Source organism: Oryctolagus cuniculus, chromosome 6 (genome assembly GCF_051225735.1).
Source record: "Oryctolagus cuniculus isolate XC-2025 breed Fujian yellow rabbit chromosome 6, ASM5122573v1, whole genome shotgun sequence".
NCBI classification, from domain to species: Eukaryota; Metazoa; Chordata; class Mammalia; order Lagomorpha; family Leporidae; genus Oryctolagus; species Oryctolagus cuniculus.
Window position 1 is genome coordinate 1,624,792 of NC_142872.1, and position 72,089 is coordinate 1,696,880.

General features: G+C 40.7%; 5 protein-coding genes across 5 annotated transcripts; 4 read left to right on the forward strand and 1 right to left on the reverse strand.

Moving 5' to 3' along the window:
* Window positions 1-11,696: 11,696 nt before the first annotated feature.
* On the forward strand, window positions 11,697-12,635 carry LOC149125904 (olfactory receptor 2H1-like). Its single transcript, XM_089335568.1, has one exon. It carries the CDS (start codon window positions 11,697-11,699, stop codon window positions 12,633-12,635), a length of 939 nt encoding a protein of 312 aa, XP_089191694.1.
* A 15,883-nt stretch (window positions 12,636-28,518) lies between these two features.
* On the forward strand, window positions 28,519-30,702 carry LOC149125905 (olfactory receptor 2G6). The gene is made up of 2 exons (XM_089334721.1): window positions 28,519-29,430; window positions 30,676-30,702. The coding sequence occupies exons 1-2, from the start codon at window positions 28,519-28,521 to the stop codon at window positions 30,700-30,702; spliced, it is 939 nt and encodes a 312-aa protein (XP_089190847.1).
* Window positions 30,703-44,403: 13,701 nt separating this feature from the next.
* On the forward strand, window positions 44,404-45,353 carry LOC149125906 (olfactory receptor 14C36-like). The gene has a single exon (XM_089334722.1). It carries the CDS (start codon window positions 44,418-44,420, stop codon window positions 45,351-45,353), a length of 936 nt encoding a protein of 311 aa, XP_089190848.1. The 5' UTR covers window positions 44,404-44,417.
* Window positions 45,354-47,712: 2,359 nt separating this feature from the next.
* LOC149125907 (olfactory receptor 14I1-like) lies at window positions 47,713-48,648 on the reverse strand. The gene has a single exon (XM_089335570.1). It carries the CDS (start codon window positions 48,646-48,648, stop codon window positions 47,713-47,715), a length of 936 nt encoding a protein of 311 aa, XP_089191696.1.
* A 19,572-nt stretch (window positions 48,649-68,220) lies between these two features.
* Window positions 68,221-69,159, forward strand: LOC149125908 (olfactory receptor 2H1-like). Its single transcript, XM_089334617.1, has one exon. The coding sequence runs from the start codon at window positions 68,221-68,223 to the stop codon at window positions 69,157-69,159; it is 939 nt and encodes a 312-aa protein (XP_089190743.1).
* Window positions 69,160-72,089: the final 2,930 nt, after the last annotated feature.

Below are 72,089 nucleotides of genomic sequence, written 5' to 3' on the forward strand. Positions count from 1 at the left end.
ATTTTATTTTCTTTATTTTTTTTCCTCTCTCCTCTAGTTAGTCTGGTGAACTTTCCCACACAGGTCTTCAAGCCTCGTTCGCTCTAGGCTCTTCTTGCTGCTTCCCTGCCAGTGTCTTGGGCTACTGAGGTTTCACCTCACCTCCCTTTATAGGGCTGGTGCATAGATTCAGTGGCTGGTGTCCAGAGCCTTGGGCATCCATGCCCTTTAGGTAGGTCCACCATGTCCCACTAGTTCTGAAAGTTTTCCCAGCGCCATTTGTTGAATAGACTGCCTTTGCTCCCGGAATTTTTTAGCTCCTTTATCAAATATAAGCTGGCTATAGATGTTTAGATTAATTTCTGGTGTTTCTATTCTGTTCCATTGGTCTATCCATTTGTTTCTGTACTGGTACCATGCTGTTTTGATTATAACTGCCCTTTAGTATGTCCAGAAATCTGATATTGTGTTGCCTCCAGCTTTTTTTTTTTTGTACAAGATTGTTTTAGGTATTCTAAGTCTCCTGTGCCTCTATATTAATTCCAATAAAAACAAATAAACAACAACAAAAAACCAATATGCTGCCCATAATAAACTCACTATATAATGATTAAGGGATCAATTTAAAAGAAAATAGGGTTATTGTAAATATATAAGCATCTAATGCCAGTGCTACCAATTTTAGAACACTGATGTTATTATATCTAAGGGGAGAGAAAAGCTCCAATACATTAATATTGGGGACTTTGGCAGCCCACTTTTATGAACGGTAAAATTATCCAGGCAAAAAAATCAACAAAGAAATAGCACAGTTAAAGTACACTACCAATGATTTGGTGTACACTACAGACCAAATGGACATAATAGATATTTACTGAACATTCCAGGCACAGAGGCAGAATACACATTCTTTCTTAATAGTGCATAGAACACTCTCTAGGATAGATTGTATACTAGCTCAAAAAGCAAGTCTTAACAAGTTAAAAAAATCAAAGTCATAGCATGCATCTTTTCTGATCACAATGGAACCATGGAAATTAACAACAAGAAACTTATACGAATAAAATAAAGTTGTACAAATACATGGAGCTCAAACAACCGGCTCCTGAATGAACAATGAGTCATTGAAAAAAAAATCTGAATTAAACAATTCCTTGAGGGATTGGACTAAGATGGCAAAGTAGGGAGGGAGCTTACTACTCTAGTCTAGGAGGAGATAGTTTAAAAAAAGTGGAGAGAGTGCAGTCTCAGGCAAGTGTTAGGGAGAAAAGGGCAGAGGAAAGCCATGCTAATTAGAGGGACATTGTAGACCTACATGGAGAGTGTAGACATGCATAACTAGGACCCCAGCAGCTGAGAGCCTCCACACAAGCTTTGTAGAGTGAGGTGAGACCAGTCAGCAGCAGCCCAAGCCACTGACGACAGAGCTGCAGGAAGAGCTTGGAAGGAATCCTGCTTGGAGCCCTGTGGGGGATGGTGTGGCTGCCAAACTGGAGGAGAAAAAAGGCACAAGTTTCTCTCTTCCCAATCACCCTGCAATGGTGTCCTGTAACAAGCTAATAGAGAGTGGGCACCATTTTGGACATATGTAACAGCTGCACCAGCTCGTATCCACGTCCAGCAACCAGCAGAACAGAGACTCCTGAGTCTGGCAGGGAGAACTGACAGGGGCCTGGGTGTTTGTGACTGTGGGAGTGAAAACACTGAGGCTGCATGGGAGGGCTCAGGGTGTGACTGGGACTTTGGGCAGTCACTGTGAGAGTCTCCATATGCACAGAGATCCCTGGTTCCTGGTGAGGGACATTGCTGTGGAATCTGTGCTTATATTGAGGACTACATAGATCTTGTGTGTGTTTCTTATGGCAGCAAAGATGAATATTATACCCACTGGGGCTAGTGCCCAGGCACTGGTCACCTTTGAGGAGAGGAGGTGAGCAGAGTCTACTCCAACAGAGCAGAACAAACCTCCCTTCTGATGAAAAAAAGGAGATTTACAACACCCAACCTAGGTGTCACCTTGGACACTCCCTTCACCCTGGAGCACTGAACAGAGCTCCCTGGCCACATCTGCCATGCCTCTAGGTATTCGCTGAAAGAAGTAGACATTCCACAAGTCCAAAGATAAAAGCCGCCACAGCAAAAAAAAAAAAAACCACAAAGAAACCAACAAGTGTTTCCACAAATGCTGAATAATAAATGTACCAATTCAAGAAACAAGAGTAAGGAAGACAACATGATGCCAGCAAAAGGACTCAACACTTCAATCCTGGATTGTGAGGATAAAGAGATTGAAGAAATGCCAGAAATAGAATTCCAAAAATTGATCATAGAACTACTCAGAAATACTCAGAAGCAAATGCACAAACTAATGAAATCCCTACATGACATGAAAGAAAATTTCTCCGTTGAAATTGAAGTCTTAAATAGAAACCAAAATGAAATATTGGAAATGAAGAATTAAATAGAACAAATAAAAAATGCAATGGAAAGCCTTAACAACATAATTGGTGAAGCAAAAGAAAGACTATCTGGCTTAGAAGACAAATCACAGTAAAGTATACACTCAGACCAAAAACAACAAGAAGAAATTAGAAAACTCAAAAACACTGTTGGTAATCTACAGGATACTATCAAACAAAACAACATAGGGGTTCTAGGAGTTCCTGTAGGCATGGAAAGATAGAAAGGCTTGGCAGGCCTTTTTCATGAAATGATAACAGAACTTCCTTAATTTGGGGAAAGAAAGGAACATCCAAGTACAGGAAGCACATAGAACTCATAATAGACATGATCAGAAAAGATCTTCACCACAACACATTGTAGTCAAACTCTCCACAGTAAAACATAAAGAAAAGATTCTAAAATGTCCATGCGAGAAACACCAGATTACTTTCAGAGGGTCTCCATTAGACTCACAGCAGACTTCTCATCAGAAACCCTATAGGCTAGGAGAAAATGGCGAGATATATTCCAAGTCTTAATTGAAAAAAAAAAAAACAAAACTGTCAACTCTGAATACCGTATCCTGCAAAGATCTCATTCATGAATAAAGGTACAATAAATATCTTCCATAACAAACAGAAATTGAAAGGGCTGTTTGTGAACTTTGTGAGACTTGCTTTATGGCCTACCATGTGGTCAGTCCTAGAGAAAGTTCCATGCACTTCTAAGAACAATGTGTATTCCACAAGCGTAGGATGAAAAGTTCTGTAGATATCTGTTAGGTCCACTTGGTTTATAGTGTTAATGAACTCTGCTATTTCCTTGCTGATTTTCTAGAAGTTTTGATGGGAGGAGTTGTCATTATTCATTTTCCCACATCCATCTCACCAATCTCTGCAACTTCTTTTTTATATCATTGTTTACATATTGCTGAGGTTTGTGGCATTTTCGGTATATTTTAAAATATATTTTCATTCTATTTTCCTATGAACTTAAAGAATATTTCTTTGAGAGGAAGAGAGACAACTGGCCCACTCCCCAAATGCCTCCAACAATTGTAACTGGGCCAGGCCAAAGTCAAAAGCTGGAAATGCAATCCAGATCTTCCACAAGGATGTCTGGAACCCAATGACTTGAGCCACCACTGTTGCCTCCCAGGGTCTGCATTACTAGGAGCCTCGGCAGGGTATTGAACTCAGGTACTCTGACATGGGATGAGGGCATCTAAACTGATGTCTTAACTGCTAGGTTAAATATCTTCCCCCTGCATTTCTAGAGAATATTTAGTCACACTGAGGCAGGAGATGGTTAAGTGTTAACTGGGGAAGCTGAGAAAAGCAAATTCCAAAACTCTCTCATAGTCTCAATTTGTTTCTCCATTTCTCTGTCTATGTCTCCCTGTTCTTATCCTCCACCTTGAGGTAGAAGGCAGAGAATAGCTACTTGAAGCTGAGGGGGGAAACTGCAAGTTAAAAAAACTCCTTCACTAAGAAGCTGTATGTAGACATGATCATGGCCAGAGAGCCTCTGTGCCATAGTCTCAGGATGACACTGGAGGCTGCCCTCACCCGAGAGCCAACCCATAAAATAGAGCTTTTATCTGTATCTGGGGCCTCAATTATCAGCCTCAGTCTGTGCCTTGATTCTTGGCCCACTTTCACTCTGCTAAAAAGTGTACTTTCTTTTCCTTTAATAAACCTTTGATGCTATTGTCTGTGTGAGCTTCATTCAAGTTAACACCTGAGGTTCAGAAGAACCCACACCTGATCTGCACATTTCTTCCCTCGACTTCCACAATAAAACCATGATTCATTTAGTCATATGTAGTCACATTTGCTCAAATGTTATTAGTAAATAATTCTAAGTTTCATAACAAACTGTGTCCACAGTTTCTCTTATCACTGCTTGGTAAGCTAAAGTTTGCCTCATCCAGTGTTTGTGATCCAATGAATGCTCTGCTCCCTAAAGCACTACGCACTTGAAGTTCCTGGTCTTCTGCTTCACACTTGATCAGTGGGTTAACTATTAAAAGGTGATTGACTCAAACATTGCTAACATTTCTCTATTTCTCTATCAGTTTACATCAACAAAGAAACTTCAGAGATCAGCTTGTGATCTCCTTGTGTACTGGTGACAGATGTTTGTGTCCAGGTTTTCTAGGATGTTTCAAATTGTTGGTAGTTGAAGGCTCCTTCCACACACACACACACACACTTATATATGTTGCTGTGGAATCCTTCTGAGAGGAGGAGCGTGGTGGGGGCAAGAGGCGCGGAGTCACCACACAGACCCCGGGAGTCGGGTGAAAGTGGGCCAGAGGCCAGCATTCCACAGACTCATTTATTTCAGTTGGTACAACAGCTTAAATAGCCAAGGCAGCCAATCCAGTCAAGGGGTGGTCTATGCCCTAACCAATCACAGCCTGTTGCCAGGCTGTATCTGAAGCCATCCAATCACAGCTGGTTGACAGGCAGGCTTCATTGCCATGTGGTTCCCAAAGCCATCCAATCACAGCCTGTTACCAGGCAGGCTCCGTTGCCAGGTGGGTTTCGAAGCCATTCCTGAGTAACTGATGAGCTCTTGCCAGCAACCATCTTGGCATGGCCTTCTTATTCTACCACATTTCCCTCTTTTCATTTATTTTTGAGCAATGGGAGGCATGATTCTTGGCCATACCACTGTTGACCCCGTTCTCATTTCCATGTGGTCTCTGTATGCAGCTGTGCCTGTCTTAGCTTGTCCCCCAGGGGATCTTACCCATCGTTGACTAACCGGCGCTCAAAACAGGAGACCACAGGAGTGTTTGCTCAGATAGGGGTAGGAATGAGGAACAATGGTAATCCAGAATGGCATGACCGCACACAGGCTGTGGGCCATTCAACTGGCTGACCAGAGCTAGCGGGGTATAAATAGCCAAGGCAGCCAATCTGGTCAAGGGGCAGTCTATGCCTTAACCAGTCACAGCCTGTTGCTAGGCAGTATCCAAAGCCATACAATCACAGCCTGTTTCCAGGCAGGCTCTGTTGCCAGGTGGGTTTTAAAGGCATTCCTGAGTAACTGACACTCACTTGCCAGCGGTATCTTGGCATGGCCTTCTCATTCCACCACATACATAAACATTATATCCCACATTAAATGTACATCTGAATGTGTATTTTCATCCTTATTTATTGGTTATATTTTTCAAACATTGTTTTAGTCCCTATTGTATCTCTAATGACTACTTACGTGTGGAGACAAAACAGGCATTCAATGAACATTTGTGGAGTGAATAAATAAGCCAATGGCTGTAGAAATTTTATTTAATAAACAAATTTCTTGGTCGTGTTACTATGGTTAATATCTATTTTTGTAAGGAACTCAAACAACTCAATAACAACAACATCAATATCCAAATTATTTGATTACAAATGGACAGAAGACCCAAAAAGAAATCTCTCAAAAGAAGTTATGGGGCCGGCGCTGTGGAGCAGTAGGTTAATCCTCCACCTTCAGTGCTAGCATCTCATGTGGGTGCCGGTTCTAGTTCCAGCTGCTTCTCTTCCAATCCAGCTGTTTGCTATGGCCTGGCAAAGCAGTAGAAGATGGCCCAAGTGTTTGGACCCCTGCACCCACGTGGGAGACCCAGAAGAAGCTCCTGGCTCCAGATTGGCGCAGCTCTGGCCATTGCGGCCAATTGGGGAGTGAATCAGTGGAAGGAAGACCTTTCTCTCTGTCTTTCCCTCTCACTGTCTGTAACTCTACTTCTCAAATAAAGAAAATTAAAAAAAAATCATACAAATGACCATCAGGTACACAAAAAAATGATCATCAGTAATCATTAGGGAAATGCAAATCAAAACCATTAGGGATTCTCACATCACTATTGCTGGAATAGCTATTATCATAAAGACATAAAATAATAAATGATGGCAAGAGGACAGAGAAAACAGGACACTTACACACTTTCATTGGGAATGTAAATTAGGATACCATTATGTAAAACAGTATAGTGGAGTAGTTCCCCTGAAAATGAAATCAAACCTACTGTATGACCCAGCAATCTCACTCCTGGGTATGTATCTACAGAAAATGAAATCAGTATGATGATAATCAAAATAACACTATTCACCATAGTCAAGAAACAGAATTACTTGTGTGATAACGAAAATGTGGCATATATATACAACAATACACTTTTAATAATAAAAAAGCAATACTGTACTTTATGACAATGTGGTTGAACCTGGAGGCATTAATAAAGTAAGTCAGGCACAGGAAAGCAAGTACTCCATGATCTCACATATATCAAGAATTGAAATCATTTGCTCTCATACAGGTCGAAAACAGAGTAGTTGTCACCAGAGGCTGGAGAGGGAGGATCAAATGGGGGGAGGTTGTCCATGAGTGCAATGTTACTGTTAGAAAGGATGAAGAAGCCTGGTGTTCTAGAGCACAGTTGGTGAATATAGTTAATAGTCAGGCATTGTGTATTTCAAAATAGTTACAAGGAAGGATTTTGAATGTTCCCACTCCCTCAAAATGATAAATGTGGAATCAACAGTCAGCTGAAAAGAGTTAAAGTGATGGCTCATTTCGTTTCCTGAAAGTAAGGGAAGCATGTCTCATGTGCTGGGTCTCTGCAGTATTTTGGGACTGGCAGCTGATTACTGTGAAGTCAGCAGTCCCTGGGACCTCCTGGGGATGGCTGGTTGCCTTATGCTCCTTGTGCCCTCCCCTTAGTGGAAATAAAAGGAGAGTCACCTTCTATCCCCCTTCCTAATGTCTACACTGCAATCTCTTTCACTGGGGAGCATCCCCAGATTGGCAAGTCTGTGGTAAGATCCCAAGAAGAGGACCATCAGCAGGGAACTCCCAGCTGGGTAGGCTGCCAACGATCTGCTGTCTGTCCACCCCAGGTGAGCTGCTCACATTCTGAGATGGAGAGGGTAGAAAATGAATGAGGGAGGGGCAGACAAGCATGAACATGGGCAGAAGGCATAACATGTCCCTGGACTTGAAGGGGGCTTGTGTGAAATTCTGTCATACCTTGTGAAACAGGATGTGTTTTTTTTTTTTATTTTTTTATTTTTTTATTTTTTTATTTTTTTTATTTTTTGACAGGCAGAGTGGACAGTGAGAGAGAGAGACAGAGAGAAAGGTCTTCCTTTGCCGTTGGTTCACCCTCCAATGGCCGCCGCGGCCGGCGCGCTGCGGCCGGCGCACCGCGCTGATCCGATGGCAGGAGCCAGGAGCCAGGTGCTTTTCCTGGTCTCCCATGGGGTGCAGGGCCCAAGCACCTGGGCCATCCTCCACTGCACTCCCTGGCCACAGCAGAGGGCTGGCCTGGAAGAGGGGCAACCGGGACAGAATCCGGCGCCCCGACCGGGACTAGAACCCGGTGTGCCGGCGCCGCTAGGCGGAGGATTAGCCTAGTGAGCCGCGGCGCTGGCCCAGGATGTGTTTTAAGATGAAAATTATCATCATGCTCTATTCAGTCTCAAGGATCATGTGTTATAGATTTATTGTGGAATTTGCATATTACAACACACATAGACACTAATAGCTATTTTTATGACCTTTGCTGTAGGAATATTACTGCATGTGATTTCATCTCTCATCTCACAGCAGTGAATTTCAGAAACCTCTCCTGATGTATTGGGTAGTGAATTGTTTAACCAACTGCTGTTGTAAAGTGCACCATAGTTTAATTTATTCCACATTTGTGGATACTTCGTGTGTGTGTGTAATTAGAATATATAATTAGAATCAGAGTCAATCTTAATGAAATCATGGCCTACTTAGAAATAACATTTATATTATGTACTTATTAATTAAAACATAAAGACATCAGAAAAGTATCTGGTTCCAGAACCTGATAAAACAGATTGGTAATTATCCCACAACTATGAAGACGAGGTGTGTGACTCCAGCTATGAGCACAGCAAAGATGATCTGTGATGCCAGGAGCTGAGACAGGCTCCTCTGGTCACAAACACTGGGAATTTAATGGCAAGTAAGTCATGAAGTTTAGATCTTATTTCACCTCAGAATTAATGCTGATGAATGGCTTAGATGTAGGACATGAAAACATTAAGAAACTACTCAAATGTATCAGTGGACACTTTGTAAACCCTGAGCAACAGCAATGAAGACAGCAACATGAAAAATGAATTGAGATTTGAAAAAAGAACAACATTCTGGAGGTGAAGGAGATAAATCACACTTAAATATTTTTGATTTGGGAACTTATGTGGATTACATGATGAGTCAGTTTAAAGGCCAATAATGTGTAACAATCTCTTAACTGTTCATCAGATGGCACAAACATCTTGGTGAGAAAGAATTTGCAAATGTCTTGTAAACACAAGTGACTTGTAAACACAAAAATTAATATGCTCATTTAATTCAATATAGGGGGCCCTTTGGACTTGCAGAATTAGAGAGAGGGAACAGGATGACTCGAGAAGTGTTGTGGACAAAGCGAAGGGCTCCAGAGGTGATGCGGGTCACTGTGGGCACCCTCAATGCAGGCAGCCTCAGTGTGGTTCAGAGAGGGACACTTATTTTAGTAAGGAATGTAAGCCCAGAACCAAGGGATTCTTTACACAGATATTCATCCTAGTGTTGTTCTAGATTAATAAATATTTGGAAGACATCTACATTTATAGTAAAAGACAAGATGTAACATAACGTCTGTTTCTAAGGCAGAATACTCCGAAGCTTTAAATTCAAGATTGATATTTCTAAAAGTATTTAACATGTACACAATTCAAATATTTAGTGAAATATGGAGCTGTAAACAGCATGATTTTTCCATATCTTTCATATATTTATATGTAATTCATTAACATATGTTGAAAATAAAAAACAAAAATTTTATAGTAAATAATATTTGAGAGTGGGATTATAAGAGTTTAATTTCTTGTATTTTCATTGTTGTCTTAATTACCTACAGTGTTCATAAAACACATTTAGAGAGCGAAAAAGATAATATTTTACCAAAATCACTAAATATAATTCTAAACAAAAATATCACATATGCCATTGATCTGAATTTACTTTTCCCTTACGTAAGGACAGCTTGAATCTGTGGTATCATCTCAGAACCAAAAGTCAGAGGTGCAATGGCACATTCCTGTCCACATGCCAATCCTGGAGTGTTGCAGAGTGAGCCAGCACAGGTGAACAGGTGAACTGAGTGCTGTGGGGATGCAGGCAACTGAGGAAGAGGCACCATCTCACAGCACCCAGTGCAGGTTCTGTGGCTGAGGGTGGTGAGCTCCCTCAGGGCTCATGAGAAGGCAGCAGAGGTCCCTGACCACCAGCACCAGTCGTTCTTCCTTTTCCTCTGCCACAATGGACTTAGTGGAGCACATTCACTTCTTCAGCATAAGACTTTGTGCCCTTTGTTTTCCCTGCATCAAATGATCTTCCTGGCTCTTGATTCCTCCATTATGCTACTCAATTACTGTGCCCTGATGGGTTTTCACTTACAGAACCCAGCACCTGAAACTTGAGTCCTTAGGATGCATTTATTTGCTCCTTGTTGACTGGCTCTCTTGTCACCCACAGGCCCATGAGCTCTACAAGGCAGTCAATTCCTCTCTGCTCACTGTGTGTTCTCACATCCTAGCAGAGCGCCGCACAGACAGCAGACATGGAATAAACACCTGGGAAGACGCTATTGACTAGGACCAGTCTCTCATGTTCTTCTCCAGTTTTTCAGTTTTTCCATTTTCAAAATCTAATAATCACAATATTTAATGTGATCTTCTTTTACCTAATGTTATTGTTTTTTGGTTCTTTGCTTTCATACTTTTGATCTCCTTTGACTTATGCTACAATCCCAAGAAGAAGGAAAATTAGTATTCCAGGAAAATGCACACCAAATCCAATGTTCCAGGTTAGTATTTTCTAGCTAATGACTGTTTGGCACCTTTTCTCCCTATTCATGAAGTAAAGCTTTAAAACAAACACAGATTTCATAATTGTGTCACCCTAATTCATTCTACTTGTCATTATGGTTCTTGGCTGAAATTCATTTACAGAGACAGGCATTTGATGCAGTGGTTAAGATGCTCCTTGGGATGCCTGCATTCCACATTGGAAAACCTTAGTTTCCATCCTAGCTCCGTTCCAATTCCATGCATCCTTGGAGGCAAGGATGATGGCTCAAGTAGTTGTGTCCCTGTCAGCATGTGGGAGGCCTGGATTGATCTCTGAGTGCCCAGCTTCCACCTGGCCCAGCCCTGGCTGCTGCAGGCATTTGGGGAGTGAACAGCAAATAGAAGAAATGTCTCTGTCCATTTATCAGTTTCTGTCTGTCAAATCTTTAAAATAATAAGTAGCTGTAAATTGTGAAAAAGGATCTACTTAGGCTATAATTAAATAAAAAAAATCATTTATTATGCCAAACTGATTACTGATAATTTCAATAGTGGATATTTTGTGGGGCAAGAATTAGGCTTGATTATAGTGTTTTTTCTTTTACTAGCTTTAATAGTGTTTGGAGTTTTGTATTAAAAGACAACAGGAACTATTAAACTTTTATTAAGTTTAATTTGTGGTTCATTCTTCTGAGGTGAGAGCTGTAATAATTTCTCAGACAAAAGTAGTACTTGGAATTTTTAAGACATTTACTTAAATTAGCTTAAATTCACGTATTTATAGCAAATTAACCAGGTATGCAAACTAGATTGTGTCTCCTAGGTCAAGGTGCTTACTTAGACACTCAGAGAGTAATAACATAATTAAGCTCTCATGGTCTAAATTATACATCACCAGTTGGTGAGATAAGAAAGGCCTTGTTTCTGAGACAATCACTATCTCATGTGTTCCTTTTAATATTCTCAAACAATGCAAATAATAACCCACTAATTTAGAAGAATACATATTTAAAATATAACTGTGTTCAACATTCTATTCTAAATTGTATAGAAAGCTTCTATATACATAGCTGAAAGGAAGTGGTGGAGGAAGATTTAAGTAGCTTTTAGTGAATGTGTGGTGGTGTCTATTGGGGATGCTGGATTTCAGACCTTGGAGATGAATTGCAAGTGGTCATATCTTGAAAACATCCACTTGTTGCAAACAATGCAGCCTTGTGGAGAGGAAGAGACTGTATTCTATTGATTTAATATAAAGGAAAGCACCAATATATCCTATTTAAAGGCTCCTAGAAATGTAATATTGTTGTTTTTTTCTAAATAAACAGCAGTAGAGTCTGTCTACAAAATTCATCTATAAAACTTTACTTAACATTCCATCCAAAACCAAATGAAAATGCAACAGAAATGACCAATGAGAGCTTCCCGGTGGGCTTCATCCTTCTTGGATTCTCTGAATGGCCCCAGGTAGAGGTGGTTCTCTTCTGGATTGTGATCATGTTGTACCTCGTGACTATCCTGGGCAACTCAACCATCATCTTGCTCTCATGCATGGACCCTCGTCTCTACACCCCCATGTACTTCTTTCTTAGCAATCTTTCCTTCTTGGATCTCTGCTTGGCCACAGCCTGTGTTCCCCAGATGCTGTCAAACCTGTGGGGGCCAGACAAGAGCATCACCTATGCAGGCTGTGTCATGCAGCTCTGTGTGTTCCTCTGTGTTGGTGCTACAGAGTGCATCTTGCTGGTGGCCATGGCCTTTGACCGCTATGTTGCTGTGTGTCAGCCTCTGCGCTATACTACCATTGTGCACCGTCCACTCTGTTGGAAGTTGGCGCTCATGGCCTGGATGTCAGGTCTGACAGAGTCACTTATCTTATCTCCTGTTACACTCCAGCTGCCCTTCTGCCCCCATCACCGTCTGGATGACTTTCTGTGTGAGATTCCTGTGCTCATACGCCTGGCCTGTGGTGACACCTCCATCAATGAGTGGCAGTTAACCATCTCTGCTGTCATCTTCACCATGGTGCCTGTGGGGTTGATCCTGACTTCTTATGGCCGTATAGCTCAAGCAGTGGGGAAAATGAAGTCAGAGGAGGGGAGGCAGAAAGTCATTGCCACCTGCTCCTCCCACCTCCTTGTGGTCTTCATGTTTTATGGGACAGTGGCAATGGTGTACACAGACCCTAAGACCAACTTCTCTTCCAAATATGGCAAGTTCTTCACCTTCTTCTACACTGTGGTCACACCCATGCTGAACCCTCTCATCTATACCCTGAGGAACAAAGAGGTGAAGGATGCTCTTCAAAGGATGCTGAGAAAGGGGATCCGCTTAAAGAAATACTGATATTAAATCGTTGAACCAGGAAGGATGCTGTAAGTCATGACATGAACCCACTCTCCTTTTAAGTCTTTGAATCAACAGCAAAAGTTGTGAATTTTGAGCCAGTGTTGTGTCTTAGTCGGTTAAGCTACCACTTGTGATGCTGGCATCCCATATGGGTGCCAGTTCATATCCTAGGTGCTCCACTTGTGATCCAGCTCCCTGCTAATGCCCTAGGGAAAGTAAAAGAAGATGGACCAAGTAGTTGTTCCCCAGTACCCACATGGGAGACCAGGGTAATGTTATTGGCTCCTAGCTCTGGCCGTCATCTGTGAAATGGACCAGCAGATGGAAGATTTCTCTCTCTGTCTCTCTCTCTCTCTCTCTCTCTCTCTCTTTCTCTGTCTTTCAGTATCTCTCTGTAACTCTGAATTTCAAATAAGCAAATAAAAATCTTTTAAAAAGTTGTGAGTTTAATATAAAAATGACTTATCCATTATTTCTATGATTTTACATATCCTTGCTAAACAATAAAGTACAAATCTTGGGACTGCCATTATGGGTTAAACCACCTCTTTCAATGCTCATATCTTATATGAGAGTACTAGTTTGCATCCTGGCTATTCCACTTCCAATTCAGTTCTCTGCTAATGTACCTGGGAAAGCAGCAGAAGATGGCCCAAATATTTGAGCCCCTGCCACCTCTGTGGAGACCCAGAAGGAGTTCTGGGCTCCTGGCTTAGGCCTGGCCCAGCTTCAGCTATTGTGACCATTGGGAGTAAACCAGCAGATGGAAAATTCTTGGTCTCCTTCTCTCTCTGTCCCTCTTACTTTCAAGTAAATAATAAATCTAAAAAAATCCCAATCTAGTATTAATTGTTGCCAGAAGATAACTTAAAATTGTATTTGGGGGCTGGTACTGAGGCATAAAGCCACCAACTGTGACACCAGCATCCCGTATGGACAGTGGTTCAAGTTCCTGCTGCTCCATTTCTGATCCTGCTCCCTCCTCATGGCCTGGAAAAAGCAGCAGAAAATGGTTCAAGTTCTTGGGCCCATGCTACCCATGTGGGAGACCCAGGTGAAGCTCCTGGCTTCAGCCTGGCCTGGATGTTGTAGCTATCTACGGAATAAACCAGTGGATGGAAGATCTTTCTGTGTCCCTCTCACTCTCTCTCTGACTTTCAAATAAATAAATAAATCTTAATATATAACATATATATATATATGGATGATGAATAATATTAGTTCTACAGTTAATTTTTGAGGAACATAAATTATTTCTGAAGCCACATAACTTCTACAAGCTGAATATTCTCAAATTAGAAAATAGATTATAAATTATCTTTTTTCAATTTTAAAATAAAGAATTGGTACAATTTTATATCATGGATTTTCTTATGCAATTTTCCTGTAGCTTCCCCAGGTACTGAGTACAAACTTGCTCCATTCTTTTCAGTTTTGTCATTTTTACCTGCATGCTTTTGTGCTGTAGTCTCTGTGAAGTTTCTAAAGATGAATCCACCACAATGAGGTGTCCCTGAGGTGTTAGGACCCAGAAGAGGTAAAGACACACATTCCTTGAAACAGAGCTCTAAATGTAATGCAAATTTAAATTTAACTTCCATGTTTACACACACACACACACACACACACAGAGACAAACAGAGAGAGAGAAGAAGCAGAGAGAGAGACTCTTTCATGGCTTCTGTTCTTTGTAGTGACATTTTGGAACCACAACTGCATAAATCTAAACCATTTTTTTTGCAATGGATTCAGTTTTTTTTTTATTTATTTTATTTTTTTAAATTTTTTGACAGGCAGAGTGGACAGTGAGAGAGAGAGACAGAGAGAAAGGTCTTCCTTCTGCCATTCGTTCACCCTCCAATGGCCGCCGCGGCCAGCGCACCGTGCTGATCCGATGGCAGGAGCCAGGTACTTATCCTGGTCTCCCATGGTGTGCAGGGCCCAAGTACTTGGGCCATCCTCCACTGCACTCCCGGGCCATAGCAGAGAGCTGGCCTGGAAGAGGGGCAACTGGGACAGAATCTGGCGACCTGACCGGGACTAGAACCCAGTGTGCCGGCGCCGCTAGGCGGAGGATTAGCCTAGTGATCCATGGCGCCGGCCGGCAATGGATTCAGTTTTAAATGGTGCTTCCAGTGATTTAACACAACTATGAGCTGGAAAGTCCCATTCAGATTTCCTAAGTCTTTTCAAGGCCCTTGATTCTTTTTTTTTCAAATATCAAAAAATAGCTCATATGTACATAAATTGTAACCATATTCACTCTCCGATTTATCAAAAAGTCATTGGGGTAGTTGGCAGATGTAACTATGAATGGTTGGATAAATCAGAGTTCTGGGAGTAACACTGTTGGCAAAATATTTGAAAGACAACAGGTCAGTGCTGGGAGCTAAATTTGATACTGATTAAAAAGACTCCTATAGACCGGTGCCACGGCTCAATAGGCTAATCCTCTGCCTTGCAGCGCCAGCACACCGGGTTCTAGTCCTGGTCAGGGCGCCGGATTCTGTCCAGGTTGCCCCTCTTCCAGGCCAGCTCTCTGCTATGGCCCGGGAGTGCAGTGGAGGATGGCCCAAGTCATTGGGCCCTGCACCCACATGGGAGACCAGGAGATGCACCTGGCTCCTGGATTCGGATCAGCGTGATGCACAGGCTTCAGTGCACCAGCCGCGATGGCCATTGGAGGTTGAACCAATGGCAAAAGGAAGACCTTTCTCTCTGTCTCTCTCTCTCTCACTGTCCACTCTGCCTGTCAAAAAAAAAAAAAAAAAAAAAAAAAAAAAAAAAAGAGAGATAGAAAAGAAAAGGAAAAAGAAAAAAAAAAGACACCTATAAAGTTTCAGTTTCAGTATATTTTAAGAGGGTACCAGAGTAACAACAGCAAATTTACAAAGCCTTATCAGGTAACACTGGTTTATTTCTTGCATACATAAAGTCTAGTGTGGGTGTACATGAATTCTGTTAGTGGTTCTATATTTGCAGCTTTGGAGACCCAAGTTCATTTGTCCTTAGGGGCGTCTCCAATTCGAGAACACAAGACTGTTGGTCTCAGCTATATTTCCGTCCATTAAGTTACACATGCCATCTCCTCTCATGTTTCCTAGCTCAAAAAAGTCAATTGGCTATACCTAACTTCTTCTGGAAAGAGTTTTGAGATATTTTGACATCTGTCTGTAACTGGAATGCAGCCTGTCATTGGCAAATACCATATCAACGGATGTGAGAAGACTCAGAGAAGGTGCGATGGGAGAGGTAGGTTTTCTTTATGAAGCTGAGGAAAAAAGGAATTCCTTGTTGTGTAGTATTTCTATAAAAATGTATATTTTAGGAGCTTAAGATAATTTCAAATAGAGAACAATGGGAAAAAATACTACTTGTTGCACTCTCTGCTGACCCATTGAACTGGCAGCTAAGTGTTTATTTGTCTATTTCTCTTCTCATTCCCTTACCATTTTCACTATTGATTTATTCTCCAAAAGTGCACTTAATTATTTTAAAGCAATTTTTCTCATTTATTGCATTTATTTCCATCTTTAAAATGTTTCCTTCTGCAAGAATTGGCCAGTGTCTGTCAGTCCTGTGAGCTTTGTTAATTGGTACATTTTAAAAATGCCAGCAGTGTAGTCTGAAATCAGGTAATGCAGTATCTTTAGCTTTGTTCTTTTTGCTCATGATTACTTTTGCAATTTTTTGTGGATTATTTGTGACTTTTAGAATTCTTTTTCTTTTTATGTGAAGAATGACATTGACATTGGATTTTTTCTAGATATTGCATTGAAGCTTTAGTTTGTTTTGTACAGTATAGATATCTTAAGAATCTGATGGAAAACTATATTTACCACAAGGATTACTACAGGAATTTGAAACGTATATGGGAACTCTGTTTGAGACTTCATTTGAACATATAATTTCATTTTTAATCTACTTAATTAATGAAAGAATTAATCAAGAGCATAATGTAGAAAAACAGAAAAAAACATACCTTGTATGTCTTCTCATAATGAAAAATTTTAAAATCTTAATCCAAAACTTTACCAACTCAACAATAGTGATTAAAATTTTACAAGTGTTAATCTCTTCTTTGAGGAAAATAATTCATGCTTTCAATTTAGTCTTTAGAGAAAAGGTGGTGCAAGATGGTGAAATAAAGTTCTCTAACAATCATGTTCCCACAGAGATACAAATTTAAACAAGTTTTTATGCACAAAAATACTGTCACATGAATTAAGGAAATCAGGCCAGAGATTGTAGTACCTAGTTATAACATAATATTCAGAACATAGTGAAGCCTTGTCTTGACTATCATACCCAATGCTGACCCTTTTCATCATGAAGCAGCCAGAGTGGTTATAACTCAGTTCCCCTAACAGAAGTTAGGGTCCATTCTTCTGGGGTGTAAATGTGAGGAGTCAGATGGGTTAAAAGGCAGTCAGGGTGGTCCCAGTGGAAACTGAGGGTACAGAGTGCTTGTTTTCCCCTAAAAGTTATCTTCTAGAAAGGTCAAAAGCACTTGCCTTCCCACTTCTTGAAAGCTTCCAATTTTACCATAAGAATAACAAAGGAGTGGAGATTCCAACCTTCTGAGCTCAAGTTCATTGTAAACAAGTTACCTAACCCACCCTTCTGATGGCTCTATGTTTTACCATGAGTAAGCCAAACAGGATAAAAATTTGCAAATCAGTCTTTTGGTGGGTTTTATTCCCACCTTGTAACTGAATGTCAAATTTTTTTCTTCCCCAAAATTGTGCTTAAAAACCCTAGTACTGATGCAGGCATGCAGATAAGATAAAATTGATTAGATCTGTGAGCTGGAAGACCATGACTTCACCATGCCCACTATGTAATCTCATGCCCCTTACCTGACCCCACCTGTGTGTCCACCTGCCAATCAGGCTACATAACCACTCCCCTTTAGAAGTAGGTAAAAGGCCTGGAACACAGTGGGCCCTTCCCCTTTCTCCCTTTTTCACCCTTATTGCCCTTTGCTGCCCTTGCTGCCTGTGCCTTTGGGGCACATGGCCTTTGGGCCACCAACTCCCTGCTTTCCTGCCTACTTGCTTGCTGCACATGGCTCCTGACCTGCTCTCTGCTTGATATGAACTCTAACTTAATTTCTAGACTCTTCTTTCTCCCTTAGATAGAACTCTCACTCTCCTATGTATTTCCCACACTGAGTAAAATCCTTAAAATTTACCATGCTGTCTGGACTATTTGAGCCAGTATTCACAATTCTTCTCTGAATTCAAGGCAAGGACCCACACAGCTTATTAATTTCAGAAATATTAATAAGCAAAATGGTTTCAGTACCACCAGCCCTTTTGGGTATTTTCCTCTCTTGGAGCCCCCATCCATGCCACTCTGGCTGGAGGTCTTTGACTCTAACAAATCTTGCTCTTACATCTCAAAGATAAAGAAAGAAAAAAACATAGTGAAGATGATAAGCAGATGAAGATAAGAACATAGTGAAGATGATAAGATTTGCATTACTTGTGTCATCACTCTCCCAACTTCAGGAAGAGCACAGAAGAATGATTCTATCTGCTATTTGGGAAAGAGGAACTTAAGCATAGCACTTTGTTTTTTTCTCTAATACTGAGAATTCACAATAAAACTGATCACAGGACAGCTACCATGGCTGCTGGCTACAGACAACTATCTGTGAACTGAGCCTCCAGGCCTACCCTCACAACAGCTAGGAATATATAACTCCTGTGATGTGGATTTGGTCTCCAGTCCTTGTCATTGACAACTGATCACAGTAGCAATGGACTCTCAACAGCCCTCAGGGACAGGCGAGCCTAGCAGCCCCAGGCTTTTGCCATGTCCTAGTAGTAAACCAGCCCTACTAGTTGGGATTCCTGCCTAGCATTGGACCAGCCATGGCAATTCTGGACTTACAGCACCCCCTAACACTTCCATATTCGCAGAGGTCTCAGGTTCACGGAACATGCCACGTGGCTTGCTCAGAATCTTTGGCTAAGCTTACAATGAAAGGGTGTTTACAGAGAAATTCAGTCTACCAAGACTGGACTAAGTGCCTACTTCTTCAGTTGTGTAGCTATCAATGCAAAACCACAGAAATCAAGAATGATCAGAAAATGTGCCATCACCAAGTAGACAGAATACAATGCCAGTGACTGAGATAAAGTTTTACAAACTTCCTGATAAATAATTCAAAATAACTATTTCAAGCAAGCTCCAGGAAAACACAGAGAAATAACCCAGAGAACTGACCAAAAAAATGTTACCAGAAGGAGCAACTGAACAGAGAGACTGACATAATTTAAATAAAAACAAATCCTGGAGCTAAGAAATATAACGAACCAGAAAATGCACTAGAGAGGACCAACAGCAGAATTTATCAAGTGAGAATTTGGGGAACTCAAAGAACGATTATTTCAAAATATATATTCAGAGGAGAAAAGAGAAAAAGAAGGGAAAAAAGAAAGCTTATGGGAATTATGGAAGAGCATCCAAAGAACAAATATTTAAATCATGAGAATTAAAGAAGATGAATAATGACAAAGGGTCAGAAAACTTATTTAAAGAAATGATAGCAAGAAACTCTCCAAACATGGAAAACAGATATAAATATAAAGATATTAAAATGTCTACAAACATGTTAAATTCAATTATGGCTACTCCGTAACATTTTACAATGTAACTGTCACAAAGCAAAGACAAAGAAGAGATCCTGAAAGTGCCATTGGAAAAGAAGCAAATGACATATAAGGGAACTGCAGCACACCTAATGGTAGACTTCTCAGGAGAAACCAAATAGGCAGCAGGTGAGTATGCTGATATATTCAAAAGGTTGAAGGAAAAAACTACCAACCAAGAACTATGTGCCCTCAGCTGTCCTTAAAAAGTGAAGGATAACAACTTGCAGATAAACGAAAATCCGAGTGAATTCATCATTACCAGACCTGTCTTCAAAGAAATGCTAAAAGAAGTTCTTTGACCTACAAGAAAAGGATGCTAGTAGGTGACATAAAAACACCTGAAAGCATAAAACTAGCTGGCAAAATAAGGACAGACTCACAGGTAGAACATTCTAATATTGTAATGGTGGTATGTAAATCATGTATGCATTTAGTAGGAACATACCTAATCATAACAAAGATGCTATTTGACAAATTCATAGCTGATAAGTTTAACAATGAAAAGCTAAAAGCTTTTCTTCTGGGACCTGGGACAAAACAAGGGTTCTAACGTGTATTTCAAATAGTATTAGTAGTCCTAATCAGAGCAGTTAGTCAAGAAATAAAATACACCCAAACTGGATAGGCAGAAGTAAAATTGTTTCTGGTGGTAGATGACATATTATATGTAGAAAACCCTAAACACTACCAAAAAATCTCTTAGAACAAATAAACCAAATTGGTAAAGTTTCAGAATAGAAAGTTAACATTAAAAATTGTTATTCTTTACAAACAACAAACAATCTTAAAAAGAAATAAAGAAAAAAACCCTATGTAACTTCAAAACCAAAATATTTTGGAATAAATTTTCACAAGGAAGTGAGTGACCTCTACACTGAAACTTTAAAACACAGATGAACGAAATTGAGTAGGACACAAATTAATGGACAGTTATCCTACATTTATGGATAAGAATAGTTAATATGTTAAAAACTTCTATAGTATCAAAAGCAATCTACTTATTCCAAACGATCATTACAAAAATTGGTGGCATCTTTTTACAGAAATAGACAATAACCATTCTAGGTAAAAAACCATTTAGACAAAAACCATTCTAGACAGAGACCATTTGAAGTTTGCATGAAACAGAAAATTACACCAAATAGCCAGTAAAGTTGGTGGGGGGGACAAAGCTGGAGGCATTACAGTCTGTGATTTCAAATTATATCACAAAGCTATAATAATGAAAACAGCATGGTACTGGCATGAAAAGATATAGAAGCTAATGGAAAAGAATCAAGAGCCCAGAACAAAACCCACACACATATGGCACTAACACTTTACTAGGATGTGTGCCAAGAATACACATTGGGAAAATAATAGTTCTTTCAAAAAATGGCATTGTGAAAAATGGATACTGATATGCAAAAGAATAAAATTGAACCTCGTGTATTAGACTTAAGTGTAAGAGCTATTGTAAAATTCCTAGAAGAAAGCATAAGAGAAAAACAACTCTTTGATGTTGATACAGGCAATAACTTTTTTTTTCAGAAATGACATAAAGCATAAAAAAAGCAAAAAAATGGCATTACATTAATCTACAAAGCATTTAGAAGGCAAAGAAAGCAGCCATAATGAAATGAAAAGACAACCTACAGATTGAGAGAAAATATTTACAAACCATCTATGTGATAAATGATTAACATTTAAAACTATATGAGTGACTCATACAACTCAACAGCAAATTTTTAAAAATATAGGCAAAATACATGAACAGATTTTTTTTTCCCAAAGAAGACATATGGGGGCTGGTGCCGTGGCATAGCTGGTAAAGCCACCGCCTGCAGTGCCAGCATCCCATATGGCTGCCGGTTCGAGTCCCAGCTGCTCCACTTTCCATCCAGCTCTCTGCTATGCCTGGGAAAGTAGTAGAAGATGGCCCAAGTCCTTGGGCCCCTGCACCCACATGTGATCCCTGGAAGAAGCTCCTAGCTCCCTGGCTTTGGACTGGTGCAACTCCTGTAGTTGCGGCCATTTGGGGAGTGAACCAGCTGATGGAAGACCTCTTTCTCTCTCTCTTCCTCTCCGTCTCTCTCTGTGTAACTCTTTCAAATAAATAAAAAAAGGTTTAAAAATAAAGAAGACATACAGATATCTATCGGCTTATGAAAAGGTATTAACATCAATAATCATCTGGGAAATGCAAATTAAAATTGCAGTGAGATATCACATGACACCTGTTAGGAGGAGAATATAAAAAAGGCAAGAGAATAGCATCATAAAATGCTGCTGTATGAATGAAAGGAATCCTTGCACATTGTTGGTTGGAATGCAAATTGGTGCAGGCATTACAAGAAGCAGTATAGGATTTTCTTAAAAAATGAGAATTACCAAAAATTCCTAGTTTGGGTATAGCTCTAAAGGGGAAACACATCAGTGTCTCAAAGAGATAGCTGTTCTCCTATCTTCCTTGACTCAATATTCACAAAAGCTAGGACATGGGAACAATCAAGGTGACTACAATCCAGAGTCCTCTCATGGAAGATGGATGAAGAAAATCTCTCTCTTTGCGTGTGTGTTTGTATATATCTATGTACACATATTATATATAGTGTATATAACGCCTTTATTATAAGCCATAAATAATGAGCATAGAAACACACACGCACACAGGTAGTTCAAATATTTATACATAGTTTTCCAATAATGCTTTCTGAAGAAGCCTAGTAAAGCCAAAGGAAATTATCTAAAATACAAATTGAATAATAATTAATATTTTAGTCTACTGTGACAAATTACACATGAATTTCAAAAACTGTTGACTCCAAAATAAATGATCTTATATATCACATTTTCTTCTGAATTACCAACTTGTCCAGGAGGACAACTTCAGGGGGATTTCGCTTGTTTTCTACTAAATTAGTCTTGGTCCATAGATTAGGAAACAAATGTAGATGTTCAGGCAGTTCCCAATCGTATCAATCACAAGTCTGCATCCAGTGACCAAAGGAATTATCACTGGTTAGTTGGTAGACTTGAAAGCACAGTGAAATGGTCTGGACCAGGATTCCATTCCTCACTGACCTTCATATGTCTGCCAGCAGGAATCCACGAGTGCCAAGGCTTCACTACCTTACAGGTGCTTGTGAAGACTGCATGGAACATCTCAAAGTTGCATCACCAGTGAAAGAAGCTAAAGACTTTGTCTGCCAATCCCAGCCCACACTCACTTGTGGGCTTCTCCTGGTTGTGAGACATGGCCACAGTGCCCTGTGCCTGTGAGGAGCACACGCCTGCAGCCAGATCAAACCCACAAGGGGAGAGTCACAAGCTCCCACAGGAAGGTGTCAGGCACATCCACTGGCTAACAATGGTGCCTGTACACCAACACCAAAACTTCTTTAGCCTCACTAATAGCATCAATTTCACTCATTTTTCACCTTTCCACTTCTCTCTTGTTCCAGTTTAAATTCCATTTTCCATTGTTACTTTAACATCATGAATCTTCAAAAAGTTCTCTGAAAATGCATATTATGATGAGGGAGGGGAGGTGTTACAAAGCTTTCTGTTCCACAGTGTAATCTGGCATTGGGATTTCTCAGCTCTGCAGTCTCTGGACACACAGACGGCTCTAATATATCCACTAGCCAGTCTACTGTGTGCTGGGACTGTGCCCGGAGTGACTTTTACAGATGAACAGAAAGCCAGCATTCAGAGTTGGCAGAGGCATGGGTTCTAGCTCCTTCTGACCCCATGCCAGTACTTGTTTTGACTTCATTCCAACTGCTCTGAAATCTCACATCTCCAAAATTGGTGAGGGACTGGCCACTAAGTGGCAGTCTAGTTCAAATACTTATTTTAAAGATTACAGTTAGTCAGCCTCCTTTAGCTCCATGCTACATAATTCCAGATGCTGCTCAGGTAAAACCTAAAAGGAAACATCTAAAGGAACTGCACACACAGCACCAAGAAGAAGTGGACCACAGCCCAGTCCTTGTCTCCCGACCCCCAGTTTGTTCTGGAGCACAGGCCCTGTGGTTAATGAACGTGAGGGCATGGCAACAAATTTGTGGAAAATAGAATTAAAAGATAAGTTTTTTATGGAACAATTTTTTTAGAAATCCATGAATAATTTTATAGCATGCAATTTCCATTAACTTTTTGAAGAATCTTTATTATCAATTTTAAACCTTGGCCAAACACATTTAGGTATTATCACTCAACTCAGATTATGGAGTTAAAATGTTCATATTTTTAAACAAGAATTTGGAGATAAATAGACGATGTATTTTGGATAAAATTCTTGAATAGGAAAATTATGTCTTCAGTCTTAAATTCGTGTCATGAAGGCACTTGGCACTTGAACTCAAGTGTTGCTTTGTTCAGGTACTCTGTCCCAGCTACATTACTCATGCATGCATTATCCTTTCTGTCTGGTTGCTATTTAGCTTTGTATCCATTTGAGCCTCAGACATAGATATGAAAATTGGATCCCAGAACTACAGTGCAGACTCTGAAGCTGCTCTGTGTGATCCACTGTAACTCACGAAGCTTTGAATGCTCTAATTTCTCCTATGTAAAGTGAAGAACTTATTCCAGATGGTTTGAATGTATGAATCCCCAACCCAAGACTCCATGATCCATCATCCAGCTTTCCAGGAAGTCTCCATGTCTTTGATTATTTATCTATGTATAATCTTCACAAAACAATAAAAGTGATAAGCACAAAGAAATTCCATAAATATGTATTGATTTTGTATTTTAAAAACTTTTAAAATCACTTACTTAAACAACTAAATTATATCATGACTAAAGCAATCTACTTGCCAGCATATTGTGCACTGGGACTGTGCACAGAGAATACCTGAAATAATCTCTTTTAAAATATGAGCCGGGGGTTGGCGCTGTGGCATAGACGGTAAAGCTGCTGCCCGCAGTGCCAGTGTCCCATATGGACGCCAGTTCGAGTCCCGGCTGCTCCTCTTGTGATCTAGCTCTCTGCTATGGCCTGGGAAGGCAGTAGAGGATAGCCCAAGTCCTTGGGCCTCTGCACCTACGTGGGAGACCTGAAGGAAGCTCCTGGCTCCTAGTTTCAGATCGGCGCAGCTCCAGCCATTGCGGCCATTTAGGGAGTGAACCAGCAGATGGAAGGCCTCTCTCTCTCTCTCTCTCTCTCAGCCTCTCCTTCTCTCTGTGTGTAACTCTGACTTTCAAATAAATAAATAAATCTTTAAAAAAATGAGTCAACACGATTTTTGACTTACCTGAATTTTTTCAACTTCATACTTTTTTGTTTTCATGTTATTCCGTTGTAATTTATTATTTTCATGTGCTTAACATATTAATTTCAGTTTTTAATTTCCCATCTCATATAATAGATATATTTTATTACACACTGAAACTACAAGTTCAGGCTTGAAAGAGTCATTGCATATTTCTGCTCATTAGATTTCTGTTGTAAGCATTTGGTCCACTGAAGGGTAAGGCTTTTTCCCCAGAAGTAGTGATCCCAGGATCACAAATCTCTGATTCTCTCAAAATGTAATTGGTGAACTGGGATTGTAGTCCTTGTGGAGTTGACAGGATAAACAAGCCATTCCCTAAATCTAGGCCCTCTATCCCTATTGGGAGCCTTTGTTCTTCTCCATTCCCTCTTGGAACTTCTCATTATTTTAGGCTTGGTGTGTGGTCACTCTGTGGGTGTCACTTCTCCGACCCCAGATATGCAACAATACAGAAGAAGCAGGCCATGCACCCTACTTCCTACATATTGGTAAGGGGCTATCTGTTTCTTTTTGCCCCAATTAGATTTTTATATTTTTATATTATTTTATATTTTTGCTATTATACCTGAGATTTATCATTGGAAGCACAGAAAAATATTGAACCAGAAAAAGACAATCCAAGAAGAAGCTGGCCTCTCCCACAACATCAGGTATTCTAAAAGATTGTAAAAGCTGTGGCTTGTGGGTTGCAAACATGAATCACAAAGTCTCATGTAGAAATGCCCATATTTTTGCTAACTTTTAAATTTTTATTTATTTTTAAATGAAATGCAGAAGCAGACAGAGAGATCTCCCACTCACTGGTTCATTCCCCAAATGCCTCAACAGCTTGGGATGGGCCAAACTGAAGCCAGAAGCCTGGAATTCAATCTGAGTCTCCCCATATAGGTGGTAGGGAACAAAATATTTGACCCTGCTGACTCCCAGCATGCATATTAGCAGGAAGTTGGAATTCGTAGCTGAGCTGGGACTCCACCCAAGCACTCTGATATGGGATGCCTGCATCCCAGGCAGAGTCTTAACCACTGCACCAAATGTCCACCCCCCATTTTTATTCTCTTTTGTGAGTAACAGCAACGTAGTGGATGTGAATTTGTTGATTGATTACAGCCAAAAATCATAGCATAAATTAAACATATCCTTATACTTGACCTTTTCCAGTCCAGGTTGTTCCGTGTTTGGGATTATGTAGGTTTGTGAAGGAGTCAGGTGAAATTGCCTGTTCCAAGTCTCAGCCAGCTGCTCAGATGAGGTCAGATCATCAAACAGAATGGACAAAATGACTCCTCACTTTAAAGAGCAGCACCTGGCAAACACTGATAGCAGAAACTGACGGGATTCTTTCCCACTGATAAATTTTACTGGCTACTAGTGTCCTTTGTGAGGGAAGGAAACATAATTTTAAAACATTTCTGCTTGTACCTGCCACATTATACCATGAAGAAGGCTTTGAACTTCTTTTTCAGATGATTGCTGTAGGGAAATATTTTCTCTTTCAGTTTCACTGGTTCTTTTTGTCTAATTTTCATTATAGTATCTCCAAAACTGAATTCATTGCCTGGCTCATGGATTTTTCAACAATTACTTATTATGGTGACTATATTTAACATGAATTTAATATCTTACCTAAATTTCAAGTGCTGAGCCATAACTGTTAAGTGTACAAGGCTTTACAACAGGTCTCTTGGACTTACTCACCTTGCACAAGGACATATTATACTAGTTAGACAGCAGATCAAGTGAACAAGTATGTGATAATGGCACAAGATCTAGAAGTCAGGCAGAGAAAATGAATTTTGGCCTCAGAAAACCTGTTTCTCTTCTGAGTTCAATCTTTATGTTTACCTCCTCTAGCCCACAGTGCTAATCTAGGGAGCTAACAGGCTGCAGCAAACAAAGAATCCCATAAACACACAAACATACTTTATGACTCATGCTGCAGAAAGGGCCATTGATCCACTCATGGATCATGATCACCACTCAGATGAGCTTTGCTTTCTCTCCAGACTGAGAAGTCAGGCTCAAGGGTCTAACAGCCTTTGAGCAGGGGGAAGGAAAATGCAGTGCCAGGAACTTGAGGAAGTAGAAAGATGATTGATAAGTACAGTTATTAAGACCTTGTCCTGAGAAAATGGCATGGGCCTGATATACAAAACATAAAATCAGGGACCAACATTGTAGCACAGCAGGTTAAAATGCTGCTTGCCATGCTGTCATCCCAGAGCACTGGTTTGAGTCCTGGCTGCTCTGATTCCAATTCAGGATCCCTGCTAATGCACCTGGGAAGCAGCAAAAGATGGTCCAAGTACTTGGATCCCTCCCATGTATTCAGAAAGCCACATATAATCTTGCATAAACCACATCTTAGCTCTTTTTTTGAGTTTTGTAACTACTTCGGGAAAATAATAAATCTTCACCTTCCAGTCTCTTTTTTTCAGGCTAAGGAAAGATCGTGTGTGTGTGTGTGTGTGTGTGTGCGCACACGCAAGAGAGGGAGAGAAAAAGTGGGAGAGAGACAAGAAGAGAGATACTTTGGAGGGTGTGTGATAGGACGATTCTTTGATTCTCTTACAATGACAGGAGGGGATGAGAAGGATGGGCAGAATGACTGATAGCAGTTTACAGTAAACACGCAGCCAGAATTCCTTAGCAAAATAAGGGAGTTATTTTTAGTCACTTTAAAAAATAATAGATGATTAAATAATACGTATCTTTAAAATTGCTACCTGAATGTTTAATAAATTAGAGAAATGTTTCAATTGCCTGAAAATTAATTTATCTAAAGTTTAAATTTCTGAACAATCATGGGTGAATACATTATTACTCTTTTCAAGCAGACCTTACATATATTTTAATATTGAAAGTTTTATTGTATTTATTTATTTTATTTTTATTTATTTACATTCTTTGTTTTGAAAGACAGCATATATACCTCAAATACACAATATCTGTCAGTTACTCGGCATATGTCAAAATAAAATAGCTTCTAAAGTAATTTTCTCTCATCTCTTCTTTTATAATCTAATTTGAGAACTATTTCTATGCCAGTGTTTATTCCTGTATGTTTAAAGATGGTTCATGTTTCACTGGCTGATTTGTTAACTTTAAGTTCTATTTCACTGCCACATGCAAACAAGAAAGTAACAATTCAGTTGATTTTTTTTTTCTCATCAGATTCTCTCCTGGCCCTGGTTAACCTCCATTCTAGAGCTGTATGCTGACTACTGCCTCTTCCTGAACTGTTACCAATTCAAAGTTGTGTGTATTTCTGACTCTGGATGTCCTCATTGCTAAATTAGTCTGAATACCATAGGCTGATTCAGCTTTGCTCTCTGGCAACTGTATTTGGAATCATTCATTTATGTGCTAAGAAGGTGGCTACTTAGTGGTTTTCATTTTTCTATATTATCCTTGGAAGGATACTGCACCTGCACTTTTTTTTTTTTGCCACATGAGATTATTTTATTAAAAAACGCAAACAAAGCAGAGTGTGGAGCACTTTCTGTTCACCCCCAGGCTGCCTGCAGGACCCCCTCACACCTGGGTTACTTCAGACTCCAGCTGGGGCTCTGTCAGAAAGTGCAAGGTCTAGGCCATGAGCTGGGGAGGGAGCCTGGTGGCTTGGACCTGGGCACAGAGGGAGGAACAGGGTGGCTGGTACTTATATTGGAAGGTAGAACCATCACGATGCCTTGTTGGAGGAGCCCACACAGGACAGGACTCCTGGGTCCCCTTGGTGGATCTGCTCCTTGGAGAAGGCTGTTGGTTCTTGGTTCCATACTTTAATTTCAGAGTTAATAGAAGGAGGTGGCATCTCTTGCCTGCAGATACGTATTGAGGAAATTCTACAGGTGCTATAATGTGGCACTGCAAACAGTTGGGGATTGCCAATGTTGAGCTCATGCCCTTATGTCCCTAGGATATTCATCCTTTTGTAAGCTCAAGCTGTGGAAGATGGAGGAAGCCAACAACAGCTCTGGAAATGGCTTTCTACTTCTGGGGTTTTCAGATCAGCCCCAGCTGGAAAGGTGCCTTTTCATCATCATTTTGCACTTTTACATCTTTAATATTCTGGGGAACACAGCCATCATATTGGTGTCTTGTGTGGATGCCAAACTCCACACACCAATGTACTTCTTCCTCAGCAACCTCTCCTGTGTGGACATCTGTTTCACCACAAGTGTTGCCCCACAGCTGCTGGTTACTATGAGTAAGAAAGACAAGAGCATGAGCTATGGAGGATGTGTGGCTCAGCTCTATGTGGCTATGGGGTTGGGTTCCTCTGAGTGCATTCTCCTGGCGGTCATGGCTTACGACCGCTATGTTGCAGTCTGCCGGCCACTGCACTACGCCACCATCATGCACCCCAAGCTCTGTGTTGCCTTGGCCAGCACAGCATGGCTCAGTGGACTGGTCACCTCTCTCATTCAGTGCTCCCTCACTGTGCAGCTGCCCCTCTGTGGTCATCGGAAACTGGACCACATTTTCTGTGAGGTGCCAGTGCTCATCAAACTGGCCTGTGTGGACACAACTTTCAATGAGGGAGAACTCTTTGTGGCCAGTGTAGTGTTTCTGATTGTCCCTGTGTCACTCATCTTAGTCTCCTATGGCTTCATAACCCAGGCTGTTCTGAGGATCAAATCAGCTGCAGGGCGCAAAAAGGCCTTTGGGACCTGCTCCTCTCACCTGATTGTTGTCATCATTTTCTATGGGACCATCATTTTCATGTACCTGCAACCAGCCAAAAGCAGCTCCAAAAACCAGGGAAAGTTTGTTTCTCTTTTCTACACCATAGTCACTCCACTTCTGAATCCTATTATCTATACTCTGAGAAACAAAGATGTGAAAGGAGCCTTGAGGGCAATGGTAATAGGACATGCTTTGGGGTCAGAAAGGTTATGAGCTGGATATCTGGCACTAGATGGTTTGTACTAAGTACTCCTCTGTTCAGAGCCACAGGTTAGTACAAAATCTGCAGTTCTGCAAGAAGCTGAGGTACTCAAGGGACAAAAATTCTATGCTCTCTACTGAAAACACTCAGCTCTTTCTCAGCTATGCCATCAAATTTCATATACCCATTTTTTCTACCTAGTTTGGCGATCCATCGGTAAATTTCTGTTTATTCATAAAGGCTCAGCTGAAATGTTATCTACAGTTTCCCACTTTTGTGAAACACCATTCTTCTCACTCTCTGGGAAAAACTGTTTCCTAATATATTTTGTATAGCATGTGATACATACTGCAGTTTCCATATGTTCACACATGTTAATATGTATATATTTGCCTATATATACAAATAGACTAAGCAATATGTACATATAATAGATAGGAAGTAATATATAACCATTTTCCCATTAATAAGGGGTACTATAAAAAACTCATGGAAAAAGGCAATTAGAAGCCAAGCTTATTTGGTGCAAAAAATATTTAGAAATCCATGCACTTTTTCATAATACACACTTTTCATGAACTTTTCAAGACCCCTCGGATGACATTTGAAACTGACACATGCCCCACTGCACTGGCTCATTTACAGCAGGAAAAACAAGTGTACTTAAGAGTCATATTGGCACCTTGATTCCACAGAATTGTGGGATGCATATAATGATTATTATTTTATTAAAGGAATCAAATAGGCAAGTTTGCATTAAACAATTCATGGACTTTTTAGATTTATTCTAATTTTTTCTGAAGTGTTTTAGCACTTTGTAGATAAAAAGTCTACCAAAAAGTAATTTCTCTGGTCCTAAGAAAGGAGAAAGTGTTTCTTAAGAAGACAGTATTACTTATACAGTTTCATGCTTTAAAATATGAAATGTGAGATCCCACACAAGTTCACATTTGTGCTTACAGTCAAATATTTGGCTCCTAAAATTTAAAAAATGGGATATTCAGATACAAATTAATAAGAACTGTATTCTTATATATGGCTACCCTCTTAATTCCACAATACCTGATGCTCCCCCCAACCATCTTCATCTCCTTTATTCCAAAAACAGATTTGAACTTCATGAATATGGTAAGCCCAAGTATTTTAAGTGAGTTCTACAATTACAGAAAAAAATTTTTCTATCATATTAATTTTACTCTACATTGTCATTATATACACAGCAGGGAAGAAAGAGCATGAAAGTATGAGTGCAAGGAAAGCAAAAATACAGACAGAGTGGAATCTGGTGAGGTGGCTTTAAACAAGTTAGAATTTTGATGGCAGAAAGGAAAATGAGGTTCATCTAAAATGCATGTTTGCATCAAGATGTTATAGCCTGTTTACAAATGATAAAATTCAAGCTTGTACCCATTGCCAATGATAATCAAAGGTAAAACGGTGCACATAAGAAACACAAAAAAGCCTCAGAGAGTTTACTGAATGATTCAGGGATTCTCCTCCAACCTTATGGTGTCCAATTTACCCCTTTAAACATTTGAAACAAATAAAACAATGGATAGTCTGTTATCCACTCTAACAGAAATGAGAGGGGTATGAACCTGGTTGAGCTTGTCTTGTAGAATATTATTATGTGCATTCTCCCATCAGCTTTGGAACGTGCTAAGGAAAGCATGCTTTCATTTCCAAGGGGAAATAACTTCTCCATTTATATAAGGAAACTTCACATTTATAAATACATCAATTCCTTATAATCAGAAAAACACACCATAGGAAAGAATGTGCCTAATTCAGAGTTGAAATCAATTTAAATGGTATATTGCATCTACAACACAAAATGAGACATTTTTAGAAAAATAAAGCTCAAAGTGAAAAGATGACCAGATATGAAGTAATGGTATCAACACAATATATAGAAATAACTATATAGAGAATATATAAAATATATACAGAAATAACAAAGAAAAAACAAAGATAATTTCACAGGCAAAATAAGGTAATAGGAAATGAAATGCCACTGAAAAAAATCAACTACCAAACACAAAAAGTTGCAAAAATAATTCAGAATAGAAGTTTAGATAGAATAAATAAGATAAAGTTGAAAATGTTAGCATTAAAGAGATAATAGATGTTTCTTCTGGAAAAAAAAATGAAAGTAATAGAGGATGGGCGGGGCCAGTGTTGTGACACAGAGAGTAAAAAGTGACCACCTCTGATGCCAGCATCACATAACTCCAATGCTCCACTTCCAATCCAGCTCCCTGCTAATGGCCTAGGAGAAGCAGTGCAAGATGGCCCAAGTGCTTCCATTTGTTTCCTTTTTGATAAATAATCACTTTGAGCAACTTTTGACTCCTGTGGTCTATGTTCAGATTATGTATGCATCAGATATTTTCTAAATACAGTCATTAAGCCTAAAGCAGGGACATGTAATCCAATTTACATCTATTACAGTGTTGTTTGGAGAAGACCTGTGCAATTATGACTCCAAGAAAGGGATAGTCCTGTATTACAATTGTTTTAAAACTACACAGTGAAAATAGTGAAATGTATATGCATGGTTCTGGCAACCCTCCAAACACTATGAAATCTTAAAAGGTGCATTTTTTTGAAGTTGGGGGAAACAAACAGAAAATGATGCCTGCTACGCACAAAATTCTGAACATTCATGGAAAACAGAAAGCATCAGATCTCAGAGACAAACCGAGGAAGCCACAGCCCACCCCTAGCCCAGACGGCGAGGAACGGAGATGGAAGCACTGCCGGCCTTGCCCCGGATAGACACTGGCCTCACACGTACCTGGGCTCGCTCATGGTGCTCAGAGGAGCAGAGGAGGATGACCCCTACCCCGTACCTGTCAGGACCAACCAGGCTCGGTCACCAGTGGAGGGGCTGAGGAGGAGGCCATGGTCAGTAGGCAGCAGAGGGGCAGAGGAGGGCGATTTCCGTCCGCTGTGTGAGGAGGAGGCCGTGGTCAGTCAGAGGCGGGGCCGAGGACGGCGACTTCCGTCCGCTGTGTGAGGAGGAGGCCGTGGTCAGTCAGAGGCGGGGCCGAGGACGGCGACTTCCGTCCGCTGTGTGAGGAGGAGGCCGTGGTCAGTCAGAGGCGGGGCGGAGGACGGCGACTTCCGTCCGCTGTGTGAGGAGGGGGCCGTGGTCAGTCAGAGGCGGAACCAACCAGGACGGCGACTTCCACCCACACTGTGAGAAGGAGGCCGTGGTCAGAGGCCGTGGTCAGTCAGAGGTGGAGGGGCCGAGGACGGCAACTTCCGTCCGCTGTGTGAGGAGGAGGCCGTGGTCAGTCAGAGGCGGGGTCAACAAGGACGGCGACTTCGGTTCCCTGTGTGAGGAGGCGGCCGTGGTCAGTCGTTGGGCGAGGAGCGGAGCAGCATGACCCCCGTCCTTGGTGCCCATGAGGAGGCAGTAGTTTCCAGTCAGCAGTTGTGTCTACGCAGGGGAAGGCGAGGACACTGAATCCAAAGAGGAGTCAGAAAAAGCATGGCCTTAGGGCTGTGCCGGTGACCCACAGCCATGCCGCCTGCCTCTCAGAGTCGGGTCCACACGTGGCGGTACAATGACGTTAAAGAATAAAAAACAAGAAGGAAAGGAGGGAAAAGAAACGAAAGAACAAGACTTCTAAACAAAGTCATGGTAAGAACTTCTAATTTTTTAAGATTTATTTATGTATTTGAAAGGCACAGTTACAGAGAGGCAGAGAGAGAATGAATGAATCTTATATCCACAGGTTCACTCCCCAAATAGTCGCAGAGGTGGGAGCTGGGCCAATCCGAAGCTCTTTCCTGGTCTCCAATGTGGGTGCAGGAACCCGAGCACTGGAGCCATGTTCCACTGCTTTCCAGGCCATAGCAGAGAGTTGGATCGTCAGTGGAGCAGTTGGGTCTCAAAGTGGCTCCATATGGGATGCGGGCACTGCAGGTGGTGGCTTAACCAGCGATGCCACAGCAACAGCCCCTAAGAGTTTTAAAAATAACAGGAAAGATAAAAAAAAAATAGACAACTTAATCACCTTTAGTGAAGTATGATTAGCAAATATATTTGTAGGTGTGTGGTTTATGGAGTATAATGTGTTGTTGTGTGTATACCTTCTAAATTGATTACCAAAATTGAACTAGAAAATGTATCATCTCACAGAGACTGAGTTCAGAAATGCTTTGTAAAAGGAGAAAAATTATGTTTCTGTGTGGGAGCAAACTGTTGAAATCTTTACTTAATGTATGCTAAACTGATCTTCTGTATATAAAGAGAATAGAAAATGAATCTTGATGTGAATGGAAGGGGAGAGGGAGTGGATAAGGGGAGGGTTGCGGGTTGGAAAAAAAAATCTCTCTTTCTCCCCCAAATTCTAATCCCTTGCTTTCAACTCGTCTCTTCCTACTGATATTTTACACACAGCAGACACCTCAGTCAATCCCAATATGCCATGTTCTCTCCTAACCTATTTCCTTTCTCTGAGATAATTCATTGAGCTGGAATAATGTGATTGCGCACCCATTCATTCATTCATTTTCTCTGTGTGTGTTTCTCTGCCTTTCACGTCGATGCAAATGAATAAATCATCACTGAATCATAAAAAAAAAAAAGAAATGTTTTGGACTTTGGGGAAAAGAAGATGAAAGTGCATGTGCTTTAAAATGTTGATGGAAAATGTCTCCTGGACGTTTTGAATATCCCTCACTCTGTGTGTGTGTTTATTAACACAGGAAAAACACTCAAAGGTGTAGTGGCAATGGTGTGCCGGCTGACCATATCCCCCCCCCCCCCCTCCAGGAGCAAACAGAACAGTTTGGGTGGTTTGTAGAGTCTGGCGATTTCTGTAGTGTAATACTACATCCATGACTAAATTCAAGCTCCCAGAGTGATGTCATCAACCCCCGAGCTGGGATGGGTTGCACACAGCCCTTCCCTTGCTTGTTCCCTCTGCCCTGCCCCCAACAGCAGTGCAAGCTTGCTCCAGTGCAGCACTGCATAGTTGAGGCACTGGGTCATACTTCAAGGAGGAGCAAACAAGGAGATGTAAATACTACAAAATGATAGAAAGCAGTTCCCCTGAGTTGAAGAGAGACAGCTGTCCTCAAATTCACGTGGACAGTCTACAATCTGGGCTGGGTGGCATAAACGCCTGAAGCCAGGGGAGAGCCCCAGAAGGAAGAATCTTTTGAGGTTTCAGCCTTCCCGTCCTTGTTTTTGTTCAGATTCTCATCTTCAAGCTGAAAATCGATAAAAGTAAAATAACATTACAGATGATGTGCTACATTGCTTAAAAAAAAAAAAAGCCCTTCTTCAGCACACTCTTCCATACACCTGAACTGTTTTTCTCATTTCATTGAATTGTCCACCCATGTTCTCTTGCACATCTCAGAGTTTCCTTGGGAACCTTGTTTTGCATTCCCCTTTCAGGCATTTTATAGAGTTCCTTCATGTTCTGTTTCTGGAGAACTATTGCTTCTCTTTGGAAGTAAATAGTTGTTGCTTTTTCATGCTTCTTGTAACCCCAGGTTGATGTCTGTGCATCTGGTATAATACTTCTTCCAATTGCATGGAGAAAGCTTGATAGGAAGAAACATTTTCTTTTAGATGAGGTGTCAGGAGCCTGTTGGGGAGGTGCATTGTCTTTGTAAAAGTCAGGTAGCCGCTCTGCGATTTCTTCAGCTGTTGTCAGCATTAGTGGTGTCTATCAGGTCTCCATAGTCTGGGCTGCACATGTCTGTGAAGGTGGTGGTGTGACTCTGAAGTGGGTTTGCAGATGCCCATGTTTTCAGGTCCTGCAGAGTTGAGCGTGTACACTGCGTGGGTCTTTTTTTTTTTTTAAAAAAAAAGATTATTTACTTGAAAGGCAAAACAACACAGAGAGAGGGACACACACACACAAACACACACACACACAGGGTGTATGATGGAGGGAGAGATCTTCCATCTGCTGGTTCATTCCTCAAATGGTTAAAACAACCAGGACTTGGCCAGGTTAATTCCATGGAAGAGGGACTCCATTCTGGTTTACCACATGAGTGGCAGAGGCCCAAACACTCTGCCTATCATCTACTGCCTTCTCAGCCACATTAGCGGCAAGCTGGATCAGGAACAACGCAGCTGGGACTTGAACCTGCACATGGATATGGGATGCCAGCATTGCAAGCAGTGGCTTAACTCACTGTGCTACAATGCCAACTGTAGCTCCTGGTCTCATTGCAGTGGCAGCCACTGTCCTGAAGCTGCAGGTTGGAGTGGGGCCTGTCCTCAGGCAAGTGGTGCTGGGCTTTTTCAGGTGGCAACTGTTATGCCTGGGCTGCCTCCTGGCCCCTAGGTCAGTCTAGACTTTGCAGTGGCCTTGTCCTGGTATTGGCCCTATGCTTTAGTAACCTATGTTCTGGGGAATGGGGGGAATCCTTGTGAGCTCCTTCTCTGAAGCAAATGAGTCATGAGTGCCCAATACTGGATTTAAAGTCTTTGAGGATGTGGAGATTCTCTTGTACTCAAGCGTGCCAGTCTGAAGTGATGGTGGCCGTGGCTGGGGCTTTCCTGTTTGCCTTTCCCTGGTATAGCAGAGTCCTCCTGGCTGGCTGGATCCAGGATCACAACTGAACTTGTGCCCTTCTTTCTCCTCCATGTGTGGCCATCTCCAGTTCCTATGCTATCTACAGTAGCTGTGGCTCTGTGGTGGAGTTCAGAGTTCTCCCTTGGTCACTGTCCTGGAGGTCGGTCCTTCCCTCTCTTCCGCTTCCATGTTCATCACAGCGCTGCTCGTTTCAGCCAATAGGTGCAGATGCCATCCACTGAAATATCCATCAATGAATGAATATGAGACTGTGGCATACACACGATGGCATGATTATTCTGCTGCGAAAGAGGATGGAATACTCTAAATTTGCAATAAAATGGATGAATCCAGAAGATGCAATGTGCAGTAAAATTACCCAGGCATAGAAAGACATGTTTTCAGTCATGTGGAATTTTGAAAAACATTGATCTCATAGAAATTGTGACCAGAACACTGGTTATCAGGGGAGGATTTGAGGAAGAGTATAGAGAGAGGTTGTTCAGTAGATAGAATATTACAGTCATATGGGAGAAATTCTGTACAGTAAAACATAGGTAGAATAACTTTAGTCAGCAATAATGCATTGTACATTTCAATGCAGCTAGAAAGAAGATTTGAATGCTCTCATCTCAAATAAATAAATAAATGCTTATGGTGGTGGATATGCCAATTATTAGATTTGATCATTATACAATATACCTCAATCATACATCCCATTGTACCCCACAAATATGTACAACTATTATTTGCAAGTCAAAGATTAAAAATGAGTGTGAATACAAAAATTATGTTAAAATAACTTAAAATGGATCACAGAAATAAATGTAAAACTTGAAACTGTTAGACTCCTAGAAGTAAACAGGAAAAGGTCTAGATGACCCTAGATTTGGCAATGACTTTTAAAATCCAACAGTAAATATATTCCATGAAAGAAAAAATTGATAAATTGGACTTCATTAAAATCATTTTTTACTCTGAAAGACTTCACCAAACTAGAAGAAAATATTTGCAAGAGATTTAGTTTACACAGGAATATTTTACAAAATACAGAAGTACTCCTAAACTCAACAATAAGAAAACAACTGAATTTTACAAAATGGATGAAAACCCTCGACATACATTTTACCATAAATATTATACAGAATGCAAATTAACACATGAAAAGATACTCAGCATAATAAGTAACCAGGGAGTAAAGATTAAAACAATGAGCTACTATTATACATATTTTAGAATAGCCAAACTTTGTAACATTGACAACATCAAATGCTGGTGAGAATCCAAAGCAACAGGAACTCTCATTTGTTGCTGCTGTGAATGCAAAATACTGCAACCATTTTGCAAGGCAGTTCGATAGTTTCAACGACATAATCTTACCATATGCTCCAATAATTATGCCCCTTAGTATTTACCTAAAGGATTTGAAATGCTACATCCACTCAGATACCTGATATGAATATTTCTGGGAGTCCTATTTTTTTTAAAGATTTATTTATTTTATTTGAAAGACAGAGTTACAGAAGAGCAGAGGCAGAGAGAGAGAGAGAGAGAGAGAGAGAGAATCTTCCATCCACTGGTTTACTCTCCAGATGGCTGCAATGGCCAGAGCTGTGCCGATCCAAAGTCAGGAGTCAGGAGCTTCTTTTGGGTCTCCCATGGATGTACAGGTGCCCAAGGACATGGGTCATCCTCTACTGCTTTCCCAGGCCATAGCAGAGAGATGGATTGGTAGTGGAGCAGCCAGGTCTTGAACTGGTGTCCATCTGGGATGCCAGCACTGCAGGCAGCAGCTTTACCTGGTAATGCCACAGAGCCTGCCCTGCAGTCTTATTTTTAATTGCCAAAACTTGGACACAATCAGGTGGTTGTTCAGTTGGTGAATGGATAAATAAATTGTGGTACATCTGGACAGTGAAAGGTTATTCAGTGCTAAAGAAATGAGCTGTTGGCGCCGGTGCTGTGGCATAGTGCTTGTCAGTTCCTGAAATGCTCTTAAAGTCCAGGACTAGGCCAGCTCAAAGTCAGGAACCAAGAACTCAATACAGGCCTTGTAGATGGTTGGCAGGAACTCCACTACTTGAGCCATCTTCTGCTGCCTCCAGTCTTCTCTAGTGGAAACTGAGTCTGCAGCCAGAGCTGGCAATTGAACCCAGACACTCTAATGCAGGTTGTGGTATCTTCACTGCTAGTGTAAATGTAAACTCCCAGTATTTTCAAAAGGCTATGATAACTTCCTTACAGCATTATTGTCAGAATCAGATACTCAGACTCTGAGAAAGCAGGGTTATGAGCTTGAAAGACTCAGGTATAATCTTGTATGTCATTGTTATATATGTTCTTTAAAAATTGTGTTAACTTATTCTATTTATTTGAAAGGGAGAGTAACAGAGAACAAGAGAGAAATAGAGGGAGAGCCAGAGAGAGAGGTCTTCCATCTGCTGGTTCACTCCCCAAATGACTGCATTGGCAGGGGATGGGCCAGGATGAAGCCAGCAGCTTCTTCTAGGTCTCCCATGAGGGTCAGGGTCCCTAGCACTTGGGTTACCCTCCACTGTTTCCTTGCGCATTAGCAGGGAACTGGATAGGAAGTGGAGTAGCCAAGACTAGAAACTGCCATGGTGTCATTTTAACCCACTACGCCACGGCACCGGTCACTATATATGTTCTTGAGTACTTTACTCTTATTTCTGCAAACCCCACCTTTCTTCACTGTGTCGTATGTGGCAGAGATTTTTTGATTAAGATCAAATGACTGAGAAACGGCATGTGTCCATTACCCTCACAGACTGGGCCAGAACTACTCTCATGGCCCTGCTTGACCAGGGCATGGGTGAGCACTCAAACTCTTTCATTTGAAGGCAGCCTTCCCATGTGAGAAGGGACTCTCAGGCAGCTGTTAAAGGGCAGAGATGGGGCACTGTGTCACTATATGGAGGCCAGTTCCCTCAGAAAAGCCACTGTGAGAATTTGAGTGAGCAGGAGATAAATCCTTGTGGTTTCTAAGTCATGGAGAAGTTGGGATCGCCTTTTCTGCAGGTTAATCGTAGCCTATGCTAAATGAACAGTTCCCCCTAAAGTCTTTTCTGGTGGTTCATATCCCCACTGGACTTGGAATGAGAAAAATGAAGTTCTCTTCTTTGCTCCACCTCTTATTCAACTGAATCTACCTTCTCATGGGTTCAAATAAGATCTCATATGTGAAGCAGCTTTGCAAACCAACAGGTCCTGTAGTGATGGAAGGGAGTGAATAGTTTGAATGGTAGAATCACTTGATATGTACAACAATCATGATATTCATATTTTGGGAAATGTTGCTATTTACAAAAACAGTTTTCCTTATAAATAAATCAAATGTATGAAAGTGCATTACCATATCATTCGGGGATTGATTTTTTCATATATTATTTTATTTATTTGAAGGGCAGAGAGAGGATAGAAAGACATACAGACACACAGTCTGGGATCTTCCATCCACACCCCAGTTGCCCACAACAGCTGGGTCTGGGCCAGGTCAAAGCCAGGAGCCCAGAACTCCATCTGAATTTCCTATGTGGGTAGCAAGAACCCAACTGTTTGAGTCATCATCTCCTGCCTTTCAGGGCTGCAGGAACCTAGAATCGGGAATGGAGCTGGGACTTAACCCAGACACTCCATATGGGATGCAGCCTGGCCCATCTGTAGCTGTTAAGAAGAAAGCAAAGGATGGGAGATCCATGTCTGTGGGTCTCTGTCTCTATTTCTCAGGCTTTCAAATTAAAATAAATAAATAAATAAATAAATAAATAAATAAAAAATATAGGTGTTGGAGCCGGCACTGTGGCGCAGTTGGTTAAAGCCCCAGCCCGCAGCACCAGCATCCCATATGGATGCTAGTTCAAGTCCTGGCTGCTCCACTTTCAATCCAGCTCTCTTTTATGTGCTGGGAAAGCAGTAGAAGATGGCCCAAGTCCTTGGGCCCCTGCACCCACATGGGAGACATGGAAGGAGCTCCTGGCCCCTGGCTTCACATCAGCTCAGTTCTGGCCACTGCAGTCATTTGGGGAGTGAACCAGTAGATGGAAGGCTTCTTTCCCTCTCTCTGGCTCTACCTCTGTCTGTAACTCTGTCTTTAAATAAATAAAAATAAATCTTAAAAAAAGGTGTTAAACTACAACAATTATTAATACACAGACTTTAAAAAATGTGTGGTAGTTACTCAATTTATGTTTTTTTAACATATGTGATTCTTATAATGTCCCTAATGAACATCTTAAAAATGGAGGCTTAGAGAGTAAAATAGAAAACAATTTTCCAAATCCTCAAAACTGCAGAGGGACAGCTGGGGTTTGAATGTAGAAATGGCTACTAGACATCATACTGTTAATCTCAGTGTTGTAGTGGCCCATGATATATGGCAGTTGTTCATACCCTGCCTTTCTGATGAATATATTTATGTATCTTAAAGTTTTCAGAGGAATGATTTCCATCCATTCCTCTGACTTTCTCTCAGAGCTGAGCACAGCAGTGTGTATGTGTGTGTGTTATCAATAGAGAATGGGGTTGCTTAAAATAGAGGACAATGTCTCTGAGGTCTGCACAGATGCCCCCAATATTTCAAATGACAAATATGTATTTACGTTCTCTAGTTTTTCTAGTTCATTAGCTTAATAACCATTTACACATATTCACTGGTAACACCACCTCTAGCTGTTCAGTCCTTGTGTCCATTATCAAATTTTAATTGGCTCCATTTCACCTGTGCTCTGGAGATAGTTTCCTGTCTGAAATCTCCGTTGGGCAGCCTGCTGTTACTGCATGGGAAGGACTGTTTTCCCAAGGGCTTTGCTGGAGGTGCACAGGAAATCACAGCTGCCCCACTTATAAAAGGTGAGTGTCCTTGATTCTTCTGAAAGCATTCTCAAATGCTGTAAGCATGGACAATCTGGGGAGCTGGCTTTGAGTCCTTGACTAGAAGTTAACAAGAGAAACCTTAATTCGCATCTCTAAGACAATCACAGACAATACCTAAGGGTGAGAACACTGTGATTCCTGTTGACAATGTCCTCCTTTGATAGTTCCCTCTCATTCACACTTTGATTTCCTGGAGATTTTTTTTTGTTTCACTTTGCAATATTGTTTTCTCTTTAGAAATAGAAATGGAATTCCAGTTAAAAGTACAGTTGGAGAGGGTCAGTGCAGAAACCCAACTTATGGTTTCATGTGAAACAATTAGTAATTTCCTTAAAGGAACAGAAATCTTGCTACTTATTTTATAGTAGTTGCTGTCATTTCAGATGTCCACAATGATATTAGAGAATGTGACAGATTCATGTCCGACATATGGAACCTACCTATAGCTTATCATTTTATCTTTATGCCATCTTCACTGATTCAAAATTTTTGAACCTTTGTTTACCATTTGCTTACAAGACGTTCAGAGACTATGTGTACAGGAGTTCCAGAAAAGACTGAAGATATCAATAGTAAAACAACAACATGCAAGTGGTTGATATATGTGTATTTATATATATATATGTATAAATGCATGTATGTGTGTGTACACATATATAAAGTTTTTTAAAGATATTACTTTGGACACGATTTTATGGGATTGCATTCGTTTTTGCCAGTAGTTATATATGGACTTTATTCCTAGCTGAATCTTCAAGGCTTGCTTTCATATCTTTTTGATATTTTTTTTGTTATGGTCAAAATACATGTTTGAAAATCATTGAATGCATACAGTGCCCATTCCAAAAAAGAGATATGTGATGAAGGCTAAATGATCACTTAGCTAAAAATGAGAATACAAATTTTATATTTTTAAAAACTTGTTCCTTTGAATTCTGTCACTATATTTGACCATCACGAGAAAACTAATGCTAAAAGCCTTTAAGTTGGTTTTGTTGCAAAATCAAAATAAAGGGATTCATAGTGCCTTTGTTCACTTATTTCAACTTAAGAGATCCTGATAGTTTCATCCCTAATGGGGTATTGTTTTTTTATTTATATTTAATTTTATTTAATGAACATAAATTTCCAAAGTACAGCTTATGGATTACAATAGCTTCCACCCCCCCATAACTTCCCTCCCACCCACAACACTCCCCTCTCCCACTCCCTCTCCCCTTCCAATCACATCAAGATTAATTTTCAATTATCTGTATATACAGAAGATCAATTTAGCAAATATTAAGTAAATATTTTAACAGTTTGCACCCACACAGAAACACAAAGTGTAAAATACTATTTGAGTACTAGTTATAGCATTAATTAAACACCTAAGAGTAACTGTGTATTAATTACAGAGTTCAACCAATAGTTTTAAGTAGAACATAAAAAATACTAAAATGGTAAAGTATTAAGTTCTTTTTTTTCTTTTTCTTTTTTTTGTTTGTTATATAGTTTTTTTAATTTAATAAATGTGAATTTACAAAGTGCAACTTTTGTATTGTTGTGGCTCCCCCCCCAACCTCCCTCCCTCCCGTGGCCCTCCCCTCTCCCACTCCCACTCCCTCTCCTATCCCGCCCTTCATCGAGTTTCACTTAATGGGGTATTAAGAGCAGATGTGTACTCTAATTCTTAAAATCAGCTCAAGTACACAAGAACCCAAATGTTCTAATTACATTTAAAATAAACTATGGACCTTATTATAAACATAAATAGATCATATTGGCTAGGCAGAACACACATTAGAATTTACAGCTTTCTGTCCTATGTTTAGATGTTTAATCTATTTCACGTTGAGTGTGTGTGCATGTAAGGGTTCAATCTCATTCTTCTATGTGTGCATACTGAGTTTTCCCAACATCATTAATTGATGATATGTCCTTCCACCAGTGTGTGCTCTCAGCACCTTTGTGGAAGATCAGTTAGCCACATAGATGTGGATTTATTTCTGGACACACTATTTATTCTGTTGGTCCAGATGCTTGTTTTTTAAGACAGTATCATATTTTTATGACTGTGGCTTCATCACTCAAAAAATTTTATTAGGGAAATATAGTGCTTCCAGTTTAATTCTTCTTGCTGAAAATTTCTGTCAAGATTTTTTGGGTTCCATATTAACTCTAGGTTTTATTTCTGTTTGTATAAAAAATGTTGGGTTAATATTTTTAGGGGCTGCATTGTGTGTAGCTTTTTAAACTGGTCATTGTAACAAATTATTACTTACTTCTATGAACAAGGGATGCCTTTCCCTATATTTGTGTGTTTTTATTCACTTATTGGTATTTACACTTATCAGTGCAGAACTACTTCAGCTGGTTAAGTTTATTTTTTAGTGATTTATTATGTTTGATGCTTTTGGAAAAGTGGTTGTTTTCCTGACTTCCTTTTTGAACATTTTGTTGTTCATATACAGAAATGCAATATATATGTGTATATATATATAAATTTTGTATCTCACAGTTTTTCTGAGTTCATTTTTCTCAAAGCAGTTTTTTTGTGTCTGTTAAGTCTTCAGAGTTTTCCACATTTGCTCATATAACTTTATTTTTTCCTTTCCACTTTGACACCTTTCATTTGTTTCTCATGTCTAATTGCTCTGGAATGGACTTCTAGTATTACTTTGAATAAAAGTGGTGAGAATATGTATCCTTGCCAAATTTTAGAGAGAAGTTTTCATTTTTTCATTATTGAGTATGATGTTAGTTGTGAGCTTTTCTAAAATGATCTTTATTGTGGGGGACAAAGATTCTTCTATACATAATTTGTTAACAAAATTTTATTATGAAAAGTTAAATTTTATGAAATGTGTTTCAGCATTTATTCAGGTTATTGTGTGACTTTTATCCTTCAATCTGATAATGTTGTGAATCACACCGATTGGCTTGCTTATGTTGAAACTTCCTTTCAAGCCAGGGGCTTTTGTATGAATGTCTCTCAAGGATATTCATCTGTGTTTTGTTTTGTTGTGATGCCTTTGTCTGGCTTTGACACTGCATGATGCTGGTGTCATTAAAGTGAGTTTCAAAGTATTCCCTCTTTTATGTTCTTTGGAAGAGTCTTTAAAAGACTGGTATTAATTCTTCCTGACTTACGCACATGTTTTCCTCAGAGGAACATGCCAGTAGTAACCAGTTCACCCTTTATTAAAACAGTGAAAATTATGGGTTGGTTGTTAGTGTGGAAACTGAGTAGCAGGGCTGGGCCTCACTCCTATATAATCGGATTGGAGTACCCCATCCTTTTTAGCACCTTTAAATGATAACTACTTCAGAGTGGTAAGAATGTAGGCAGATTTAAAAGGTGAAAAAATGGACTTGTTAGTTGTATTACATAGGTTAGGTACATTAAATAGAAGTAAACATTATCAAGGAAAGTGTTTAGGTCACTTTGTTGATTAGCTGATAATTATTATTTAGCTATGGTTCCCATCTTTTGTGACCTTTTTTTTTTTTTCCAGATCAACCAGGCTTTCCAGAAAATGGCCAATTCCACTGTGGTGACTGTGTTTCTCCTTGAGGGCTTTGCTGACACACGAGAGATTCAGATCCTGCTCACCATGTTATTCCTACTAACATACTTGGGCACCCTGCTGGGGAACCTGCTCATTGTCACCGTCACCACTGTGGACTGGAGCCTTCACACCCCCATGTACTTCTTCCTCAGGAACCTCTCCATCTTGGACATGTGTTACATTTCTGTCACTGTCCCCAATGCCTGTGTCAACTCCCTCACTGACAACAGGGCCATTTCAGTGGCTGGGTGTGCAACTCAGATATTCTTGGTCATCTACTGTGCATATGTGGAGGTGCTGTTTCTCACCACCATGGCCTGGGACCGCTATGTGGCCATCTGCCAGCCTCTTCACTACTCCACTACCGTGAATGACCGATTCTGTGTACAGATGACCCTGGCTTCCCTACTCAGTGGCCTCATCTATGCAGGCGTGCACACTGGCTACACGTTCCAGCTGCCCTTCTGTGAGTCCCACGTGGTCCGTCAGTTCTTCTGTGACATCCCCTCTCTGCTCAGCCTCTCCTGCTCTGACACCTTCAGCAGTGAGCTCTTACTCCTGCTCTCTGTCGTGCTAGTTGTTGGTGGCTGCTTCATCTTCATCACCATGTCATATGTTCGTATATTCTCCACCGTGCTCAAGTTTCCAGCCCGAGAGCAAGGAAAGGCCTTTTCCACCTGTGTCCCACACATCCTTGTGGTGTTTGTCTTCCTGAGCTCTGGCGCCTGTGTATATCTGAGGCCCTCTGTGACCTCTGAAATGGTTCAGGGCACAATTCTTTCTGTATTCTACACTGTTGTTCCTCCATTCTTGAATCCTGTCATCTACAGTCTTAGAAACCAACAGATAAAGGGAGCTATAAGGAAAAGAATACTACAGAAGTTTTATTTTAGAAAATTATAGGGATCTACTTTAGATTTATACTGGGAAGTCACTGAGATTCAAACTTATATGTATCTATATCTGTCTCTCTCTCTCTCTATCTCTCTCTCTCTCTATATATATATCTGTATCTAAATCTATACCTATATCTATATCTTTATCCTTATCTATACCTGTATCTATATTCATATTTACGTCTATGGAAGATGGGAGTTTGGTGGATCAGTTAAGCTGCCATTTGGGATGCCCACATCCCACGTTGGAGTGTCTAGGTTCAAGTCCTAGCTCTGCTTCAATTCCAGTTTCTGATAATTGTCTGTCCGTTTCTGTGTCTCTGCCTTTCAAATAAATAAACACTCCTGGTCTGGTTTCTGTGTGCTATATTGCCCACACCCAGTTATTCTACTGAAACCAGAGTGATCATTCTTGTAATTATGAGTGTATTGCTTAACCTTTCCATTGCTCTTCCAGGAATTATAGCATTTTGTAGCATTTGCACATGTTAATGGATGGATATGAAACAATATATTGATTCCAAATAATTTTGGAATAGGTACACCTATGATTCATCAAATATTTAGTAATTTTTATAATTTCTCAAAAGAAAACTTAATAAAGGAGTGACTTCTCAGGCATAAAATCTGGTTTATTCAATATAGTGTAACTATAAAAATAACATGATACTCAGTCAAAGCAATTTAAGTGTTTAAATCCAAAAGAATTGAAACCTAAAATATAATTTAAAGAAAAAGTAATACTCTAATCTGTTGTGAAAAATCATACATGATTTTCAAAATTTTTCAGCCCAAAATAAACTTTATCTTTCAGTTCCCTGTTTTCATGAACATTTTGAAGCCCTCTCGTGAATCCCAAGTCCATGGTTACCATCTTACTCAAATGTGAAAAGTTGAAGCTTTTCCTCTCATATCAGGAACAAGTTGAGGATGCCCCTTTTGCCACTGCTATTCAACATGGCAGCAACAGACCCAGGTAGAGCAATTAGATAAGAGAAATAAATAAGAGACATTAAATAATCTCTGTTGGGAAACAATATAATTTTTTGTAAAGATTTATTTTTTATTTATTTGAAAGAGTTGCACAGAGAGAGAAGAGGCAGAGAGAGACAGAGGGAGACAGAGAGAGAGAGAGGTCTTCCATCCGATGGTTCATTCCCAGTTGGCCGCAGTGCCCGGAGATGCACCGATCCGAAGCCAGGAGCCAGGAGCCTCCCCTCGGTCTCCTACATGGCTACAGGGGCCCAAGGACTTGTGCCATCTTCTACTTCTTTCCCAGGCCATAGCAGAGAGCTGGATAGGAAGCAGAGCAGCTGGGACTCAAACCAGAACCCATATGGGATGCAGGTGCTTCAGGCCAGGGCATTAAACTACTGCGCTACAGTGCTGGCCCCACAATATAATTTTATATATAGAAATTCCTGAAGATTCTGCCAAAAATGTTAATTTTATAAATGAATTCAGTCATATTGCAGGACACAAAATCAGCATACAAATATCACTAGTTTTTCTACACATTAGCACTATATTATCCAAAAAAGAAATCAAATATTATCTTACAATAGCTTCAAAATTATAATATTGGAAATAAGTTTAATCAAGGTGATGAATCTATAAGCTAAAAACTGTAAGAACTCAAGCAATTCAACAGTAAGTATTTAATTCATTCAAATGGACCAATGATCTGAATATACACTTCCCAAAAAAAGACATGTCAATAATTAATAGATGCATGGAAACAAAATCTGTCAACATCATTAGTCATCAAGGAAATGCATATCAGAACCACAGTCATTCCAATTAGACAGATGAATGTGTTCTGGGACTGTATGTGCAACATGGTAACAGCAGTTATCAGTGTACCAAATACTTGAGAGCTGATAATAGAGATCTTCAAGTTCTGTCCCCCCATAACAAGTACATGAGTTAATGGATATTTTAAGTATCCTGATGTAATAATCTGTAGTGGGTCGATGTGTCAAAGCATCAAATTGTATAGTGTAAATATATACAGCTCATATTTGTTAGCTACACTGAAGTTTTGAGTATAAGTAAATAAATTTAAAACAAATACATTGTAGTTTTACATTTTTGCCTATTTGAAAATAAAGTGAAATATTAAAAGATAATATTTAGAAAATATTGATCAATGAGTTATGGAAAGCATAATTATAAATTATTAGAAATGAAATTGTGCACATAACCTTGGATTCTTTTACATTGGAAATTCAGAATAAAATGGATGATTTTCTGTTAATTTAGCAATCTTCCAAATTGGAATCAGCAGCTTTTTCATCATTTGTCATCATGTATTTAGGATCGTTACATCTTTTATCATAAACCTTCTACAGCAAAGACCAGAAGTCCTACAATGGCAGAGGGTGTATCTTCCAAAATTGCCGCCACAGTGCTGTTTTTATCTCCTTATTTCTGAGACTGTATATGATGGGATTCAGAACAGGAGGCAGAACTGTGTATGCCAGAACAATTCCCAGGTCTTGAAAGGATGAAGATTTGGCAACTTGCCCTAAGGCAGCAAAGAGCCCGGTGCTGAGGAAGAGCACGGTGACAGCCAGCTGTGGGGAGCAAGTGGAGAAGGCTTTTGCTCGACCCTCTCCTGAAGGGATTCTGAGCACCGTGGAGAAGATGTGGAAGTAAGAGGTGATCATGAGACCAAAGCAGCGCATCACCAAGAACGAGCTGAGAGCTAGTGCAACAAACTCTGCAAAGAAAACCTCACAGGACACCAGGGCCAGCACGTGGGGGATGTCACAGAAGAACTGGTGGATGCTGTTGGATCTGGAAATAGGCTCCTGAAACATGTTTCCAGTGTGCACTGCTGCGTAGGAAAAGCAGCTGAGCCAGGCAGTCACTGCCATCTGGCAGCATTTCCCTGCCGTCATCACAGCTCCATACTGGAGGGGGCGGCAAATGGCAAGGTAGCGGTCATAGGACATGACAGTGAGAAAGGCCAGCTCAGCAGAGGCAAAGGCAAAGAAAAAATAGACTTGAGCCATGCAGCCAAGATAAGAGATGGAGCTGCTGTGCATCAGGGAGCTGTGGACAGACTTGGGCACGGTGACTGAGATGTAGCACAAATCCAGAAAGGAGAGGTTCTTCAGGAAGAAGTGCATGGGCGTGTGCAGATAGTGATCCAGCGTGATGACTGTCACAATGAGTAGGTTCCCCACCAGTGCTGCCAGATAAAGCAGCAGAAACAGCCCCGCGTGCAGAATCTGTAGGGCCCAGACTTCAGAAAAGCCCATGAGCAGGAATTCTGCCACATCCGTGAGATTGTTCATCTGGCAGGGGGACCCGTGTTCTGATTGTTGAGAAGAAAGCATGACCATTTTAAATGAGACAAAGAAAAACCAAGTCAACAAATCAAATCTGTTGGTCATCTTCCATACTCCTAAAGCAAGTGGGATGTTGGCAGATTGTTTTATAAGCTTTGTAAGGTTTAGAGAGCTAAAGACTAAGAATCGAGTAACTAATCTTTAAAAGCTGTCATTTAGTGTCAGTGATCTGCTATGCAGTGCTTTTCAAACACAAGCTAAGAAATTCCTCCATCCAATCAACTAGGATGTTTGTATAAAAAAAAGTAGGTTCTCGGGTTCCATTGCCAATAAACCAAATAAGAATTTGTGGGAGATACTCAATAATCTGCCTTTTGTACAAGTTTCTGAGTGATGTTTTAGTGCAAAAGGTGTAGTTGTAGCTGTAACTACACATCCTGGGCAGTCGGTGAGCTCTAGGTGTTTGTTGAATAACCTCGGCAGCATGTCGCTTTACAATGAGATTTATGATTCAAGGAAAGGAAAGAATACCAAATGTGACCTTAAGCCATATTGTTAATAGTTCTGTTTTGGAGAGAGTCAAATGGATTTTGTGTCCATGCACTAGACACAACAATAGTAATAGTTATGATGCCATAACTCTTGTGTAGAACCTTCTGCATGCCAGATGCTACTATCTGTACTGTGCATACATTAAACTCAAGTAATATTCATAATGGCACAAGGAATTGAGATTATTATTCTCATTCAGCAGGAGAAACAGAGGCATAGCAGAAACAATGAACTTGGGGCAAAGGTCAGTTGCAGCAGTCAAGGAACTACTTGGGGCACCTCCATCCCATATTAGAGTGTCTGGGTTTGAGTCTCAGCTCATCTGCCAATTCCACCTTCCTGCAGTGTGCACCCTGGGGGGGTAACATGTGATGGCTCAAGTACATGGGTCCCCTGATTGAGACCTGGGCTCCTGGCTTCAACTTGCTTCATTTTGGGCCGTGTCAGGTATTTGGGGAGTGAACCAGCAGATAGCAGATCAATAACCAATTAAAACGTGTGTCCAACCTTAGTAGGTAGGGAAATCAAAATCAAAACTTTAAAGCATGCTGTTTTGTACTCACTGTTTTATATAATAAAAAAGTTTATGGAAAACCTAATTTAAAAAGTATGATTTTACCTTAGTGTAAAGACACCTGTGTTCCACATCAGAGAACCTGGGTTCAATTCCTGGTTCCCACTCCTGGCTCCACCTTCCTGGAAATGCAGGCCTTGGAAGGTGGCAGTGTTAGCTCAGGCTATTGGGTTCCTGATACCCCTTGGGAAACCCAGATTGAGTTCCCAGCTCTAGCATTGCACCTGGACCAGTTCAGGCCCTGGTGGTCATTTGTTTAGTGAGTCAGCAGAGAGAAGCACTTGCTCTCTCTCTCTCTCTCTCTCTCTCTCTCTCATTTTAATGATTCAAAAAAAAAGAAATAATTTTTTTTGGTGGCAACCGCGGCAGGACACAAACCTGCAATCTTCTGATATGAAAGAAAGAAATAACTTTTTTAAGATTTTAATTTTTGAGAAGTAGAGTTACAGACAGTGAGAGGGAGAGACAGAGAAAGGTCTTCCTTTTGTTGGTTCACTCCCTAAATGGCCACAATGGTTGGAGCTGCACCAATCCGAAGCCAGGAGCCAGGTACTTATTCCTGGTCTTCCACATGGGTGCAGGGGCCCAAGGACTTCCACTGCCTTTCCAGGCCATAGCAGAGAGATGGATGGGAAGAAGAGCAGCCAGGACTAGAACCAGCACCCACATGGGATGCCGGCACCATAGGCAGAGGATTAAACTACTGTGCCACAGCACCAGCCCCAGAAAGAATTAATTTTTTAAGGGAGAATTTGTTTTGATGTAAGAAAATTTTTCATTATACACGTTTTGTGGCTCCTTTAATAAATATATACTCAAGTGTAAAGGTTACCAAATTGAGGGCTGTGTGCTGCCCTCATGAGGAGAAGGGATCCAAAGCCCTGTTTTATATAAGAACAGGTCCCTGTACAGCAGCCATGCTGAGTGTGGCAGCGCCACATACACCAGTACAGAAAATTCCATACAGCATGTTCTCCGTCATGTGAGTTTCAACATTCAGAACGCGAGATATTAGTTATGGATGCACACAGATAAGAGATGGTATAGGGAATGCATGGTCCCAATTAGTGAACGCGGGACAGAGGAAGGAAACCATGAGAAACAGGTAGAAAACTGAACATTAACTATTCTGTAATATCTCAACATTTACAATATTAAATCAAGCACAAAAAGATGAATAAATGGTTAATTAATTAACAATAATTTTTGCTCATCCCACATTTGTGGCATTTCACATTTTAATATTATGCATATTAGTATCAAGAAGCAGTTGGAATACTGTTGTGTGTCATAAACCAGATGTCATTTCAACTCACTTATAAAATTTAGTGAAAATAAATAAGACTTTTTTTGGCTTCATGAATCTATGTAACACCTCACCTATTAAAATGATAAATTCAGAAAACATGATTAAGCATGACAGAGGTTGTTGATGCAAGATTTGCTTCATCATTCTTACTACTTTCTTCATGTTTTTCTACCCAGTGTATTGTTTGACAATGTGTAATAGTAAAAACAGCATTTTTGTCCTGCCATTTACTTATTAATAGAATTTAGTGAAACAAGTAGTACTGTGCACGTTGTTACTAATTTGGTTTTGGTTTGTCCTCAGAGTCCTAACCAAACAATCCAGACTTGTAGCTCTAGGCCCCCCTCCCTCACCAACATCAGGGTAGGTGGTCACACAGCTCCCAGACTCAGTCAGCAACAGGGCCCCACCCCCTGGTTAGCTTGGGGCAGTTCTCATGCTTAGTCACCTAGAGAATGGAAATCATGCCACTGTTTCAACTCCATCACCTCCTGCTTCCAGAAGGGAAAACTACCCCATAATTTTATGTAGTTTCTATATAGTTACTGTTATTTATTGAAATTATCATGCAATCAATAACTTCTTGGAAGTGTATGCTGTTTAGAATTGAGAATATGCAGGATTGGTTTTTAGAGAAACAAGTAGAAATATTTTATATCTAGTACACATTCATACAACACATCTATGGAAAATAATGGGAAAAATCATTGATAATATTCATTAACAAATACTTGATAGTCAACCATATATTAAAAAGGCATAGTACCTTTCAGCACACATACATACATACATCACTGTCAGATTTAATGTAAACTTTGTATTACTTCTAACTGCAAAGTGCATGGAATTACACATTTACCAACATTCCTGCATCCCAGTCTCTTTGAGGAACAAATAAGTGACTGTGGAATTCTTTTCACGTCAGGAGCAAAAATGAGTGGTAGCATATATAATCACGTCCACTTAGTTGGGATAAACGTACCTCAGTCACTCTGCTGCAAACAGTGTCAGGGTGGAGGAAGCCGGGAATGCACACATGAAGACATGCATGGTGTGGGCTGGGGGATGGGGAGGGCACCCGGCTCAGCTCTACACCTGCTTCAACATGCAGGTAACACAGATGCACTGACAGGGAGCCCCCTGTTCTAACCTGCTCCCAAGTCCTTCCTCTCTGAAAGGGACCCCAGCACAGACTCAGGCTGAAAAGCAGCCTCAACAGCAGCCCTGGACTCTTCGACTCACCTGGGGTCATTTCCCTCCCCTGGCTCCACTGTCTACAATTTGACTACCTAAGAATATCCAGACTCCACGTTCACCTGCCCTATGGGCTCTTTCACTCCAAGAGCTGTAAATCAAGACCACGCAGCTGGTGGAGCACACCAGCATCTGACGAATGCTGGGACTGATGGAGACCTGCATTCTAGCTGTGTTAGCTTACAGGGAGCTGATTTAAATGGGGATGTTACAAATAAATTTCACTTTCAGTGGCCCCCAAAAGTAAAAGGCACTGACCGGATGACCTCTGCTGCCATGCCAGCACTGAGGGCATTTATGTCAACTGCACTTGAGCCTCCTTGCACACTCGTGTCACTGTTGTTCTGATCCTCAAGAATCACCCATCACTGCCGGTTTCAAGGGCTGTGGGCATGGGCCTGCCCCACAAGCTGTGTGCTGAACAGTCCCAAGCTGGCCATAGAGGCCCCAACACTGATTACAATGATAAAAATCAAAGTGAACTGAATGTACCACACTATTCTGTTGCTTGCTTCATTGAACAAGTGTGGAACATGACTAAGAGAACAATCAAATTGCTCTAATCAAACATCAGGCATGATGTTTTCATTGCTAGAAGTTTGAAATGATCACTTGCACAAGCCTTGTGCAGTTACATCCAGTTCCCCTACTGCATGAAACTCTGAGAAACAGAAGAACAGAAATACCTTTCTGAAAGAACATGCGGCTCTTGGCGTATGAGTACTTTCTGCAGTGGTGGGGTCAAAGGGGTGATTCTGGTATCTTCCTCCGTTCACCATGAGACGAAACGACTGCGTTTAATAAGCAAGCTCAGAGGTGGAAGCTACCTGTTGCACACTACGTCAAGGAGAGAATCTTCTCTGTGAGCTTCCCAGGGAGTGGGTCCCCAGAGTCTGGAGTGGATCACCCCAGAGAGAAGCCTGGGGCATTGGCCTCAGAGGGAGGCAGACCTTCACCTTGTCAAGTGGTAATTGGATGTGATAATTGAGCTGAAAGTATGGGGCAGCACAGAGAGAGAGAGAGAGGCAGAAATTTTCATCAAAGAAAGATTTCTCTTCATTTGACTGAATAGAGGCTTAATCAATTTTATTATCTCTTCAAAGACAGATTTTTGTTACATTGATTTTTCATTCTGTTTTTCAATTTTCAAGTTCAATGGGTTTTTATTATGTCTTTTCTTCTGCTTACTTGGAATTCAATTGACTCTCCTTTCTCTCATTTCCTAATGTTGAAATGTACACTATTGATTTTAGATCTTTGTAATTTTCTAGTATGTGTGTTCAATGTTGTAAACTTTCCTCTTAGTTTCACCTGTGCCACACTACAACTCTGATGAGTTTTGTCTTCATTTTCATGTCTATAGATAGACAGATATAGATATAGATATAATGTATGATCTCATCAGATTTCTTTGTTGAATCACATGGAATTTTGAAGCTTGTAGTATTTGGGAATTGTCTAATTTTGTTGCCGGAGAAGCAAAGGGTCCTTGTCTTCGCACAAAAAAGAATTCAGCTGTGAGACAGAGAGTAGTGGAAAGCAAAATAGCAAGGTTTATTAGGGTAGGGACATCTGTAAGTTGTCCTGGAGGTAAGATATCTGTAAGAGGTGCCTGGATGGGCACCTCTCCAGACAGACCCTGAGAGAGAGTGCTCAGTTCACATTTAGGCTGGGGTTTTTAAGAGGGTGGGTCTTGCCTTCCTTCCCCATCTCCTTCTTCTACTCCCGGACCCAAGGACTTGTTGGGTGTAAATACAAAAAATTCCGTTCTGAGTTCTTCCCACTGAAGTTATCAGACAGGGGAAGCCTGACTGGCCTCGTCCCTTCTTAGAGGAAGGATGTTTATCAGGCCAGGGAGAAGGGGCAGGACCCCTGGAAGGTCATCAGGATCTGGGCAGGACTTTTGAAGTGCAGATACTAGGCTGCACCTGGAAGGTTATCGGGATGACTTTGAGATGAGGATACTGGACCACTGTAGATGTCAGTTCCTTAGGCCTTTGTCACACACACATAAGCTCATTTCTGATTTCCATCAGATGAACGGACAAAGAAAGGCAACATAGATGAGGGTCGTTCAAAGTTCATGGAAAATGAAATTGAAAGATGTATATGTTGGTGGAAAAAAAGCTTTGTAATCTGTGTATCATTTTTTCATAATTTGCATTTTCCTTGAACATCTGAAAATTTTTCATATACTTAGGTTTAGGTTTTTTTGGTACCAAAAAAGCATCTTTTGGCTGGCACCGCGGCTCAATAGGCTAATCCTCTGCCTACAGCACTGGCACACCGGGTTCTAGTCCCGGGCGGGGCGCTGGATTCTTTCCCGGTTGCCCCTCTTCTAGGCCAGCTCTCTGCTATGGCCCTGGAGTGCAGTGGAGGATGGCCCAAGTGCTTGGGCCCTGCACCTGCATGGGAGACCAGGAGAAGCACCTGGCTCCTAGCTTTGGATCAGCGCAGTGCGCCGGCCGCAGCGCGTCAGCCACAGTAGCCATTGGGTGGTGATCCAACGGAAAAGGAAGACCTTTCTCTCTGTCTCTTTCTCACTGTCCACTCTGCCTGTCAAAAAAAAATAATAAGCATCTTTTAACTCACTTTTCCACTAACTTTGTGAAGTATCCTCATATAGACAATGGAATGTTATTCATCCTTTACAATAAAAAAAAATCTGTCATTTCCAACATAACCTGGAGGATCTTTTACTCAGTGAAATAAGCCTGGCACAGAAGGACAAACACTGAATGATTTCAATTATGTGTGGTATCCAGAAACATAAAGAAATAGAATAGTATATAGGATTCTGGGTTAAGGGAGTGGATGGTATAAGGGGATAAATTAATCAGACCGAGCGTTAGAGGTTATTGTGAGATTGGTGACCGTTAACAATCATGCATCGTACATTCCAGAGTTCTTAAAAGAGTTCAAATGTTTTCAACTCAAAAATGGCATATGAGGTGATGTTTTCATTAATTAGCTTATTTTATGTCCTTTGGTTATTTTTAGCTGTATCATAGCACATGCAGTTTATGTGAGGTGGATGAAAACCAGCATCATTGTTTTTCTCTGACTTTTCCCGTCCTTAAGGAATCTCCAGTGTAACTCAAACATGGGCACATCACAGACATCACTGAGTGTTTATGGAGCAAATGAACAAGCCAGCGGCTGTCAAAACATAATAAGTCAATTGTTTATTAAATTAATGGGGAATCCACTTAGAGCAGATATAAAGGTAGCTTTTTTAACTTATTAAAGATAAGGGAAGGATATTTTCATCCTCAGTGTATTTACAATATTCTGGGACTGAGAGTGAATTTCCTGCAAGGACAGAAGCCCCAGGGGACACCTGGGAAGCCAGGGTTTCCTCTAGGCTCCCTGTGCTCTTTGCCACAATGGAAATAAAAAGAGGTTCAGCTTCTCTCCCCACTCCGAATGTCTGGCACTCAGTGCCTTGTGTTTAACTGGGGAGCATCTCGAAGTCCGAGATGGGAGAACATCTGCTGGGACTGCTGGGCAGTGTGACGCTCTCTCTGACTCACCCACAACCTCCTGTCCAGTCCAGGTGAGCTGCTCTCATTCTGAGATTGAAGGAGTGAGTAAGGGGAGGATTAGATGGGTGTAACTTCAGGACATGTAGATGCTCTGGACACCAGATTTGTGGATTCCAGGGGACTGGTGCACATCTCAAATGATTGTTGTCCACCATTTGGCCTCACAGATTCTGGGCTGTGAAATTACTGGGGAGTGTGCATACTCAGATGCACACAGAGGCACATACAAACCTGCAGCCTTTTATATACTGCATTGCTGTAGCATGTGCAGTTGCGTTTCTCACATACACACAGACTTTTCAAATACCTCATATTGAAAGGAGAGAAGAGTGAGTGGATTGCTTCACTGTTATTTTTAAGTGAACAATAGTGGTTAATTATTCCAAACATTTGGTATTTTACGAATGCTGACGAGCAACAGGATCATCTTTAATGAAACTAAGGCCTATTAATAACTAAAATCTGCATCTCCCTTACAAAGTACCACTTAATTAAATTATGGATCATTTTTATTATCACAATCTGAGGAGGATAATTGGCAGAGAGAGAAAGAGAGAGTGAGTTTCCCTTTAACATATTCCTCATTTGGAGCCATAAAGACAAGATTGGAACGTGTCGTCCCTCAAGGCTTTTAGTAGAAAATAAAAGCAAACTGATCATGGTTTCCAATAATATACTGTGGAAATGTATTTTATTAAAAGTATATTTATTTGAAACCCAGAAATATAGATAGATGGATAGATAGATATAGATTGATGGATATATTACCAGAGAAGCAAAGGGTCCTTGTCTTTGCACAAGACAGAATTCAGGCGTGAGACAGAGAGCAATGGAAAGCAACATAGCAAGGTTTATTAGGGTAGAGACATCTGTAAGAACCGATAGGCACCTCTCCAGACAGAACCTGAGAGAGAGAGTTCTCAGTTCACATTTAGGCTGGGGCTTTTAAGGGGATGGGTCTTGCCTTCCCACCTTTTATCTCCCCCTCTCCTTCTTCTCCCAGAACCAAGGACTTGTTGGGTGTAAATACAAAAAATTCCGTTCTGAGTTCTTCCCACTGAAGTTATCAGACAGGGGAAGCCTGGCTGGCCTCGCCCCTTCTTAGAGGAAGGGTGTTTATCAGGCCAGGGAGAAGGGGCAGGACCCCTGGAAGGTCATCAGGATCCTGGGGGGACTTTGAAGTGTAAGATGCTGGGCTTCTGGAGCTTCCGCAGTGGGTGCAGGTCTTCAGGCCTTTCTCATACACACATAGGCTCAATTTCTGACTTCCTACCTAAAGATAGTCAGAGTAAGAACTCCCAGTTGCTTGTTCATGCCTGAAATGCCCACAATAGCTGGGGCTTGGGCTGGAGACAAAGCTGGGAGTGGAAATCTGAATTACTTGGGTTATCACCAGCTCTTCCCAGGGTCTGTGTTTGCCTAGAACTGGGAATGAAACCCAGGTACTCTAATGCAGGACATAGGAGTTTTAACTGCTAGGCTCAACACCCACTCCTCTATCTTCACTTAAATCTGTTTTTTGGAAAATGTATAATTAAATTAGGGGCCAGCACTGTGACACAATAGGCTAATCCTCTGCCTGTGGCGCCGGCACACGGGGTTCTAACCCTGTCGGAGCACCGGATTCTGTCCCGGTTGCCCCTCTTCCAGGCCAGCTCTCTGCTGTGGCCCAGGAAAGCAGTGGAGAATGGCCCAGGTCCTTGGGCCCTGCACCCGCATGGGAGACCAGGAGAAGCACCTTACTCTTGGCTTCAGATCAGTGCAGTGTGCCAGTCACAGTGTGCCGGCTGCAGCGGCCATTGGAGGGTGAACCAACGGTAAAGGAAGACCTTTCTCTCTGTCTCTCTCTCACTGTCCACTCTGCCTGTAAAAAAAAAAATTAGGAATAACTTTGAGACCTGAATTTCACATTGAAATATCAAATTCACTGAGGGCGAGATGCAGAAAATGAAACTTTATAACTGCTACACACATGCATGGTGAAGAGTTGCTTAAGCTACACAGAAAGGCAGTAAAGAAAATCCATTCTTTATCATCTCAGAACTTGGTAAAGGAAAAGGCCTCTGAGGATAGTAAAGAGATGAACCATCTCAACACATTTAATATGGGGAGTTTACCTGCATTTTCTGACAAACTGAAGGCTGCACATCAGTAGTGTTTAACAACCACATCACCCGAAGAGGGTAGGCAGATAAATTTAAAATGACACAACAAACATTTATTAAAGAAGGTTCTGCACATGGCTTGGAAATACAGAAAAAAATGTATTCTTGGTATTCATGGTAAACACACTGGAGTGTCCCCCTTTGCGTTTGCTGAGTTGAACAGGGGAAGGTGTGAGGCTTCCCTACAGCCAGTAAGGGAAGAACAGGTGCTCTCCCCGTGGTGTGTGTGGTGTGATCCGCGCTGGGTAGAAAACTGTGTAGACAAAAATGAAAGGGATACCAGTTCTGAAACATAACCAAGAGAGGATAAAGGAATTCATTACGTTATTTTAGATTAACAAAAATTTTGAAGAAATCTTCATTTACTGTGAGAGCAACACTGTCACATAAATTCTGTTCCTAAGATATACTAATAAAAAGTATGAATAAAAAAGACATATTTATAGTATTTCCACAGACATTGAGTGATACACAGCATGATTCTGTTCTTATATGTATATATATCTGTGCTTCTGCCTGCATTATTAATTAAAATGTAATGCTCCTACCATATAAAAATGACAGATATTTGAAAGGATGGATATGTTAATTGGCCCAGTTTGTTCACTCTGCTGAGTAAGCACGGAAACCTGCTGTGGTACTCTGTAAATGTATGCAACAGTTATTTGTCAATTCAAAAATTATACTAAAAAACAAAATTTTATAATAAATATTGTATTTGACATTGAGGCTAGAAAACTCTTTATTTCTTTTTCTTTTTTTTAATGTATTAATTCCATTATTTTTTTTAACTTTTATTTAATGAATATAAATTTCCAAAGTACGATTTATGGATTACCATGGCTTCTCCCCCATACCATCCCTCCCACCCACAACCCTCCCCTTTCCAACTCCCTCTCCCCTTCCATTCACATCATGATTCATTTTCGATTATCTTAATATACAGATCAGCTTAGTATACATTAAGTAAGGATTTCAACAGTTTGCTCCCACACAGAAACATAAAGTGAAAAATAATAGATGATTTTTTTTAAATGATGATGAAATCAGATCAGACCTATTGTCATGTTTAATCCCAGTGAGAGTCAAGTTGGGAGTTGATAATTTCTTTTTTTTTTTTTTTTTTTTTTTTTTACAGAGGATCAGTTTAGTATGCATTAAGTAAAGATTTCAACAGTTTGCACCCCCATAGAAACACAAAGTGAAATATATTGTTTGAGTACTCATTATAGCATTAAATCTCAATGCACAGCACATTAAGGACAGAGATCCTACATGAGGAGTAAGTGCACAGTGACTCCTGTTGTTGACTTTACCAATTGACACTCCTGTCTATGGCATCAGTAATCTCCCTATGCTCCAGTCATGAGTTTCCAAGGCTATGGAAGCCCTCTGAGTTCTCCGATTCTTATCTTGTTTAGACAAGGTCATAGTCAAAGTGGAGGTTCTCTCCTCCCTTCAGAGAAAGGTACCTCCTTCTTTGAAGACCTGTTCTTTCCACTGGGATCTCACTCACAGAGATCTTTTTGCCAGAGTGTCTTGGCTTTCCATGCCTGAAATACTCTCATGGGCTTTTCAGCCAGATCGGAATGCCTTTAGGGCTGATTCTGAGGCCAGAGTGCTATTTAGGACATCTGCCATTCTATGAGTCTGCTGAGTATCTCACTTCCCATGTTGGATCACTCTCCCCTTTATTCTATCGGTTAGTGTTAGCAGGTACTAGACTTGTTTATGTGCTCCCTTTGACTCTTAGTCCTTTCATTATGATCAATTGTGAACTGAAATTGATCACTTGGAATAGTGAGATGGCATTGGTACATGCCACCTTGATGGGATTGAATTGGAATCCCCTGGTATGTTTCTAACTCTACCATTTGGGGCAACTCAGCTTGAGCATGTCCCAAATTATACATCTCTTCCCTCTCTTATTCCCACTCTTATGTTTAACAGGGATCACATTTCAGTTAATTTTCAACACTTAAGAATAACTGTGTGATAATTACAGAATTAAACCAGTCATATTAAGTAGAACAGACAAAAAAAATACTAAGAGGATAATGTATTAAGTTGTTCATTAACAGTCAGGGCTATGCTGATCAAGTCACCGTTTCCCATAGTGTCCATTTCACTTCAGGAGGTTTCATTTTTGGTGTTCAGTCAGTTGTCACCGATCAGGGAGAACATATGATATTTGTCCCTTTGGGACTGGCTTAATTCACTCAGCATGATGTTTTTCCAGATTCCTCCATTTTGTTGCAAATGACTGGATTTCGTTGTTTCTTACTGCGGTATAGTATTCTAAAGAGTACATATCCCATAATTTCTTTATCCAGTCTACCATTGATGGGCATTTAGGTTGGTTCCAGGTCTTAGCTATTGTGAATTGAGCTGCAATAAACATTAGGGTGCAGACTGCTTTTTTGTTTGCCAATTTAAATTCCTTTGGGTAAATTTCAAGGAGTGGGATGGCTGGGTCCAACGGTAGGGTTATCTTCAGGTTTCTGAGGAATCTCCAGACTGACTTCCATAGTGGCTTGACCAGTTTGCATTCCTATCAACAGTGGGTTAGTGTCCCTTTTTCCCCACATCCTCGCCAGCATCTGTTGTTGGTAGATTTCTGTATGTGAGCCATTCTAACAGGGGTGAGGTAAAACCTCATTGTGGTTTTGATTTGCATTTCCCTGATTGCTAATGACCTTGAACATTTTTTCATGTATCTGTTGGCCATTTGGATTCCTCTTTTAAAAAATGTCTATTGAGGTCCTTGGCCCATCTCTTAAGTGGGTTGTTGGTTTTGTTTTTGTGGAGTTTCTTGATCTCTTTGTAGATTCTGGTTATTAACCCTTTATCTGTTGCATAGTTTGCAAATATTTTTTTCCCATTCAGTCGGTTGTCTCTTCACTCTCCTGACTATTTCTTTTGCAGTACAGAAACTTCTCAATTTGATGCAATCCCAAATGTTAATTTTGGCTTTGACTGCCTGTGCCTCCCGGGTCTTTTCCAGAATTCTTTGCCTGTGCCAATATCTTGAAGGTTTCTCCAATGTTCTCTAGTAACTTGATGGTGTCAGGTTGTAGATTTAGGTCTTTAATCCATGTTGAGTGGATTTTTGTGTAAGGTGAAAGGTAGGGGTCTTGCTTCATGCTTCTGCACGTGGAAATCCAATTTTCCCAGCACCATTTATTGGATAGACTGTCCTTGCTCCAGGAATTAGTTTTAGATCCTTGATCAAATATAAGTTGGCTGTAGATGTTTGGGTTGATTTCTGGTGTTTCAATTCTGTTCCATTGGTCTATCCATCTGTTTCTGTACCAGTACCATGCTGTTTTGATTACAACTGCCCTGTAGTATGTCCTGAAATCTGGTGTTGTGATGCCTCCAGCTTTGTTTTTGTTGTACAAGATTGCTTTAGCTATTCGAGGTCTCTTGTGCCTCCATATAAATTTCAGCACCATTTTTTCCAGATCTGAGAAGAAGGTCTTCGGTATCTTGATTGGGATTGCATTGAATCTATAAATTGCTTTTGGGAGAATGGACATTTTGATGATATTGATTCTTCCAATCCATGAGCATGGAAGATTTTTCCATTTCTTGGTATCCTCTTCTATTTCGTTCTTTAAGGTTTTGTAATTTTCATCGTAGAGATCTTTAACGTCCTTGGTTAAGTTAATTTCAAGGTATTTGATTGTTTTTGTAGCTATTGTGAATGGGATTGATCTTAGAAGTTCTTCCTCAGCCATGGCATTGCCTGTGTATGCAAAGGCTGTTGATTTTTGTGCATTGATTTTATACCCTGCTACTTTGCCAAAGTCTTCTATGAGTTCCAATAGTCTCTTAGTAGAGTTCTTTGAGTCCCCTAAATAAAGAATCATGTCATCTGGAAAGAGGGATAGTTTGAGTTCTTCCTTCCCAATTTGTATCCCTTTAATTTCTTTTTCTTGCCTAATAGCTCTGGCTAGAACTTCCAGAACTATATTGAATAGCAGTGGTGAGAGTGGACATCCCCATCTGGTACCAGATCTCAGTGGAAATGCTTCCAACTTTTCCCCATTCAATAGGATGTTGGCTGTGGGTTTTTCATAGATTGCTTTGATTGTATTGAGGAATGTTCCTTCCAAACCCAGTTTGCTTAGAGTTTTCATCATGAACGGGTGTTGTATTTTATCAAATGCTTTCTCGGCATCTATTGAGATAATCATATGGTTTTTCTTCTGCAGTCTGTTAATGTGGTGTATCACATTGATTGTCTTGTGCACATTAAACCATCCCTGCATACCAGGGATAAATCCCACTTGGTCTGGGTGGATGATCTTTCTGATGTGTTGTTGCATTCTATTGGCGAGAATTTTATTGAGGATTTTTGCATCTATGTTCATCAGGGATATTGGTCTGTAATTCTCTTTAAATGCTGCATCTTTTTCCGGCTTGGGAATTAAGGTGATGCTGGCTTCATAGAAAGAATTTGGGAGGATTCCCTCTTCTTCGATTGTTCTGAATAGTTTGAGAAGAATTGGAGTTATTTCTTCTTTAAATGTCTGGTAGAATTCAGCAGTGAATCCATCTGGTCCTGGGCTTTTCTTTGTTGGGAGGGCCTTTATTACTGTTTCACTTTCTGTCTCAGTTATGGGTCTGTTTAGGTTTTCGATGTCTTCCTGGTTCAATTTAGGTAGGTTGCATGTGTCCAGGAAGCTATCCATTTCTGATAGGTTTCCCTGTTTGCTGGCATACAAGTCCTTTTAGTAATTTCTGATGATTCTTTTTATTTCTGTGGTGTCTGTTGTTACATTTCCTTTTTCATCTCTGATTTTGTTGATTTGGGTCTTTTCTCTTCTTTTTTTAGTTAGTTGGTCCAATGGGGTGTCAATTTTGTTTATTTTTTCAAAAAAGCAGCTCCTCGTTTGGCTGATTTTTTGGAATGTTTTTCTTGATTCAATCCTGTTGATTTCTTCTCTGATTTTAATTATTTCTCTTCTCCTACTAGATTTGGGTCTGTTTTGCTGTAGGTTTTCTAGATCCTTGAGGTGAAATGAAAGCTCATCTATTTGGTGCCTTTCCAATTTCTTGATGTAGGCACCTATTAATATAAACTTTCCTCTTAACACTGCTTTTGCTGTGTCCCATAAGTTTTGGTATGTTGTGCTGTTATCCTCATTTACTTCCAGAAAGTTTTTGATTTCTCTTTTGATTTCTTCTATGACCCATTGTTCATTCAGGAGCATGTTGTTCAATCTCCATGTGTTTGCGTATGCTCTAGGGATTCCTGAGTTGCTAATTTCCAACTTCATTCCTTTATGGTCTGAGAAGCTGCATGGTATGATTCTAATTCTTTTGAATTTTCTGAGACTTGCTTTATGGCCTAGTATGTGGTCAATCCTAGAGAAGGTTCCATGTACTGCTGAGAAGAATGTAAAATCTTTAGCTGTAGGATTGAAAGTTCTGTATATATCTGTTAGATCCATTTGGGCTATAGTGTCGTTTAAATCTACTGTCTCCTTGTTGATCTTCTGTCCTATTGATCTGTCTATTTCTGAGAGTGGAGTATTGAAGTCCCCCAGTACTATTGTATTGGGGTCTAAGTCTCCCTTTAAGTCTGTTAACAAATCTTTTAGATAAACCGGTGCCCTGTAGTTAGGTGCATATACATTGATAATTGTTATATCTTCCTGTTGAATTGATCCCTTAATCATTATGTAGTGTCCCTCTTTGTCTCTCTTAACGGTTTTTGTGGTAAAGTTTATTTTGCCTGATATTAAGATGGCTACGCCCACTCTTTTTTCATTTCTGTTGGCATGGTATATCTTTTTCCAGCCTTTCACTTTCAGTCTGTATGGATCTTTGTTGGAAAGATGTGTTTCTTGTAAGCAGCAAATAGATGGGTTTTGTTCCTTAACCCAATCAGCCAATCAGTGTCTTTTAACTGGACAGTTCAGGCCATTCACATTCAATGTGACTAATGAAAAGTGGTAACTTTGCCCTGCCATTTGCCAAAGATAAGTTCTAATATATGCCTTGAATTCCCTGTGATCTTTTGCTGTGAGGTTTCCTTCCTTGGTTTCCTTCCTTTACCTTCTTTCATATTGATGACCGTGTTTCTCTGTTTCTGTGTGTAACACATCTTTAAGCATCTTTTGCAGGGCTGGACGAGTGGCAACAAATTCTTTCAATTTCTGTTTGCTATGAAAAGTCTTTATTTCACCTTCATTCACAAATGATAGCTTTGCAGGATATAATATTCTGGGCTGGCAGTTTTTCTCTCTTAGTACCTGGGCTATATCTCGCCATTCCCTCTTAGCTTGTAGAGTTTCTGATGAGAAGTCAGTTGTGAGTCTGATTGGAGATCCTCTGAGAGTAATCTGAAGTTTCTCTCTTGCACATTTTAGGATCTTTTCTTTATGTTTCACTGTGGAGAGTTTAATTACAACGTGTCGTGGTGAGGATCTCTTTTGGTCGTGTTTATTAGGGGTTCTGTGAGCTTCCTGTACTAGGATTTCTCTGTCCTTCTCCAAACCTGGGAAATTTTCTGCTAATATCTCACTAAAAAGGCCTTCTAATCCTTTCTCCCTCTCCATGCCTTCAGGAACTCCTAGAACCCGAATGTTGTGTTTTTTAATAGTATCCTGAAGATTCCCGACAATATGTTTTAGATTTCTAATTTCCTCTTCTTTTCTTTGGTCTGACTGTATCCTTTCCTGTTCTCTGTCTTCTAAGTCCGATATTCTCTCTTCTGCTTCACCCATTCTGTTTCTAAGGCTCTCTATTGTGTTTTTCATTTGATCTATTGAATTCTTCACTTCAGTCACTATTACAGTTTCCTGTTGTACTAGTTGTTTCGTTTCATTTTGATTCCTCCTTAATATTTCATTTTCACGAGAGAGATTTTCTATCTTGTCCATTAAGGATTTCTGTAGTTCAAGAATTTGTTTTTGAGAACTTCTTAATGTTCTTATCAATTTTTTGAGATCTGCTTCTTGCATTTCTTCTATGTCATCATCTTCATAATCTTGAATTGGGGTGTCTTTTTCATTTGAGGTTGTCATGGTGACTTCCTTGTTTTTATTACCTTGGTTTTTGCGTTTGTTATTTGGCATATTGGAGATATTTGGTTTCTTCACTGTGGTGCTTTTTCTTGTTATAGTATGACTCTAGATTAAGTGGACTATCTGTTTTTGATGGAGCCTTAGGGCTTGAGATGGGTGTGGCCTGAGAGCTCTGTTTGGTGTGCCAAAGGTGACACTCCCAGGTTAGGCGTGGTAAACCTCTCTCTTTCTCTCTCTTTCTTTCTTTTTTTTTTTTTTTTGATTCAAAAGGGAAGTAATTCTGCACAGCTGAACGAAGTTGGAGGTAGTTAGCAGGCAAATGATATACCCACAGGAGGCAGAGATCGGAAGCTCTTTCCCAAGGACCACACAGGGAATCTGTTCTGCCCTCAGAGTGGGCTCAAATTCTCCTTCAGTCTCCCACTGGGTTGCCAAAGTTACGGAATTGTAGCATCTCTGGAGAGTGCTCACGTGAATTCCGTGAGTTCTCTCCCCCACCGTCTCTTTTTTCACAGTCTCAGTTCAGTAGCACCACAAATTTACTAGGTCCTAATCTCCTGTTAATTCGCCCCGCCCAGAGCAGGTTTTTCTGCTAGGCTCAGGGCCAGTGCAGACCTGAGGTCACTCTGCTTATGATGTATGTCCAAGATGGCGCCTGCTCTTTGTCTTGCTCGCCCTTGAGAGGTGAGCGGAGAGAGAGAAACCCGTGTCTGTACCAGTCACCTTTTTTTTTTTTTCTCTCTCTCTCTCTTCCAGTTAGCCTGGTGAACTTCCACCCCCCCCGGGGGGTCGTTCCCTCTAGTCTCCTCTCTCCACTTGCCTGCTGGTGTCTCGGGCTATTGAGGTTCGGCTCACCTCACGTTCCAGCGCTGGTGTGTTGAGTCTGCCACTGGTGTCCCGAACTGTGGGCTCCCACGCTCTCCACACAGGTCCACTGTGAATCACGCGTTCTGGAAGAGTTTCTTCTGCTGTTTCCTCTCCTACTCTTCCTTGAACCTGCAGTATCTCCACTTTTATTAAACTATCTCTCCCCGGACTATCAGTGTGCTCCCTTCCTATTCCGCCATCTTGCCTCCTCCCCCTCTTTATTTCTTATTTTAGTTTCATCTATGTCTTTGTTTAAAGTGCTAACAAAACATACTTAAGGAATAAAAGTTACACTTTACAGAACATAATTCAATGTTGTTTCAGTCATGAATGACACATAATGCCACAGAACAGAATTTCTTTCTTCCCTACATAAGGGAAACAGAGAACTCCGGATACCATTTCGAAGACAGAAAGCAGAGGAAGAAGTTGATGTGGAGCCAGGGTCAGGCACCTCACTCTCTGAGTCAGGTGTGCTTCCTGAAGTCAATCCGGGTGGCTGGCATGGGGGAGACCAAGTGGGTTATGGGGGGACTTGGGGCAAAGTGGGTGGGCCCACCTCCCTGGGCACCACTTGGTGTTCTCCGCATTTCTCCTGCAGGAGGGAACCGCTTCTGGTTCTCCATCCTCCTCTGACTCCTGATGTTCACATCACACCCCGTGTTTTGGTTTGTTCCTTTGCATGTTTATAGAACCCGCTGGTGAAGGACCTGAATCCTTATGATTTACTTGTTGGTTTCCTGAGCAGCTCTCTGTCTCAGATGGGCCTCAGGGCTCTGGGAAGGCAGGGATTTTACCTCTTTTCTCCAGAGTAGCTGTCCTCAGCCCTCAAGTCAGAAAGTCACAGCCCCTAACAGGGCAGCTCAGAGTTCTTGCACTGCTGGTGTACCTGCAAATCCCACTTTTCACACTCAGCATCTTGGTTTTCATCACCTAACACTGCAGAGCGCGTCCCTGTAACTAAGGTGCCTGTTGTCCTCTGAAACATTGCACAGCTTCTATAAGACAGGAAATTGGCCTTCAAGGTAAGTTTCCCCAGAATCGGATGCCCAATCTTTTTTATTTTATTTTATTTTTTATTTTTGACAGAGTGGACAGTGAGAGAGAGAGACAGAGAGAAAGGTCTTCCTTTTGCCATTGGCTCACCCTCCAATGGCTGCTGTGGCCGGTGCATCATGCTGATCCGAAGCCAGGAGCCTGGTGCTTTTCCTGGTCTCCCATGTGGGTGCAGGGCCCAAGGACTTGGGCCATCCTCCACTGCACTCCCGGGCTATAGTAGAGAGCTGCGGATGCCCAATCTTGATCTGATTCAGTCAGATACTTTAGGGATCTCCCCTCTCTATGAAGCAAGGCTGCAGAATCATCACACATTTCATAACGTTCTTAATTTGATTCATTTATGCTTTTAACTTATGATTGTGGCTGGAAATCATCTATTATGCCTGAGTGATTGCTGTGGATGACAATACAGACATTTTTGTGGCTGGAATTAAAGAGCAATTACAATGCTGTCTCCTCACCAGTGCTGACATGCTGGGTATTCTGGGCCCACCGCAGCAGGCATCATTACAACAGGATCCTTCAGATTTGAACCTGAATTTTCTGAGGTGGGGATTAGTATAATCATTTGCAGATGAAAACAGTATTCTAGCATTTTTAAGTTGTTTATATAAAGTAAATAAGTCAGTTTACTGAGAGTGGAAGAGCCAGGAATTTGTCCTTGCCAACTGTATGTCTCCTCTACCAAGGCCCTTGCTAAGGTGTCAGGACCATGCTGGGGCCAGGATCTCGCAGCTTTGAGTCTGCTTGGAGGATACAAGGGCTTGTTTCTGGGACCATTGCCATTTCATGTGTTCCTGGTAATATCCCCAGACAATGCAGAATATTACTCTGCTACTTAGGCTACCCATGGAGAGAAAAGAGAGATGCTTGCTGTGTTCAGTATGTCACTCCAAATGTTTCCTTGAGCCAGTCCCTACACAGCTGAAGGATACTCTGGCGAGGGGGATGTGCTTATGTGCAGGTCCCCAGAGAGTGTTGTGATTACAAAATTTGGAGAGTAGTTACAAGGAGTAGCACCTTAGAAATATCCCTTCTGGTCCTAAGAATGCACTGTACAGATGCAGGTTTGTAGCTTATTGTGGCCTAGGAAGAAAAGACCCTGGAAGTCTATTAATGTGTGGCAGTCTCTGGATAAATGTAGTGGAATTCTACAGTCTGTTTATAAAATATTTCTCATCACCCCTCCCTACCACCCAGTGCAAAAACATCGGGAATGACAAACAAGAGCTTCCCAGTGGGTTTCATCCTTCTTGGATTCTCTGGATGGCCCCAGGTAGAGTTGGTTCTCTTCTGGGTTGTGATCATCCTGTATCCTGTGACCGTTCTCAGCAACTCAACCATCATCTTGCTCTCACGCATGGACCCTCGTCTCTACACCCCCATGTACTTCTTTCTTAGCAATCTTTCCTTCTTGGATCTCTGCTTGGCCACAGCCTGTGTTCCCCAGATGCTGTCAAACCTATGGGGGCCAGACAAGAGCATCACCTATGCAGGCTGTGTCATGCAGCTCTGTGTGTTCCTCTGTGTTGGTGCCACAGAAGGCATCCTTCTGGTGGTCATGGCCTTTGACCGCTACATTGCTGTGTGTCAGCCTCTGCGTTACACCACCATCATGCACTGTCCACTCTGTTGGAAGCTGCTTTTCATGGCTTGGCTGTCTGGCCTGACAGAGTCTTTAGTCCAATCTCCTATCACCTTCCAGCTGCCCTTCTGCACTCACCACCACCTGGATGACTTTCTGTGTCAGGTTCCTGCTCTCATACGCCTGGCCTGTGGTGACACTTCCATCAACGAGTGGCAGATGACTATCTCTGTTGTCATCTTCACCATGGTGCCTGTGGGGTTGATCCTGACTACTTATGGCCGTATAGCTCAAGCAGTGGGGAAAATGAAGTCAGAGGCGGGGAGGCAGAAAGTCATTGCTACCTGCTCTTCCCACCTCCTTGTGGTCTTCATGTTTTATGGGACAGTGGCAATGGTGTACACAGACCCTAAGACCAACTTCTCTTCCAAATATGGCAAGTTCTTCACCTTCTTCTACACTGTGGTCACACCCATGCTGAACCCTCTCATCTATACCCTGAGGAACAAAGAGGTGAAGGATGCTCTTCAAAGGATGCTGAGAAAGGGGATCTGCATAAGTAGATCGTGAGTAGATCCCTGAGCTTTTGGACCAGAAAGAACATTCTCACACTCTCCATACGATATCTCTCAAAAAAACTCTAAGTAAAGAATGAGTTAAGTTAAGATGAAAATTTATGGCATTATTTGCTATGATTTTGTATCATTCATTCATTCTTGAAAACGCAAAAACTATAACACCAGGTTTGGCAAATCATCACTATTTAAAGTATTTCTAGCCACAGAATGATGTTAGTTGCAAAGTTAACTTTTGATGAACATGATTTATTATTTCTTAAGTAATGCAGCCTCAGTAAGTGAATATTGAAAAATTAGAAGAGGACATAAGTTAATATTTGAATATTAAAGTGAAAAAAGCAGAGAACTGTCCTTTGTGACATCTTCTACGTAAGCTTGAAGGGAGGAATTAGTGTGTGGAGTTTCCGAGGTGGTTTTCTCATATTCAGCCTTTCTTTTTGACTAGTCTATGAGTATAAAAACTAGGGTGACACATGGGGATTCTATCTGGTTTCTTGTGCTGTCCACCATTCAGAGGGATGCAGAAGTGTCTTCCTCCAATGGAAAGAGATCTCACTTTAATTCAAATTTAATTTATTCTCAAAGTGATTATTGCTATGTTCAGTACTTGGTCAATTATGTTTTTCTATCTACATAACAGTCATTAAATATGAAATAAGTGTACAAAACCAACCTGCTTCATGTGCTTTTGTGTTGATTCCTTTGTTACAAAGTTATAGAATCACAGCTCTGCCTGAATTCAAGTGAGTTTTTGCAAATGGGATGCTGATGTTAAAACAATTTCAAACAAAAATTGAGCTAGAAGTTTCTGCTGAGGTTTACTGAAACTCATGGATATAGCTGAATAATGAGAACTTGGCATGTGGGCAAAATATAGAAAAGGGCTCAGATGACCCTATTCCCTGGAGAAGGGAAGAGAAAGCTACATTGTGTGTGTGTGTGTGTGTGTGTGTGTGTGTTAACCTGAAGATGAAGAAGGAAAGCCTTCTATAGAGCTGTTTTTTTAAAAAAAAATTAACAAAAATTAAACAACATTGGCCCAACTAACTAAAAAAAGGAGAGAAAAGACCCAAATCTGTAAAATCAGAGACGAAAAAGGGAATGTAACAACAGACACCACAGAAATAAAAAGAGTCATCAGAAATTACTGAAAAGAGTTGTATGGCAGCAAACAGGGAAATCTAGCAGAAATTGACAGATTCCTGGACACATACAACCTACCTAAATTGAACCATGAAGATATAGAAAACCTAAACAGACCCATAACTGAAACAGAATTTGAATCAGTAATAAAGCCCCACCTAACAAAGAAAAGCCCAGGACCAGATGGAATCACTGCTGAATTCTAGCAGACATTTAAAGAAGAACTAACTCCAATTCTTCTCAAACTATTCAGAACAATTGAAAGAGAGGGAATCCTCCCAAATTCTTTCTATGAAGCCAGCATCACCTTAATTCCTAAGCCAGAAAAAGATGCAGCACTGAAAGAGAATTACAGACCAATTTCTCTGAGGAACATAGACTCAAAAATCCTCAATAAAATTCTAGCCAACAGAATGCAAAAACACATCAGAAAGTTCATCCACCTAGACCAAGTGGGATTTATCCCTAGTATGCAGGGATGGTTCAACATTCGCAAATCAATCAATGTGACACACCATATTAACAAACTGCAGAAGAAAAATCATATGATTAGCTCAATAGATGCAGAGAAAGCATTTGATAAAATACAACACCCTTTCATGATGAAAACTCTAAGCAAATTGAGCATAGAAGGAACATTGCTCAACACAAACAAGGCAATTTATGAAAAACCCACGGCCAGTATCCTACTGAATGGAGAAAAGTTGGAAGCATTTCCACTGAGATCCAGTACCAGACATGGATGCCCACTCTCACCATTGCTATTCAATACAGTACTGGAAATTTTAGCCAGAACCATTAGGCAAGGAAAAGAAATCATAGGGACACAAATTGGGAAGGAAGAAGTCAAACTATTCCTATTTGCAGATGATATAATTCTTTAGTTAGAGGATCCAAAGAACTCTACTAAGACTATTGGACTCATAGAAGAATTTGACATAGTAGCAGGATATAATATCAATGCACAAAATCAACAGCCTTTGTATATAGACAATGCCACAGCTGAGAAAGAACGTCTAAAATCAATCCCATTCACAATAGCTACAAAAACAATCAAATACCTTGGGAAAAACTTAACTAAGGATGTCAAAGATCTCTATGATGCCCATTCTCCCAAAAGCAATTTATAGATTTAATGCAATACCAATCAAAATACCAAAGACATTCTTCTCAGATCTGGTAAAAATGATGCTGAAATTCATATGGAGGCACAGGAGACCTCGAATAGCTAAATAATCTTCTGCAACAAAAAGAATCCCGGAGGCACCACAATACCAGATTTAAAGATACACTACACGGTAGTTATAATCAAAACAGCATAGTACTGGTACAGAAACAGATGGATAGACCAATGGAACAGAATAGAAACACCAGAAATCAATCCAAACATCTATAGCCAACTTATATTTGATCAAGGAGCTAAAAACAATTCCGGGAGTAAGGACAGTCTATTCAACAAATGGTGCTGGGAAAACTGGATCTCCACATGCAGAAGCATGAAGCAAGACCCTTACCTTATACCTTACACAAAAATCCACTCAACATGGATTATAGATCTAAATCTATGACACAATACCATCAAATTATTAGAGAACATTGGAGAAACCCTGCAAGATATAGGCACAGGCAAAGACTTCTTGGAAAATACCCCAGAAGCACAGGCAGTCAAAGCCAAAATTAACATTTGGGATTACATCCATTTGAGAAGTTTCTGTACTGCAAAAGAAACAGGAAAATGAAGAGGCAACTGACAGAATGGGTAAAATATTTGCAAATTAT

Excerpts from the sequence above, each read along its gene's own strand:
- LOC149125904 (XM_089335568.1), top strand. The coding sequence starts at position 11,697 with ATGACCAATGAGAGCTTCCCGGTGGGCTTCATCCTTCTTGGATTCTCT.
- LOC149125905 (XM_089334721.1), top strand. The coding sequence starts at position 28,519 with ATGGAGGAAGCCAACAACAGCTCTGGAAATGGCTTTCTACTTCTGGGG. Across the intron at positions 29,431-30,675 it reads AAGGAGCCTTGAGGGCAATG|CAGGGAAGAAAGAGCATGAA; the intron begins GTAATAGGACAT and ends TTATATACACAG.
- LOC149125906 (XM_089334722.1), top strand. The coding sequence starts at position 44,418 with ATGGCCAATTCCACTGTGGTGACTGTGTTTCTCCTTGAGGGCTTTGCT.
- LOC149125907 (XM_089335570.1), bottom strand. The coding sequence starts at position 48,648 with ATGAACAATCTCACGGATGTGGCAGAATTCCTGCTCATGGGCTTTTCT.
- LOC149125908 (XM_089334617.1), top strand. The coding sequence starts at position 68,221 with ATGACAAACAAGAGCTTCCCAGTGGGTTTCATCCTTCTTGGATTCTCT.